A 72089-nucleotide genomic window follows, 5' to 3' on the forward strand; every position below is an offset into this window, starting at 1 on the left:
AAGAAGGAAGACCAAAGTATGGACACATTGGTCATTCTTAGAACAGGGGTCAAAATACCCATGACTCACAGCCAACCAATGGACTGAGCATACTGTCCCCAATGGAGGAGCTAAAGAAAAGACCCAAGGAGTGGAAGAGGCTTGCAGCCCCATAGGAGGAACAATAATATGTACCAACCAGTATTCCCAGACCTCCAAGGGACTAAACCACCATCCAAAGAGTAGACATTGAGGCACCCATGACTCCAGCTACATATTAGCAGAGGATGGCTTTTTCAGACAACAATGAGAGAAGACGGCATTGGTCCTCTGGACACCCCAGTGTAGGGGAATGCCAGGTCAGAAAAGTGGAATATAGGTGTTGGTGAGCAGGGAAAGGGAAGATGGATAGGGGGTTTTCAGAGGGGAAATGAGGACAGAGATAACACATGAAATGCAAATAAAGCAAAAATCTACAGAAATTTTTTAAAAAGTTTAATAAATGATCACTTCAACTAGCAACAACAACAACAGCAAAACCTAACGTGACAGCACATGCAGCTGAGGATATGGAAAAGGGGGGAATACTCCTCCATTTCTGGTGCTAATGGAAACTTCTACAATCATTCTGGAAATCAGTTTGGCAGTTTCCCAGAAAATTGGGGATAGTCCTACTCCATGATACAGCTATAACATTCTGGGGCATATACTGAAGAGATCGCCCACTATACCATAAGAGCACTTACTCAACTCTGTTCAGTGCAGTTTTATTCATACTAGGAAGAAACTGTAAACATCCTAGATTTCCCTCAACAGAAGAATGAGTAAAGAATATGTGGTACATCTACAAAATTGGACAATATTCATTTACTAAAATGAGATCATTAAGAATTTCAAGTTAGTCATGTAATAAAATGAAGTGACATACACCCTCCATGAATTTGGCTTTCTCTGCAAAGATGAAGTCTCTCTCTCTCTCTCTCTCTCTCTCTCTCTCTCTCTCTCTCTCTCCCTCCTTCCCTCCGTCCCTCCCTCTCTCCCTCCCTCTCTGTCTGTGTCTCTGTCTCTCTCTCTCTCTTTCTCTCTCAAAACTCAGTTTGTTTCAAGTTTCAGTTTGTTGGTAAATTCCCAGAAATTTTGATCCTCAATATGTAAGTACAAAGTTGGATCATGTATCTTAGAATATGCCATTTGTTTTCTTTACAATTTTACTAGCATCTTGTTTTCCAGAACCAGAGTTCATGGCAGAAGAAACCTTTGCTGGCATTTATCATTTTTCTCAAAACAGAAACAATACAAATTATGGAATAAGTAAAATGGTATGTAATTATATCTGCCTGCCTTCTTCATTCAGATTTGAAGTTCAAATTATTAGATACATATTATATTTTTCAGAACAAATTTTCAACATAATTTATTTTGTATTTAAGCTATGTTATTAAAAGATAATAAAATAGTCCAAAAATATTAGTAAGTATATTATCTATTGAAAATTCCAGTAGTCCCATTATTTGTATTTGAAGAACTAAATATAATGAGTGATGTTTGGAGTAGTCTTTGGGTAATTACTAGTTATAGATAAGTTAAAAGGAAACTCTCTTCATGCAGGGAGTGTGACATTTATAAACACACACAGAAACTAGGACATACCTTCTGCTTTCACATCTATGAAGGTGCAGCATAAAAGTAGCGTGTGATATTTGCAAGCCTGGAAAACCTCTTCATATCCACTCTAATCTTGGAATTTTACTCTCAAGAACTATGAGAAATGTATTCTCACTTCAAACATTCAGTTTGTAATATTTTATTAGACAATATACAGATATAAGAATCTGAGGTAGCATGTATGTACAAGTTTGTAATCTCTCAGAAAATTTCTGAGTAAATGCAGTTTTCTGTTGCCTTTAATTTTTATATTGTTTTAATTTGCTTAAGCAATCAGTTCTAGTATTAAGCTTAATAATTACCTGCTGTTTGACTAGATTTTTACACTTAGTAGGTAGACAAATGTTGAGAGAAGAGAAAGTTTGAAAGTGGTATAATTTTATATTCACAGCAAAACCAAAATTCATCTGCCTGTGCACATTTAAATAGAAGATCCATAGCTATTGGTTTTACATCTTCAAATATCTAATCAAATAGATCTAACTTTAGAGTTTTTATATTGTAAAATTACCAGTAGTAAACAACACAGAATTCATAGTATATAAATGATATATAAATATATTGGACCTCAACATATGATCTCTACATTTATCCATCTATTGACATAACATTCAATACTATATGTTATCCTTAAATTTAATGCTTTTCATGTGAAAGTATTTTCAAGTTATGTTGAACACATCCAGTAAGATCTATACCAGACAACTTATACAATCTTTCCAAGAGAACTTATAAAAGGAGGACTGTGTTTTACTACAAATGTTTAGTTAGATTTTACATTTGTTAGTGTTTTATTAACATGCCATGCATACAGACCATTAGCTGTCACAATTTTGCTTCAGTGAATGTGAATACAGAGATTAATTTCCCCTAATTTTCCCTTGGTCCTAAGAATGGGTTGGTGTGAAAGATACCACTCATTCTACCAAAACATGGGGTCCTTTAAATAGTAATTTTCTCCCAACACATGGCTCTAGTTCTACAGCTTAGCTTTATATGTACATATTCTCTTAACAGATTGAGTATCATTTTTATTCAAAATATTTTGTTTAGCAAGAAACTGTGTTCAGCATAAAATAATATCTCACCATATTGTGGCAGCAGATTTTAAATAATGTGTCAGACAAATATTTTCAAAACATATCTGGCTGTTAATTTGAAATTAGGCTGGGCCTTCAACACAGTGGGAAAATGCAGCTTTCCGCACTTGGTTAACTTAAGTCCACTTCTGATCTTCGCTCAGTTGAGCAAGGCACCTTGTAGTCCCAGCCAGATCCCAGCTTCCTTTAATTGTTTTCATGGAAGCAGACCTTCTGTTCAAACATAATCCAATCTTGGAATCTTTCAGGGCTACAGTAAAACTCAAATCAAATGAATAATTCTTTAATTGGAATGATTAGTCATTGAAGTCAGATTTTCAAAGTTGTATAATCACCATATAGGAAGTAGCAACAAGGGTTGTTTCCTGACTTTTTTTTTGACCTTGGAAACAAAGGAGAGATCAATCATGTTCATTTCATATGAGAGAAAATAACATCCATTGATGAGCAAGAGTGGCAGGACTTTTCATTACTACTACAGTCATACAGACACACAGAAGAGTGACTGGAGAAGTTATATTGACATAATGCAGTGAAACAAGGACTGTAAGTTCAGATGACCATGAGGATTTTTGAAGACAGGTTTTATAAGGAATTCTGTCACACACACACACACACAAAAACCCCAAAACAAAAAACAGCGTCTTAGTGTTTTATTGTTGTAAAGAGACACCATGGCCAAGGCAACTTTTATAAAGGACAACATTTAATTTGGGCTGGCTCATTGTTTCAGAGGTTCAGTCCATTTTCATCATGGTAGGAAACATAACAGCATCCAGGCAGACAAGGTGCTAGAGAAGAAGCTGAGTGTTTTATATATTGATCTGAAGGCATCCAGGCAAGGATTGACTCTTCTGCACTGGGTGAAGCTTGAGCATTAGGGATCCTCAAAGTCTACTTACACACGGACACGCTTCTGACAAGGCCACACCTGCTCAAACAAGTTGAGATGTCCTAGGAGTGCCACTTCCCATGGGCTCAACATATTCAAACAGGTCACTTTTACCAAAGCATATATCTCGCATCCTAATATGAATGATGTCTTCGAATCATGATATCTTTGATGACTCACAAGAGAAAACCGTTATGTATTCAGTTCCTACTGCTAACTTCACCAAGCCATCAACTTTCCTCAGAAATATGACATAATGTTCTAACTGGATGCACATAGAGAAAACATCATGCATGTTGAGTAAGACACAATCCTGTTACATCTTAAAGCAAGCTGAGAATTTTATCAAGGTCCAATATAAGATAATATTATGTTAAAGATTAACAGAGGTTCTCAAGCTTTGGGTCCCAACCCCTTGAGGTGTGGCATATCAGACATTCTGCTTATCAGATATTCACATCACAATTCAAAACAGTGACAGAATTATAGTTATGACGTAGCAACAAAATAATTTTATGATTGGGGTCACAAAAACATAAGGAATTATATTAAAGGATTGCAGCATTAACAAGGGTGAGAACCACTGTGTTAGGTTGTCTTATAGTACACCATTATTTTACAAGAGAGAAAATCATGAATCAGCTAAAATTCTCAATAATATTTAGCTATTTCTCAATGGAAAATTAATCAGTATCATATTGATTTTAGGATTAATCTTATTGCTCTCAATTTTTATAGCATAACATGGGAAACTATGCATATTCTACACACCCCACATTAAGGTACATGGTTTCTTGCATACTTCTGTACTACAGGTCTATATAATACATATAGACCTGTGAGTAATATTCTAAATACCAAGATTGTGCGCTTAAGCTTAAATGTAATAATGCTGAATATTAAGGTTGTCTCAATGCATTAAAGCATAATTACGTTATCATATATGAAAAAGGCTGCATGGCAAGAACAGATGCATGTGACTAGGATAGAACACCAAGTGTTCCTATGATTACTATTGAAAGGCCTAGGAAAATTATAGATCTCCCAATGTATCTTAATTTATTTTTAGTAGAAGTATCTCTTCACACCCACACATCATTTTCCTTGTATCTAAATGTTTCTTAAAATTATATGGTATGATGAAATTATTTCCTTGTATCTAAGTGTTTCTTAAAATTACAAGGTATGGTGAAATTATATGAAGTTCATATTTTAATGGGAATAAGAAATATAATATAGAACACATTTGATGAATGTCAATTGTATTTAAAACATTGGAAGCTATGAGTCATACCTTGAGAAAGTTCATGTATTTAAATTATTTCTATGGACCACTTCTTTATTGAAATCATAGATTTTAAAATTATAGATTTTAATGTTAACTAAACTGCTGTGAGATATTCTTACCTCCAACTGAATGGATTAATGGCATTGATTAAAATAATTGCCTGCTAAATTGGCTTAGGATGTTCTTGGACTGCTAAATGATTTATGATTTACATCTCAAATAATTCTATGACGTGGTATTATAGAATTATCCCTAGAATTTTTTTTTTATCCTGGTGTTTTTCAAAGTGTCAATAGAGAAAGTTGTTTGCAGAAATATTTAGGATAATATGTATGGGAAAGACAATTTGTCAATATCACATGTAAGCCATCTGCTTTGCCCTATGGTTTACTCCTTTAGGAGCTAAACTATTCTTCATATGCTTGAAAATTATTGTGAGGGCAAATGCTCTTTTCACGGAAAGCAGCTGTGCTGCATGAATGCAAATCTGTGTCACAGTACAATCTTCTGAAAGGACAGAGCCAAAGCTGAACCTTTTGCTGTGCTAATTAATTGTGAATAAAAGCTTCATCAGAGACTATTGTCTGTTGCTATATGAAAATCATCTGGTTACATGGAACAGTTTCACAACATACCAATTATGTAAACCTTGGCATACGTGAGAGCTAGTAATGCACCAACAACAAACTGGTGCTTGTAGGAAAATGGTCACTTTTAAAATCTGAAAATACTTCAAATCAAGAGCTTGCATAGAGACTAGTTACACATCAGTCCTTTTGGCTTTGAATGGAGGCATCAGAAGGACATATGCTTATTAGCTGGTAGCACTGTATCTTTAGATTTGGCAATCGACTAAGCAAAAATAGGCTCAGAAAAACAAAACTGTACAAACAAATAGACAATGTATTCTTTATTCACATTTCCTGGGAAAATGCATCATTGTTTTCATGTTAAAAAATCTTTACTGGCACATTATCTATATGTAAGATTAGTATCAACCCTTAAACACAGGGCCAACTCATATTTGGTGAGGGTGCATAAACTTATGCAAATCACATTTCTTCAGAATCATATGTTATAGCTTTTTGAAGTAAGAACAAATAATTTTCTAATGAAGACACTCAGCATACAGGATGAAGAAGGGAGAACAGAAGCTTGCTTTTAAACTTACAGAAAGTTTTATGAAGGGGTGATTTTTATTTTTGATAGGCCTTGAGCTTTTTTTTTTTTTTTTATAAGGAATGGTTTTATTCTAAGGTGATAAAAAACACATTGTTTGCAGAAAGGACAATGTGTACATCAACAGTTGTTAAATGAATCACACAATGTTGTCCAAATATGTCTGGAAACAGAAGTATGGAGACACTTAGAGACAGGTTGATTACAAAGGAATATTGTAAAATAGCATTGTGAGAATGAGGGCATAATATTTGTACTCTAAAAGTTAGTCATGGTTGGAGCAAGAAAGACATGAAGGTAGGAGCCTTGTCTGCGGTTTTCATCATGTTCTCAGTGACAAGAATAACACTGGAACACAATATGCTGCTAATAAACAGACAAGAGGAGGAATCTAAAGTGTCTTCAGAAAGAAGATCTTGGACAGGAGTATCCCACAGGGTCATTCTACAGGTGTCTAAAGGTGAAGGCAAGCAGTTAAAGGAAGAAGTCAAGAAAGAGTGTCCTTATTCTATGACCTTTATATAGGGTGTGATCAGGTGTGGCCTAAAGTAAGGTCTTTTGACACCAAAGAACTTGCTGTAAGCTAAATCCTTTTAGCTCAGAATGACACACTATAAAAATCTTTCATAAGTATTCCCAGCTTCTTAGGCTTTAGTTAATTCCAGATGTAACCAAATTGATAACGAAGAATAGCCAGCACACAGCCAAGAAAAATCAACACCCTGTGATCAAATCAATGATCACTTAAGAAATATCTCTCATAGAGTTACTTTCAGGAAAGTTCTATTTTTGTTATTTATTAACTTTATGTCACACTCAGTGCCCCCTCACCATCAGCCCCAAACTCCATCCACTCTTTGGCTCTGGGTATCTGCATCTGTTTCAGTAAGCTGCTCAGTAGAGTTTCAGAGGACAGCTATGCTAGACCCCTGTCTGCATGAATAACGGAGTATTATTAGTAGTGTCAGGATTGGTGCTTGCCCATAGAATGGGTCTCATGATGGGCCAGTTATTGGTTGGCCATTCCTTCAGTCTCTCTTCTATCCCCCATCCCGGAAATTGTTGTAGACAGGATAACTTTTGCAGCAAATATTTTGTGGATAGTTGATGTCCCTATTGCTCCAATGGAGTTCCTGCCGGGCTATAACGGGTGGCCTCTTCACGTTCCATATCCTCAATTCTGAGAGTCACAACTAAAGTCACCCTCATGGATTCTTAGGCACCTTCCTTAACTCAGGACTCTCTCGTCCTGGAGGTTTCCCTTTTACTTTCCCATCCCTGTCAATTGCAGATTTCCATTCATGATTAGGGCCATCTGCCATCCCACCTGTTCCTCCTCTTACCTATCATCAAGCCTCCCCCCCCCCCGCCATTTTTCTCCTCATACCCTCTCCCTTCCACTATCTCTTCTCTCCATCTGCCTATTATGACTATATTTACTTCCCCTTCTAAGTGAAATTCAACCATCCTTGCTTGCTCCTTCCTTACTGTTTAGCATCTTTCAGTCTGTGGAATGTAGCATGAATATCCTTTATCTTATGGCTAATATCCACCTGTAAGTGAATATATACCAAAAAAATGTCCTTCTGAGATGGAGTTATCACACTCAGGATGATATCTTCAAGTTCTATCCATTTTCTTGCAAAATTCATGATGTCTTTGTTTTTCATGACTGAATAATATTGCATTGTGTAGATGTACACCATTTTCTTCATCTGTACTTCAGTTAAGGGATGGACATCTAGGTTGCTTCCTGTTTTGTCTATTACCAAAAAACAAACAAACAAACAAACAAACAAAAAACTGCTATAAACAACTGCCACAGAGTCCTTTTGTTGTTCAGGATTGTTTTAGTTACCTGGGATTTTTGCTTTTCCATAGTTGAGAATTGCTGTTTAAGAAATTATGTTGGAATTTTGATGGGAATTGGATTGAATCTGTAAATTGCTTGTGGAAACATGGCATTTTCATGGTGACAACCCTGCTTATCTATGAACATGGGGAATTTTACATTCTTTTGATATCTTCTTCAATTTCTTTCTTCCAGGAACTTCAAGTTCTTATCATATAGATTTTGCACTTGCATGGTTAGAGTTACACCCAGATATTTTATATTATTTGTGATTATTTTGAAGGGTGTTATTTACTATAATTTCTTTCTTGGCTCAAGTATCATTTATATAAAGTAGGACTATTGATTTTTTGAGTAAATTTTCTATCTAGCCACTTTGCTTAAGTTGTATATCAGCTGAAGGAATTTATAGGTAGAATTTTTGTCATTGCTTATGTATACTATCATATTTTCCACAAATAGTGATACTTTGTCTTCTTTCTTTCCAATGTAACTCCTTGAACTCTTTTACTTGTCTTATTGCTCTGGCCACAACTTCAAGTACTATGTTGAATAGATAAGGAGAGAGTGAGAAGCCTTGTCTTGCCCATGATTTTAGTAGAATTGGTGCAAGTTTCTCTCCATTTAATGTGCTGTTGGATACTGGCTTGCTGTATATTTCTTTGATTATGGTTAGGTATGTGCATTTTATCTCTGATCTATCTCATACTTTTAAGATGAACAGGTGCTGGATTTTTTTTCAAAGGCTTTTTCAGCATCTAATGATATGATCGTGTAATTTTTTTCTTTCAATTTGTTTATATAGTGGATTATGCTGATGGATTTTCATATATTGAACCATCCATGCATCCCTGATATGAAGTCTATTTGATCATGATGGTTGGTTTGTACTTACTTGAGTATTTTTGCATCAATGTTTATAAGTAAAATCAGTTTTAATTTTTCTTCCTTTGTTGAGTTTTTGTGTGGTTTAGGTATCAGGGTTGCTGTGGCTTAGTAAAATGAGTTTGGCAATGTTCCTTCTGTTTCTATTTTGTGATGTAGTTTGAGGAGTATTTATATTAGCTCTTCTTTAAAAGTCTGGTAGAATTCAGCACTAAATTCATCTGGCTCTGGCCTTTTTTGTTGGAGATTTTAGTGACTTCTTTTTCTTTAGAGCTTATACAGTTATTTAAATAGTTTACCTTATCTTGATTTAACTTTGGTAAGTGATTTCTGTCTTGAAAATTGTCCATTTTATTAATATTTTCCAAGTTTTGTGTAGTACAGGATTTTGAATTAAAACCTAATGATTCTTTAAATTTCCTTAATGACTGTTGTTATGTCTCTCTTTTAATTTATGATTTAGTTTATTAGGATACTTTCTATCTTCTAGTTAGTTTGGCTAAGGGTTTGTCTATATTTTTTATTTTCTCAAAGAACCAGTTCTTGGTGCCCTTGATTTGATGTGTTGTTTTGTTCTTAATTGATGGATTCTAGCCCTGATTTTGATTATTTCCTTCCTTCTACTCCTCTTTGGTGTGCTTGCATGCCTCCTCCTCCTCCTCCTCCTCCTCCTCCTCCTGCTTCTTGTCCTGCTTCTTCTTCTTCTTCTCTTCCTCCCCTTCCTTCCCACCCTCCCTCCCTTCCTCCTCCCTCTTCCCTCTCTCCCTCCCTCCTGCCCTTCCTTCCTTCTTTCCTTCCTTCCTTCTTTCCTTCCTTCCTTCTTTCCTTCCTTCCTTCTTTCCTTCCTGTCTTCTTTCCTTCCTGTCTTCTTTCCTTTCTTCCTTCTACTACCTCCTCTTTCTAGAGACTTCAGGCATAATTTTAAATTGCTAGTTTAAGAACTCTCTAAATTTTTAATAGAGGTGCTTAGTCCTATGAACTTTCCTCTTAGCACTGCTTTCATTGTGTTCCTTAAACTTGGGTGTGTTGTGCCTTCATTTTTATTGAATTCTAGAAAGTCTTTAATTTCTTTATTTCTTCCCTGATTAAGGGATCATTGAGTAGAGATTTGTTTCCAGTGTTTCTGCTGTTGAAGTTTAGCTTTAATATATATTGCTCTGATTAGATACAAGGCATTATTTTAATTTTCTTGTATCTGTTGATGCCTACTTTGTGACATACTATATGATCAATTTTGGAAAATGATACATGAGGTTCTGAGAAGAAGTTGTATTAGTTTGTATTTGCTTGAAATATTCTCTGGATTATGTTATGCCCTTAATTCATAATGTCAACTAGTTTTGTTTTTCTCTCTTTAGCTATTTTTCTGAATGACCTGTCAGTTCATAAGAGTGGTATGCTGACGTCTCCTTCTATTCATTTGTTGGGTTTAATGAGCTATATAAGCTTTAGCAATATTTCTTTTACCAAAGAGGGTGCGCTTGTGTTTGGGGAGTGGATGTTCAGAATTTAGATATCATCTTGGTAGATTTTTCCTTTGATGAGTAATTTTTATTAATTTTGGTTCAAAGTCTATTGTATATTAAAATAGCTATTTTAGGTTAATTCTTGGCTATGTTTGCTTGAAAAATTATTATCTAGTCCATATGTAACTACTTATTTCTTGTGTGTTGACTTTGATGTAGTTATCTTCCTTTGGTTGTAGTTTTCCTTCTTGTATTTTCTATGGGACTGATTTTGTAGACAAATATTGTTTTAATTTGGATTTGTCTTGAAATATTTTGTTTTCTCTACCTGTTTTAATTGGGAATTTTTTATGGGTATAGTAGTCTAGGTTGGCATATGTGGTTGCCCAACTTACTGGTTGCCCCTCTAGGAAATTTTCACCTCATGGCCCACTTTGCCTTTCTGAGAGTGATCCCCAACACCCAACTTTTTCACCCAGAACACTGTCAAAAGGACAAAACAGCAACCAACAAATTGGGAAAAGGTCTTCACCAACAGAGGGTTAATATCCAAAAAGAACTCAAGAAGTTAGATTCCAGAGAGCCAAATAACCCTATTAAAATTGGGGTACAGGGTTGAGAAGCACCTTAAGAAATGTTCAACATCCTTAGTAATTAGGGAAATGCAAGTCAAAACAACCCTGAGATTTCACCTCACACCAGTCAGAATGGCTAAGATTAAAAACCCCGGAGACAGCAGGTATTGGCAAGGATGTAGAGAAGGAGGAACACTCCTCCACTGTTGGTGGGATTGCAAGCTGGTACAACCACTCTGGAAATCATTCTGGCAGTTTCTTAGAAAACTGGGCACGACACTTCCAGATGACCCTGTTATACCACTCCTGGGCATATACCCAGAGTATTCCCCAGCATGTAATTATATAAAATGCTTTAGAGTAACACTAACCAAGAAAATGAAAGATATGCTTGACAGGAACTTCAAGTCTCTAAAGAATGAAATTGAAAATCTCTGAAGATGAAAAGATATCCCATTTTCATGGATTGGCAAGATTAATATAGTAAAAATAGTCTTCTTTCCTAAAGCAATCTACAGATTCAATGCAATCTCCATCAAAATCCCAACTCAATTCTTTAGAGAGTTAGAAAGATCAATTTGCAAATTCATTTGGAATGATAATTCCAATTTTTCAAATCCATCTAGAGTAATAGTAATTAAGAATTTGGGAATTCTGCTTACATTGTATAAGAATTCCATGTGATGTGAAGTCTGTGTCATTGCCACATTCTTATTATGATTTCAACTAATTTTTTTTAGGTTACATTTTTAATTCAGTTTCTAGTACCAAAATGAATGAACAGATGTATGAAAAAAGGAATGAAGAAATTTTTGGTCTCACATCCCATAGGAAATTCCTTGATCCTAATGTATACAATGTCTACTTATAACTGCTTTTATTTCCTATGCTTTTGATTGTTGCTCTGAAAAAACATGTACAGCACAACCATTTCTTATGAAGAAGTGCAGAAAATTGTGTGAAATTCTATTTAGGAAAGATTTGTTTCAAATATGGAACATTAAATATTTAACAGTAGATTTAGAATATCATATATTTAAAATATGAAAAATAGACCTTAAACAATTCTCAATGTATTATTATTATTATTATTAGTAGTAGTAGTAGTAGTAGTAATAGTAGTAGTAGTAATAGTAGCAGTAGTAGTAGTAGTAGTAGTAGTAGTAGTAATAGTAGTAATAGTTGTAGTAGTATTGCAGTTACAAATATTAGTGTTTTCCAAATAATCAAAATTATTTTAATACAACTGAAACAAAGTGCTGAGTTCAGGGTATTTTATACAGTACTACACACATGTTTTATTATGAGGCAAAATTTCTTCATCTGAATTTAGAAATGGCACAATATTGAGCTTGGGAGAAAAAGCACATGAGGTTTCAGAAGACAGGTTTAGGAGATACCCTGTTGAAACTTCTATTTATTTTGTGTGTAAACCAGTGAGCTTTTGAAAACTCAATCAATCTTAGCCCTCTCTTGCTCCTTTTCTCTCTCCTTCTCTTTTTCTGTTTATTGCTCTGTCTCTCGGTCCCTGTCTCTGTGCTCTTCCACTCTTATCCTCTTCCTCATCATGAATATAACTTGTAAACTTATTAATTCAAATATGTGCTAAAAATATTTTGTGACTTGGATTATTTGCAATATTTAAAATAATGAACAGTTAATCAAAAAATGCCTAACTTTTGTGAATACTTTTTAATTGAATTCAAGAAGTGTGATGAAACCTAAAAAACTCTTTATTAAATAAACTTTTAAACAGCATTATAAAAGTAGGGTGACATTTTAATTATTTTAAATTTTTCAGATTTTATGATAATGAGGTATTAAGGACTTTTGCATGAATTTGGAACTCAGAAAACCCATGTCTTGATGTGTTTAATTAGAACTGTTTATAGAAATGGAAATACAAAACGTTCTCAAATGTGATCAACTAAAGTACCTTGAATTTTTGAAGTGAAAATTTAAAATTACATAACAGAATATGTAGGCATTGTAACAGAATTTGTGTCAATAACAATATTTAAATTTACATTATATTCATTAAGCAAACAAAATTTCAATTAGGGTTCAGTATTATTTTTCTAATAGTAAATAGTTCAGAAATGGTTTTTAAATGGCAACATTGGTGGGGAAAATATTGTGTGAAAGTAAAAGTCAATACTCTATTGTGAAATCATCAGTACTCCATTTTGAAATCAGGAATACTATATTCACATGATTTAAGAATATCCTAAAATGAAGTGTGAATATAGCAATGATCTGGTAATTTTACCATGTGCTGTGGAATACTTAAACCACAAAATATATTGCGAACATTAACAGTATATACTTTCTTTGGTTAATTTGAGTATGTGAATATATTTTTTCACAGAAATTTGTGTAACTTTCACATTAATTCATTAAAACTTACAGCATAAGATAAAGGTTTGGCTAGTAAACATTATTTTATAACAATTTTATATTTTTTGTGTCAGACAATTATGAAGACAAAGCAAGAACTTAGGAACTATTATTAGTTCTATTTTTACTCAGCTGAATGTATGAACATTTATTATTTTTTACTTTTAATTCTCAATATCTATTTTTTGCCAAAGAAATGAAAGTGAAGTTTGAACATTTGTTTTATGTCATATCCAAGTTCCTAGCATGCATTTTTAACATCATAGCCCTTCCACAAACAAATCTTTTTAGAAAACATTAATGATGAACCACAATGAGATTAATGAATTTAGCTATACTTTGTACCTTATAAATGGGGTTTGGTTGTCCATGTAGTGTATTGTTTCTCCAAAACCATATACCATTCCATATTTTTGTAAAAAAAAAATTATAGGATATCCATATAGATACTCTAGAAGAGTTATAAAAGGAACATTTGCAAGTAAATGAAAAGGTATGTGGAGCAGTGAGTGGTGCATCAATCTTCATCTTCATATTATGAATGGAGATAGAATTCATGGTCCCATGTCTGCGAAACAGCAAAACTCTATTTTTGTAAGCAATTCCTGACAGTATTTCATGTTTCCAAAATGAAGTGTAGGCAGCCCAATTTGGCGATCTAAAGGAATAGAACAAGAGGAATGCATGGCATCGTCACACGTTTCAGATGATATCTGGCAATTATTTTAACTTGAAGAAACTGTACTTTCCAAGTATGTGTACTGTGCCAGTCCTTGCTCTTTAGGATCTTCAATAGAGAATGAAAGGTAGGTTCTGCAATTAATGAATACAATCTACGATGCATCTTCGATCCTAGGGAAGCTATGCATGCAAAGCCACTTTATTATCAGTCATACACAATGGCACTCGTCTACCTGACTTCTCTCCAGCCTATCATAGGTGACTTATCTCAAATACACAGATCTAGAAATGCACCACCATACCTCGAGGTGGTAATATTTTATTCTGATCATATTTTAAATTCAGAAAATAAATACTTAAGACAAGCATAAGTGAAGAACAAACAAACATACACACTCATACACTCTGACACACACACACACTCATCACAATCATATACTCACTCATCCCTCACAAACAAACACACATACACACATTAAACTCCACATGAACATCAGAGCAAAGCAAAACAATATTATTGTGAAAAAAAAGTCAAAATTTAGAAAAAAAATCAGATATTCTTTATTTACATTGCAAATATTAATTCCTTTCCTCCTTTCTCCTTTTCAAACCCCCATCCCATCCCCACACCCCCTGCTCATTAACCCATGTACTCCTGCTTCCCTGTCCTGGCATTCCCCTATACTGAGGCATTGAGCCTTTTCAGAACCAGTGGTCTCTCCTCCCTTTGATGTCCAACAAGGCTACATATGCAGCAGGAGCCATGGGTCGCTCCATGTGTACTCTTTGATTGGTGGTTTACTCCCTGGGAGCTCTGGGAGTACTGGTTGGTTCATATTGTTGTTCCCCCTATGGTGCTGCAAACCCCTTCTGCTCCCTTGATACTTTCCCTAGCTCCTCCATTGGGGACCTTAGGCTCAGTCCAATGGCTGCCTGAGAGCATCCACCTCCATATTTGTCAAGCACTTGCAGAGTCTCTCAGGAAACAGTGTATCAGGCTTCTGCTAGCAAGCACTTTTTGGCATCCACAATAGTGTTTTGGTTTGATAACTGTATATGGGATAGAACCCCAGGTGGAGCAGTCTCTGCAGGTACTTTCCTTCAGTCTCTGGTCTACTCTTTGTCTCTATATCTCCTCCCATTCATATTTTGATCTCCCTTCTATGAAGAACCGAGGTATCCACACTTCAGTTTCAAGAAGAAGAAAGACCAAAAAAAAATATTTTAAAAGTGCAATTGGCTATCATTTTGAAGCTTATGACAAGGGAAAATGATTGACACATGGTAAATGTGCAAGAAATAAAAATCTTTTTTGAATATGAGATTAAAATTGAAAAGGCTTCAGTCAATATTTCTAATTAGAACAATGTATTCAAGGTTTAAAATAATTAAAGGCTCAGTTTAAGAGCTCTGGGGGCACAAACATCCAGGGGTCTGCCTGTGCCCAGGACCTGAGCACATAGGCCATTCATCTTCCAGCTGGCCTGTCATGGGGCTGCTGTCCTACGTGGAGATTAGCAAAGGGAGTGACTCCCCGCTGCCATATTCTCTGCCTGCCAGGGCAGAAAACCAGCACCAGTTACTGAGATATCCTGAGTTTAAGAGCTCTGGAGGTGCAAACCAACAGGGGTCTGTCTGTGCTCAGGACCTGAGCACATAGACAGATCATCTACCTGACAGCCTGTGGTGGGGCCTGTGTCCTAGGTGGGGATCGGCAGAGGGAGTGACTCCCCACTCCTATCTTCACACCATGACAGAGCAGTCAGGGAGCACATGGTTCACTGAGACAACCCAAGTATAACATTGCTTGGGGCAAGACACAGCAGGGTTCCAAAGGCACAAAAGAGGAAGGCAGCACATCAGCAATCTGGGCCAGAGGAAACCCAAGCATCCAGTGCACAGAAATACCCTTAAAGGTCCATAGGAATTTGAAGCATCAGCCAGTGACAATAAGACCATATAACACCAGTGAGAACTAGATTGCTAAAGGCAAACATAGGAACGCTACTAACAGAAACCAAGGCATTATGGCAGCATCTTAACCAAATTCTCCAACAACAGCAAATTCTCTATAGTCCAACACACCAGAAAAACAAGAGTTGGATTTAAAATCACTGTTCATGATGCTGTTAGAGGAACACATGAAGAACATAAATAAATCTTTTAAAGAAACTAAGGAGAAAAATGATCAAAAGCTAGAAGCCCTTACAAGGGAAACACAAAAATCACTTAAAACATATTCAGGAGAATATGAGTCAAAAGATAGTAGCCAATAAGGAGGACATGCAAAAATCACTTAAAGAAGCATAGGAGAACTTTGATCAACAGACAAACGTCATGAAAGAGGAAACACAAAAATCTCTCAAAGAATTACAGGAAAACACAAACAAGCAAGTGAAGGAACTGAGCAAAAACATCCAGGCTCTAAAATCAGTAGAAACAGCTAAGAAATCCCAAAGGGAGACAACATTGGAGATAGAAAACCTTGGGAAGAAATCAGGGGCCTTAGATGCAAATATCAACAACAAAATAAAAGAGATAGAAGAAAGAATCTCAGATGCTGAAGATACCATAGAAACCATGGACCCAACAGTCAAAGAATATGCAAAATGCTAAAAGCTTATAGGCCAAAACATCCAGGAAATACAGGACACAAGGAGAAAGCCAAAACTAAGGATTATAATCATTGATGAGAATGAAGATTTACAACTTAAAGGGACAGCAAATATCTTCAACAAAATTATGGAAGAATACTTCTCTAACCTAAAGAAAGAGATGCCCATGAATATACTAGAAGCCTACAGAACTCCAAACAGACTGGAGCAGAATAGAAATACCTCCCGTCACATAACAATCAAAACCCCAAATGTACTAAACAAAGAGAGAATACTTAGGGCAGTAAGAGAAAAAGGGCAAGTAACATATAAAGGAAGACCTATCAGAATTACACCAGACTTCTCACCAAAGACCCTGAAAGCTAGAAGATCCTGGACAGAGCTCATGCAGACTCTAAGAGAACACAAATGCCAGCCAAGACTACTATACCCAGCAAAACTCTCAGTCACTATAGATGGAGAAACCAAGATATTCCATGACAAAACCAAATTTACACAATATCTCTCCACAAACCCAACCCTACAAAGGATAGTAGGGGGAAAACACCATTACAACGAGGTAAACAATACCCTGGAAAAAGCAAGATATTAAGCTTCTTTCATCAAACCCAAAAGAAGAAAACCACACATGAATAAAATTAAAATAAAAAATGATAGGATGCAATAACCACTACTCTTTAATATCTCTTAACATCAATGGACTCAATTCTCCAATAAAAAGACATAGACTAACAGACTTGTTATGTAAACAGGACCCTACATCTTGCTGCATACAGGAAACACACCTCAGTGTCAAAGACAAAAAAATACCTTAGAGTAAAAGGCTGGAAGACAATTCTACAAGCAAATGGTCCCAGGAAACAAGCCGGAGATGCCATTCTATTATCAGATAAAATTGATTTTCAACCTAATGTCATCAAAAGAGACATGGAAGGTCACTACTTGCTGGTCAAAGGAAAAATCCAACAAGAACTCTCAATCCTGAACATCTATGCTCCTAATGCAAGGGCACCCTAATTCATAAAAGAAACTTTACTAAAGCTCAAAGCACACATTTCACCTAACACAATAATTGTGGGTGACTTCAACACCCCACTCTCCTCAATGGACCGACCAGGAAAACAGAAACTAAACAGGGACACAATAAAACTAATTGAAGCTTTGGACCAATTGGATTTAACAGATATATATAGAACTTTTCATCCCAAAGCAAAAGAATATACCTTTTTCTCAGCACCTCATGGTACCTTCTCCAAAATCGATCATATATTTGGTCACAAGACAGACCGCAACAAATATAAGAAGATCGAAATAATCCCATGACTCCTATCAGATTACTATGGAGTAAATGTGGTCTTCAATAGAAACAAAAACAACAGAAAGCCCACATACACATGGAAAGTGAACAATACTCTATGCAATGATACCTTGGTCAAGGAAGAAATAAAGAAAGAAATCAGAGACTTTTTAGAATTTAACAAAAATGAAGGTACAACATACCCAAATTTATGGGACACAATGAAGTCAGTGCTAAGAGGAAAACTCATAGCTTTGAGTGCCTCCAAAAAGAAATTGGAGAGAGCATACACTAGAAGCTTAATGGCACAACTGAAAGCCCTGGAACAAAAAAAAAAAAAAAAAAAAAAAAAAAAAAAAAAAAAAAAAAAAAAGCTAATTCACCCAGGAGGAGAAGAAGACAGGAAATCATCAAATTCAGGGTTGAAATAAATCAAGTAGAAACTAAGAGAAACGTAATACAAAGAGTCAACAAAACCAGGAGCTGGTTCTTTGAGAAAATCAACAAGATAGATAAACCCTTAGCCAGACTAAGCAAAGGGTAAAGGGACAGTATCCAGATTAACAAAAATACTTCAATTTAAAAAAATTTTTTTCCTTTATTGATATATTTTTTTATTTACATTTCAAATGATTTCCCCCTTTCTGGGTCCCCACTTCCCGCAAGTCCCAAAAGCCCTCTTCCCTCCCCCTGTTCCTCCATCTACCCCTTCCCACTTCCCTGTTGTGGAATTCCCCTATATTCTTGCACTGAGTCTTCCCAGAACCAGGGGCCACTCCTGCATTCTTTTAGGACATCATTTAATATGTGGATTATGTCTTGGGTATTCAAAGTTTCTAAGCTAATATCCACTTATCAGTGAGTGCATACCATGATTGATCTTTTGAGACTGTGTTACCTCACTTAGTATGATGTTCTCCAGCTCCATCCATTTGTCTAAGAATTTCATGAATTCATTGTTTCTAATGGCTGAATAGTAAGTACTTCTTTGTGTAAATACACCACATTTTTTTGTATCCATGCCTCCATTGAAGGACACCAGGGTTCTTTCCAGCTTCTGGCTACTACAAATAGGGATGCTATGAACATAGTGGAGCATGTGTCCTTATTGCATGCTGAAGAATCCTCTGGGTATATGCCCAGGAGTGGTATAGCAGGGTCTTCAGGAAGTGACATGCCCAGTTTTCTGAGGAATCACCAGACTGATTTCCAAAGTGGTTGCACCATCTTACAATCTCAACAGCAGTAGAGGAGTGTTCCTCTTTCTCCACATCCTCACCAACACCTGCTGTTTCCTGAGTTTTTTACCTTAGCCATTCTGACTGGTGTGAGGTAGAATCTCAGGGTTGTTTTGATTTGCATTTCCCTAATGATTAATGATGTTAAACATTTCTTAAGGTGTTTCTCAGCCCTCTGAAGTTTTTCCTGTGAAAATTCTTTGTTTAGTTCCATACCCCACTTTTAATGGAGTCATTTGGTTCTCTGGGTTCTACCTTCTTGAGTTCTTTGTATATATTAGATATTAGCCCTCTGTCGGATTTAGGGTTGGTGAAGATCCTTTCCCAATCTGTTGGTTGATGTTTTGTCCTTTTGACAGTGTCCTTTGCCTTACAGAAACTTTGTAGTTTTATGAGGTCCCATTTGTCAATTCTTGATCTTAGAGCATAAGCTATTGGTGTTCTATTCAGGAACTTTTCCCCTGTACCCATGTCCTCAAGGGTCTTCCCCAGTTTATTTTCTATTAGTTTCAGTGTGTCAGGTTTTATGTGGAGGTCTTTGATCCATTTGGAGTTGAGCTAAGTACAAGAAGATAAGAAAAAAAATATTGATGGTTTACAGTACAAAGCATGCTGGAGAAGTGGAAAGATCACATTCAGAAAGACAAATGAAAACACAGTCTACAAAGTAGCTGTGACCATGAGACCATTTTAGAAAGATTAATATTTTTTTCTACTATAAAAATTATATATTTTCTAGTAGAAATTTCTCATCATTATATTTGAAAGGTTATAATTTGTGTAAATCTAGTGAAATTTGTCTTGTGGACTATGGGCTATCTCTTAGATATTACTGAAAATTAAATACATTTTGAATAGTTGAATGGCACAGGGAGCCAAATATTTTTGACTGTTTTTTAAAAACATAAAACTTCTGCCTGTTACATGTTATGATTCCTCACGAAGTAAAATGGACATACTTTCTTCAGCCTAGTATTAAGACATGAATATATGAGACTTGATGCCCCAGGGTGGGAGGACTCCTGGGGAAGGAGTTCCCTCTCAGAGGGGAAGGGGGATAGGGGAGGAACTCTACAAGGGAAGCTTGGGGGGGGCAACATTTGTGATCTAAATAAATAAATAATTTTAAAATGAAAAAAATACAAAAAAAGAAATTAACAAAAATAGAAATGAAAAGGGGGGTATAACAACAGAACCAGAGTGCCAAATAACCCTATTAAAAAGTGGGGTACAGTGCTAAGCAAAGAATTTTCACATGAAGAACTTTGAATGGCTGAGAAGCACCTTAAGAAATGTTCAACATCATTAGTCATTAGGGAAATGCAAATCAAAACAACCCTGAGATTTCACCTCACATCAGTCAGAATGGCTAATGTTAAAATATATATATATATATATATATATATATATTGAATTAAAAAAAAACTCAGGAGATAGCAGGTGTTGGCGAGGATGTGGAGAAAGAGGAACACTCCACCACTACTGGTGGAATTGCAAGACGGTACAACCACTTTGGAAATCAGTCTCGCGGTTCTTCAGAAAACTGGGCACATCACTTCAGGAGGACCCTGCTATACCACTCCTGGGCATATACCCAGAGTCTTCTCTAGCATGTAATAAGGAAATATGCTCCACTATGTTCCTAGCAGCCCTATTTATAATAGCCAGAAGCTGGAAAGAACCGAGATATCCGTCAATGGAGGAGTGGATACAGAAAATGTGGTATATTTATACAGTGGAGTACTATTCAGCCATCAGAAACAATGAATTTATAAAATTCTTAGTCAAATGGATGGAGCTGGAGAATATCATACTAAGTGAGACAACCCAGTCTCAAAAGATCAGTCATGGTATGCACTCACTGATAAGTGGATATTAGCCTAGAAATGTGGAATACCCAATACATAATCCACATATTAAATGATCTCCAAGAGTAATGGAGGAGTGGCCCCTGGTTCTGGAAAGACTCAGTACAGCAGTATAGGGGAATACCAGAACAGGGTAGTGGGAAGAGGTGGATGGGGGAATAAGGGGAGGGAAGAGAGCTTATGGGACTTTTGGGGAGTGGAGAGCCAGAAAAGGGGAAATCATTTGAAATGTAAATAAAAAATAAATCAAATAAATAAAAAATAAAAAATAATTAAAGTATACAGAGATTTAGTGATAATAATTTTGCATTAAAGATAAGATTATAAAATAAATAAGCAGGAAAGCTCACTTCGTCTATGAAATAAATATGAATTCTCAGTTCTATAGCATATGAAAAATAAAAAGTACTTTTTATTTTTTAAATTTTTAAAAATGTTTACTAGAGAATTCTGAAGAGATTTTTATAATTGATATAGTTATGAGAAATTATACTTTTCACAATATGAAACAATTGAATCATACTTTTCTAATTCTCACTATAAGAGCAATTTAAACATCACCAGAAATAGGTAACAATACAAATTTTACAATGTTGTGCATCAAGCAGGTGTAATATAATATTTATTTAGATTAGTGATCTGTGTATGTAAAGTGTTGCAATGTTTATGAATATGGATATGAATCATTTATATGTTTAAAATCTTAATAATACCTTAAGCAAAAAGGACATAATCAATATTTTAGAAATATAATTGGCAGCTTAAAATAAAAAGTAGTATAGAATATGAATATATACCAAGAATATAGACTATGTCCCTAATGGAAATTTTCAAATTCCAATTAATTTACTATGTACTAAACCTGTAAGTAAATTATATTTTTTATTTTTCTGAGTTTTGTTCCAAATTATAAAATTAAATGTATATATGCATGAAAGAACTAAACTATTAGAAATTTTAAAGTAAGTTAAATCCACTGTAATTGCAGAATGCAAAGCAAACAATACACAAACTAAACGACTAATAAAATAAATTGCACTAAATAATATATACAATTAGTATGCAACCATGAATAAGGAAAGCTGTTAATTAACATAAAACATAAAAGTACTAATAGTTTTAACTTACTCTTATCTGTAAGCCAAATGTACATGTTGTCTGGATAAGTTACTCAAACTCGAATATTTTCTTACAGTAATAGGAAATGCATTGACACAATTTGGGGCTGCTCACATCAGTTTTAAATATAAACAGATATAAAAATTATGATTCTGATTTTGGCTCCTAAGTATGATTTTTAGTTCCTTTTTTCCTCATATTTTGTCTTAGGCAAAATAAAACTCAAAATAGATGTTGATCAAGTTCATCTTTTTGGTTGAGAGTCAAAGTATACAGCAGTATGTTTATTTGGATTTTGATTAGGGGAAATCGTTTGTCTTAATCTTTAATCTTCACACCTATGATTTAATTGCATATTATTAAAATAATGAGCACATTTAGTATCTCAATGTATGGGTGTTATTTTTCTAAAGCCTATAAATTAATGTAATGTTAAAAATCTATAAACTAGAAACAAATGTTAAGTGGAATAAGATCTACACACAATGGTAACACATACCATATATCATTGTTACATTTGTTTATTGTGCACATGGTTTTTCAGTTGGTCTGAGTTGGAGAATAAACTTTTTATTTCTAATCAGAAACTAACATTTCATTGTAAAATTTCAAAGGATATATGGACATTTTATTGCTTTATTTCACCAATATTTTTTACAACTATCTGTAACTAATGATGTAAACTTTATTTACATTTTATCTCAATAACCTGAGTAAAAGCATAAAAGAAACATTCATTTAAACTCTTATCTAATACTCAAAATGGTTTGATTTCTTATCCTTTTCCAGTTTCCATAGGATGCATACACACTTTCTATTGCTGTTAAGGGCAGCTTTCCCTGTGCCTTGACTAGCTTGCAGCCATTTTCTGAAAATAGACATATTGGTAAGTTCTTCTTCCCCACTTCTTTTAAGTCCTTTGTTGGCTGTTGAGGAAACAAATTCTGAGGTTATTACAATCTGCAGCCTACCAAAGGGATGCTCTCAGCACTTCCAGAGTCCCATTATGTGACACTATGGCTAAAATCACTCTCTCTGGTAATGAATGCAGCCCATAAAAACACAGTTGGTTCTTTAGCTCACTTTCACTGTGTAATGATGAACAATAGCATGCCATTATCTGTTCCACCTTCAGATTCCCATTATTCTCCAAAGCAACAGCCTTGCTGTTATAGATGCCTTAAGAATTAATTTTAACTTTTTTCTTCCTTTTAATCTTTGCTAAATTCAGGGAATTTTTAGAGAGAAAGAAGAAAATGATTTTAAGCTTTGGTTTCAAATGATGGAAAATTAAGACCTAAGTCAATCTTTATCAAGTTCTCAGTATTCTTCCTCATCAACATCATTTGAAGCACACCATGAATTTGGGTTATGCTTCTAATTAACAAAGTCCCTGTCAGGGTCCTGCTTTGCAAGCAAACTTTGCAACTCACAGGCTGTCAGAAATCTATTCAATAAAATATAGTGGATTTTACATTGGTTAATCCCTGAGGGCATAAAATTAAAACAACAATAACCACAACTAAAGCAATCAAAACAAAGCAAAACAAAACAAAACAAAATAGCCCTTCCTATAAGCAGCTCTCTTCTTATATGCTCTTTAGTACCACAGGACAGTAAGCATAGGTGGCTGCCAGCAAAATCAGCTCAGGTTTTCAATTTTATTTGGGGCTTGATTTAACACTAATGTAGATACCCAAGATCTATATTAAAACAGACTCATCCATATCAGAGCAGAAATAAATACCAAATAAAAATAAATACTACCCTTTCTGCCTCCACTTATTAAATGCTGAATCCTGGAGTAAGTACACGAAACTCATAAAAGTGATGATTCGGGAATTTCTTGCCAAGTCTTTGTCTACTTATTTTATCTCCTCCATAAACTTTTGTAACCATTTCTGTTGATTCTGTTTTCACTCATATGGAAAGACACACTAGCTATCAAATTCCAATTTTAAAGGTAAAATTACATATATAACTGAGGATAAAGTAAGGTCATTAGAATTGACAAAATTCATTTTTCTTCTTCCTATTATATTTTTAGTAGATGTGTCAAGCACAGATCTTAAATTCACTGACTTTTAAGATCACATAGAAATGTTAGTGTTGATGGAAGTTGCCAGTCTGTGCTCACAAAGTGCCTCTTTGACCTTTAATTTTTATTTGAATAAAGCTTGTTGTCATGTTCATGAAGATAAAGAGGCTGGTGGTATTGAAACAGAGGTTCTGTATTTGGCTGTAAGATGTGCCTTTCTCTTGCTCTTAAATTGATCCCTTCTTTTTTTGAAGTTCATGCACTTTGAATGGGAAATATCCTACATTCTCATGTATTTGTGCATGTGTGTTCCAATACTTTTATTTTGAGATTATAATTGCATAATTTCTATCTTTCATCCTTCCAAATCCTCCTATATATCACTACTTGCCTAATTTCAAAATCATTGTATTTTTCATTAAGTATTATTACATGTATATGTGCACATTTACACTGATTCTTAATATAACCTGCTCAGTTCCTGTGTTACTTGCACATATATTTTTCAGCTCTGACTATTTGACCCTGGACAATGGGCTGGTGTACTCTTCCCTGGAAAAGCTAAGAAAACACTCACAAATTGACATGGGTCAGTGAGTGGTAAACCTTGGGCTAGTAGCACCTAGCTGTGCTGCTAGCTCAGTCTCAGTCTCAGTCTCTGTCTGCTCCTATGTTCACCTCTATCTTCTCCGCACCCCTCAGGCTACTTGTCAGTGCAAGCCAAATAAGAGACCCTGCCTCAACAAAATCAAGATGGACATATGTGAAGAGGTAATCTGTTTTCTGTTTTTCTCTCATGTGTTAAGATCTGTAGCAAGAACAATGAGAAACAAGAACAAGACCAGCTCTGTCCGCATGTTACTGTTTGACCGTTGATGACTTTTTAAATCACAGCAAAGTAATGCAAAACAAAACAAAAACATAACAATTATTTCCTGACATAATTGCACTTGAGGACACAATTAAAAGAACATCAGTCTCTTAAGCAGAGTAGAAAAAGGAACCAATCAATAGTGTAGAAAGCAGAAATCTAAATTTAATAGAGGGAATTAAAGCCTACATTAGGCAAATGTGACATGCAGAGACTTTAGGTTATTTTTTCATAGATTTCAGTGAAAAACATAAAATGCTTTGGAAGGCCTTCCTCCCTACACTAAAAATATGTATTTATGAATGAAGATACTGTTACCACATTAGCTTGCCACTCCAAATAATTTATATTTCTACTGAAACTAATACTATTTACACTAATAATTACTCCTACTTTTTAGAGTACCATCCACATGTTTTCACCTTTTAATTTGATTGTGCTAATCATATAAAATTAGAGAATAAATCCCTTAATGATAACAGGTGTGCTTGTTAGCATGCTTAATGGGTATTTTGATTAGTTCATACCAAAGTATGCAAACATTTTTGATTACCTGTATACAGTATAGCTTTACAGCAAAACTCCAAAATGAAGTCATAAAGAATTTCCCAATTGCAATTTGCAAAATTTCTTCAGCCTAAAGCAATGCTTTCAAGGTGTCAAAAATAGAATTGCTTGGCAGTGTCATATTGAGCTTAAAATGAAAGATTAATTGCTCACTTTTTGAACCTGTCAGTCAAGAGTCATTGCATTTTGGAACCCTAATTTTTTATCTTGGTTTTGTGTAACAGAGATATTCACAATATTTTGTATGATTAACTCCAAAATGGATGCCAAATCCATAGTATTTTTAGCATATAGTTTTGACAGTCAAAATTCACTTTTATCAATAAATACTAAAGGATAATAGACAGAATACATAAGTTTATTTTTAATCTACATAAATAGAATGCTTCAAGCCATATTATTCCTAAGAAACTTTGATTTTGCAGAAATGTTTGTTTTTATGGCTTATGTAATTAAGAAGCTAGTTTTAGAGAGAAATAATAGGGTCACATTTATTTTAAAGTTATATTTTCCCTATATTAAGCATCAAAGCTTCCTTTATAATCAAATGTTAGTCCACCAAACTAAGGAATGAATTGCTACTGAAAAGAATTTTTACATTTTTCTTTTCACAATATTAACATGGTTATTCAAATAATGACATGATAATACATTGCAAACACTAAGAGAAATTTGTAATTTTATAATTGATTAACTTTGACTATGATCTCATCTTATTGTATGTTTTATAATGTGACTTAAGCAAGTCTATAGAATCTCTGCTCAAATAATTGTTATAATGTTATGTTGAAGATTTAATTTAATTATATAGAAGCTGAAATACACTTCGGGACCATGAAAAAGTAGCATGGTCCCTGGTTGAGCTAAGGTTAGTTGCCCCAAAGTCCCTCAAGGGATGGCATGAGCTTTACCTGCTCCCTGGCATCAGGCCCCTGTCACTAACCACCCCACCCCACTGATTCGTGGATCATTCAAGTAATGTCAATGCCCCAAGCTCCTCCTCATGTAGAGGATGTGACCTGTGGTCACATGGGCTCAAAGACAGAGATATCCATTTTAATGAGGTACATAGAGGCCCGGACTGCTTAGCTAACAAGCTTTCCTTCCCAGTCATACCTCCCTGTTAAAGGTATTTAATCTCTTGCCCACACTGAGAAGTGAGGTATGGTTTTACACAGCTACTTTCTGCCACGACAATAAATGCCTTACAATCACAGACTGCCTCTTTACGTCTGGATCTACTGTGGGGAGCTATGGAGAAGGCCTTCACCAATAGAGCCACAGTCTAATCTCTCAAGTCCTCTGTAGAAGGCTTCTCCATGTTCCTAGCCAAGACTGGAGCCAAGATGAAACCTGTAGCCATCAATCCAAGGACTATCCCCACAAGACCAAATGGAGACCTCCTTTACCCACTGGCTTTGGGCTATATCTAGTCTGCAGGCCCCCCACTCTGTTCTCAACTCTTCCTAGACTTCCTGGATGTCCAAGAGCCTGCTCCCACTGTCTGTTGCCTCAGACTATACTTTCCCACCTGCTGAGCAGTATATACCAGTGTCCCAATACAGCCCACCCCTGCCCTGGCTATGGCATGAGTAAGCACTGTCAACTCCCATATCCCACCTCTTCTAGCGGTTGTGCCCTGTGGCAGAGCAGACATGGGACCCACAATCCTCTTTTTATTGTTTTGTTTTTGTTTTTGTTTTTGTTTGTCTTTTCAAATATACCACAGTAATCAGCTATAAACAATTCTTTTGAATTTCTGTAATTCCAGTTTATGCCACTAGATTCTTTGTGACAGAAAAATTGTCTCTTTCAAATAAGGTCATTCAAGTGATCATGCTCATATCTAATTGTGCTGTTTAATGTTATGAACTTGACAATATCTAGCATCACCTACAACAAAAGCCTCCAGGCATACCTCTGAGAGATTTCATAAACAAGTTTAGCTTCTTGACATTATTTTGATTAAGAAGCATTCCAAACTAATGGAGTATAATATCATCTCCTTGGGTGCTTATCTAGACTAAAGGAAAATATAAAGTGGGCTGAACCCCTGCATACACAATTCTCTTCCAGACAGCTGATTGAATGTGCTTGAAGTTTCTGCTACCAGGAATTCCCTGTCATGATGGACTGACTATACTCCTTTGAACTCTAATATAAAATACACTCTTTCTCCCTTAAGTTGTTTTTATCAGGGTCATTTATCACAGAATTGAGAAAAGATGAGTAGAGTAGTACAGGTAAGCTGGTCTATCTGTGTACAGGATGATGTAGCTTGGTTGAGGCTATTGATGCTGTGATTATTTTTTGCAGTATAATGTTCATTAAGTATGTAGAGACCCTAACAATTGTATAATTATCACAGTGGGGTATAGAGAAATAACATTTGAGTTAAAATACAACTTGCTAATATTTCTTATGCTGCCATAAGCATGGTAATAAATATGACTATAAATAAGCATTAAACACTTGGGAAAATGTCCATAAGATGGTGCTTTCTTGTATGTGTTACTTGAAATTCTGTATTCTTATTATAGGCTGCTTTTGTTCTTATGATAAGCCCATTACCAGAGATGGAAATGGTTATACCATTGTCAGCACACAAGTAAATCTTGCTGACATAAATAAAAATGGCATGCAGAAACAATTCATCATTGATTAGTTATCAAAATATCATGTGAACATAGTATAATGATTATTTTGCTGGTAGATAGTGAAGGTCCAAGTTTACAAAAGACCAATTGCTCTTGGGTTATATTCTAAGAAATATGTATACTTCTCAGCATTACTTAAATTTTCCTTTGTTCTTTTATCCTTCTGAGCACATAGTAACAATTGTCTTTCAGAAATCTAAGAACTTGCCTCTCAGTATACCTCTTATTTGCCTAACCCTAGATTGCAGAAAAAATAATCCCTGGACTCCTCTCCACAAATGTGCCATACAATCTGGTATCAAAATGAAATGGACTATTGCTGCTTTACAATCAAGGAAATTCTAAGTTAGATATTTCTCTCCGTAAGTAATGTACTTACATTTCAAGTATTTGGAACCCTAATTTTAATACCAACCTTCCTTGTAAAATCTGAAAGCAGAAATGAATGTTTCTAGTGCTAGTGTTCCCATGGAAAGATAAAACATGGAGAAAGAAGACTCAGAAGTTGAGGGTCAGATATTCTGGTGTGCTACAAGAAAGGGGCAAAAAAAGAGGTCTTGTCTCAAATAAGGTAGAAGGGGAGTACTGCCAGTCATGATTATTTTTTAGAATTCACTCCCACATAGAAGTGTGTAAATATGTGCATGTGTAACCACACACATTTGTATACATGTAAACAAAAATGGGTCAAGAAAAAGGAAGATATGAGCAAAATTGGAAAGTATTTTTCTAATGAAATAAGGATAATGGAGAAGAACAAATAACATCATTCCACTTGCATTCAATTTTTGAGGTAAACATGCGGGAGAAAGCTGAATTACAGTTGCCAGGGACAGGTCGGAGGTTGAGGAAATTAAAGTGAGCATAATACTAATTTTATTAGTAGGGATGATACCAAATGTACTTACCACAAAAAAATAAAATTTAAAATATATAGTTTCATATGTTTTTTCTTCCATGCTGTTAATATGGTGTGTACCACTGGCTGTCTTTCATATATTAAACTGTAAGACCCAAAAAAATGAGGGTGCCCCAGCGCCCCACACCTTGTAAGGTGATACCCAAATCACTCGCGAGAAATGGTCTTGATTCAACAGCAAGAGGATTTTTATTCCAGAAGCTCTGGGGTCCAGAGTCATACATCACACAGGGGTAGAGGACTGTGAAACCCCGAGTGCAGAATCGGGACAGCTTTTATAGGTTTACACCAAAGCCCTTGAATCACAAATCAATCATTCCTTAGCATCCAGAGCCGGGGTAGTGTGAGTCAATCGATTTGTACTACTCCATAGTTTTTAGGCCAATCAGTTTAAATTATCTGAGCCCTTGCTCTGTGGATCAATTAGTTTCCTATTTTCTGGGAGGTCTATAGCTGTGGTGAGCTCCTGGGTGGGATGATGGCATAAGGAGTTTACAGAAGCAAGATAAGCAGTAGCTAATTAGCTCATTTTCCATTATCTTACAGGGCCAGGATCACCTACTCAAGGTCCTTTTGCCTAGCTCCTAACAAAAGGGCAGGCTCTGGAATGTGACCTTTCACCTAGTTTCTAACAAAGAGTGAGCTCAAGGAATTTGAGGTGTTTGGGGCTCCTTAGAAGGCTGGAGTTAGAGCTTCTTTGGAGCAAGATAGCATTTTAAACTTCTGACTTCTTGGGGTCATTTGAGAGTTAGGTACTGGGGATTTTTAGGCTGTAATTCTCATCCTTTCAAAACTACTACTTAGAAATGCAAACGATAATTTCGAGTCCACAGACACTTTGTGTTCACTAATGTCATTGTGGATTTTATATTCATATTGATAAGGAATATCCATGTATATTTTTGTGCCAAATCTCTATTAAGTTTTGCTGTTAGGTTAATGACAGATTCCCTGAAAAAGTACCTAATAGTTGTTTTTGCTTTTATTTCCATAAAGAATTTGTGACAAGTAGTATTTTATTTACCCTTAAATAATTAATCTAATTTCCCAGTGATAGTATTTCAGAGTAGTTTTTCCTTGGTTGGAAATATTTTATTTCCTAGGTTATTCATAGTTTTGATTTTTTTATCTGTAATAGTATATACACCTCAATTCTCTTTTGCACACTATTTCCCATTCTTTCACAATGACTGTATTTGTGTTTTTGAAACTCACATTAATCATTGATAGAACACACAGTTCAATCTTACTTTTAGTACATTTATATTAAAATAGAGATGTGAGTCTATTTTTTAAAAGATTTATTTTTTTATATAAGTACTCTGTCTCTGTCTTCAGACACACCAGAAGAGGGCATCAGATTCCATTACAGATGGTTGTGAGTCACCATATGGTTGCTGGGAATTGTACTCAGGATCTCTGGGAGAGCAATCAGTGCTTGTAACTGCTGATCCATCTCTTCAGCCCCTTGAGTCTATTTTTAAAGCAATGAAAGGAAAGAGATTATTTCTCTGGTTTTGACATTTGTCTTCGATATTCCTTATAATTTTCCCTCAGTTTATGAATTATTGCTTATATTCTAATTTTATTTTATTTTTTTTACTGATTGTGGAGTTTTGATTCTCTTGCAATTTCTACTTTTATAATACATGGCTCATCTTTAATTTTTTAATTCTTCATTCTTTGATAATCTCACATAATGTACTTTAAAACCACCACCTCTCACTTTCTTGGTATCTGCCTTCCTCTCTTGATATCTCCCCTTCCACTAAAACAGTAAAAGAAGCTTGCTGTGGCAGTTATGGTGTTTCTCTATGTATTCTACAGTATTCTGTTTTGTCCATATTTATTTGCTTGTGAATGTTCATTGAAATGACACCTTGGTCTCATTCAAGGCATCTGGCCTCTGCTATTCTATCAATACTGGAACCTCCCCAGGAGTCCTTTTAGATATCCTGTTGTTGTCCCATATCATGGAGATCATGTAGTTTTGCATAGGTAGAACTAGGCTCTGCATGTATTCCAGTACTTGATCTATGGGTAGATGTTAGGGTGGATCAATTAAAAGACCTGGATCTGGGCCTGAGAGATTTCAGACATGGTGAGCTCACACTCTCATGACCTTAGAGATAGATCACATGCAACCCCAACAGCTAGGGCTCACTCTACCAAGTGTAGAAGCCAGTGAGAAACATGTCCACTTTTCCCACTCCCATAATCCAAAGACCCACTCTCCTGTCTCCCATAAATAGAGAGGGATGAGAGAGGAGAAAATGGTATCACTTTTTTGACCACACCTCCTCCCAGCAGACAAGAGGCAGGGTTAGCTCTCCTTTGCTCACATCCTAGGTGGTAGTTCATCTTCAACCCCCACATCAAGGGTCAGTTCTACTGTGCTGCCAAGACAAAATGCAGGGTCTGATTATCCCTAGTGTTGCAGCAGGTAAAGGGACAGGACAAGTCTCCTGATCTCTTACCCTATCAGGGCCATCTCTCCATTCTGTTGTGGGTGAGGTTACCTCACTCAGGATGATATTTTCTAGTTCCATCCATTTACCTGCAGAATAGCTAAGATCAAAAACTCGGGAGACAGAAGATGCTGGCAAGAATGTGAAAAAAGATGAATATTCCTCCATTGCTGGTGGGATTGCAAGCTGGTTAAAACCACTCTGGAAATCAGTTTGGTGGTTCTTCATAAAATTGGGCATAGTACCATCTGAGGACCCAACTATACCACTCCTGAACCTATGCCCAGAAGATGCTCCAACATGTAATAAGGACACATGCTCCACTAAGTTCAGAGCAGCCTTACTAGAAGTTGGAATGAACCCATATGTCTCTCAACAGAGGAATGGATACAGAAAATGTGGTACATTTACACAATGGGGTACTACTCAGCTATTAAAAACAATGAATTCATGAAATTCTTAGGCAAATGGATGGAACTAGAAAGTATCATCCTGAGTGAGGTAACCCATTCACAAAAGAACACAGATGGTATTCAGTCACTGATAATGGATAGTAGCCAAGAAGTTTGGAATAAATTTGCGTTTCCTTAAGGAATTTATTCAGTGCCTTCAATTGTTTGTGATTTCCTGGATTTCTTTAAGGGACTTACTCATTTCCTTTTTAAGGATCTTACTCATTCTTATAAAGTTGCTTTTAAAGGCATGTGTGTTTATGTGTGTGTGTGTGTATGTGTGTGTGTTGGAATACTCAGTTGTTGCTCTAGTGGATAGCTGTTTTCTGTTTGTGGACATATCACCTTGGCTATTATTGTGTACTTCTGTTGGCCTCTAGGCATCTGCATTTATGGTGATTTTAGTTCTAGGTATCAATTTCTGGGCTTGTCTTTATTGAATGGATGCTTTGTGCATTGGTTTTTGTTTCCTTTTTGTTCTTCTATCTGGTGTAACTTCTGTTTTAGCAAGGGGTCTCTGCCTGGGTTGGGAGCTGGAGTTTGTTTTGTTTGGATTTAACTGAGAGAAAAACACAGTTTCATTGGTAGGGAGATGTTAAGGGTACAGTAGGTGTTGGGAGATATGCAAGTAGAAAAATATATTCTATAATATTTTAAAGGATTGTGGTTTTAAGATTTTGTATACAAAAATGTATCTGATTTTCTCATTACTTCTTATAATTTGAACTAAGGTTCCTATAAAATGTTCACTTGTTTCATCTTGAGGATCTTCTTGCAGTGTATTGTGTCTACCAGGATTACAAATAATGTTTTCACGCAGTTTAGATTTCTCCCATATCTTATATTTTAATGATACTTTTGCATGATACAATCTGTATTAAGTTCAGGGTATATTTAATTTTCTCCAGAAAGCAATAATTTTCTTTCATTCTACCGTATTACTTTAAAGAGACTCACTTTATTGTTCCTAGTTGCAAAAGCAAATCATGTAAATTATATCGTATGTTGACTAACTTGTTCCATGTGATTTTTAAATTTAATCAGTGAACAAGCACTATCTCTTGCTAAGTTATTGAAAAGGGCAAATTTTAGAAATGAGATCCAGTTCTCTCAAGTTGACATTAATATAGTTATAAAATTATAACAGTACTTTGAATAATTACTCTGTGCCAAATATTAAAATTAAATTCTATGTATATGTTATTTCTCCCCTGACATCCTACTTGATATGCCTAATATTTTGTGTTAAAAATGGCCTATAAGAAGTCACAGTGGTTTTGTTGAGGTGAAATATTTTGGTGGGGCATGAGCAAAGTTTTAGTGCCTAGCATTTGTGTTCTAATGTTGCTACTAATAATCTCGTGAAATATTGGTTAGAGCCATGAATAACATCATTAATTACAGAGTTACAGCTGTTTATAGATTCCTATTGTAAAGAAGATTTTGAAGAAATTGTTAGATCACATGATGAAATTTACTAAAACAATCATCAAGAGTGTCTTTGAGCTATAATTAACATAAAGAGAAAACATACTTTGTAACTTCTCATAAATTTTGGAACAATAAAATTTTGTGAGTCAGAGAATCTATGTAGAGGAGAATTTGAATACATTGCTTTGGCTCCTGGAGGGTTACATGCATGCACCCCACCCCAAGCAGGTATATTTGTATCCACAGCACACACACACACACACACACACACACACACACATATGATGAATTTCTGTGTTATGTCTATTATGCTACAGCTTGAAGATGCCAGAAGATGGTGTTGGATCACGAGGAACTGTAGTTACATACTGTTGTGAGTCATTATGTAGATTCTGAGAAAAGCAATCTCAGGGCTTTTATAAGAGCAATAATAGCTCTTACTACTGAGTGATCTCTCCAGGTTTTGTTATCTTTTTCAAATCCTGTTCTTACTGTCCCAAACATGCTTTCTGACATTGACAATTTATCATTTAGATTGAAAATATTCTACACACTTTCTTTCAAGGAGGCATTTATCAATTATGGTTTACCAGCAAAGACTTGGATTTTTTTCCACCTCCTTCAATATCATAAAGAATAACTTAAACTTGAATATTCTCAGTGAGCGTTCTATTGCTGCGATAAGACCTCATAACTATAACAACACTTACAAAAGAAGACACTTAATTTTGGCTTACTTTTGCTTTCAGAACTTTAGTCCATTTTCATCATGAAGAGGAGCATAGCAGCATGTAGCCTGACATAGTTCCAGAGAACTATCTGGGATTTATATGTCTAGATCGGAGTACAGGAGGAAGAGGTGGGCTTTTCTGTGTTACTTTTGTTCTTTCAGCCTCTTTCTTCTTCTGAGCCAAAAAATGCTGAAGATGAGCTACAAGTTTCTTTTTACTGTCTGCCGACATTATAGGCTAAGCTCTGGTGAGCAGATTTGCTGTTGACATTAAATATACTTTTTTTTTCATTTTTTGTGTATGTGTTACAAATGTTAACTTTAAAGAGTATTGTGTGATGTGGCTAATTTATTGTATTAAAATAAAAAAATTATAAGGTATTGGGTCATACAAAAAGGCTTGAAGCATAGGTAGTTTTTGTTGATTTTTAACATTGCTTTTCTTTCTCTTTTTTTTTTTCTTTTCTCTTTTTTTAAAATGGTACTGGGCTTGCAAAATTGCACAGTGAGCAGATTTGTGATAAATTCTTGTTACAATTGAGTCTGTTGGTTAAGATTGCTTTAACAAAATGCCACAATCAACACACCTCACACAACTCACCTCTTCTATTAGGAAACCCAAAGGCTTATGTCCTATGGTAGAGAAGCACAAACTCATGGTGTGGACAGATGGTTTTATTGTGAAGAAGGAGAAGTGACTTGTACCAGGCTTTTCATATAGACTACAGATACTCTTACGTTCTTCCTCTTTTTTAGTGCTAACAATTTTGCCTATATGATCTCTTTCTATAATAAAGAAAATATATTTACTTTATGAGAATTCATATTCATGATCATATGTTAGATGAATTTCTTCTATTAAGACCCCTCCCTAATAACTATTTATTATACTCTGTGTGACTGAAGTTAATGCCTAAAGAATATCTTTTACAAGAAAACACAGTGAACCAACATCACAACTTAGCAATGGGTCAGATTATTGCTTTTCAGTATTTGTATTATTATCATATTACTAAAAAAATATATCACACAATCTGTTCACCTTTGAACACTCAGTCATGCTTTGGAATAATAAATGATTATAGAGATCTCTATTCATGATCTGAAACAATATTTGTGGTGTGTGTGTGTGTGTGTGTGTGTGTGTGTGTGTGTGTGTGTTATGCTGTGTTTCTGGGCATATATGTCATGAAGTATGTGTAGACATCAAGGACTCCTTTTTAGTGTGGGTTCTTTCTTCACACCTTTGCATGGGCTCCAGAGATCTGAATCAGTTAGAATTATGTGGCAAGTTTTTATTTTCTGATCCCTCTTTTGGGCCCTCAGCTAAGTATTGCATATTTTTAAAAACTTGTAATATTGATGACAATTCCTCATTGTAGTTTTGGCCATCTATTTTGCAACAATTTTTTCTCATTTATAAATATACATGTGCTATTCAGCTCTTATTGGGTGAAAGTAATTGTCAGTCAAGTACATGTGTTTGGCAAGTTTTATTACTTTATTATGGCCCATGTATTACCAAGTCAACTGGTATGTGTATACAACTGGAGTGTGTATGTAGCATTCCTCACTGCTCCCTAAATTTATCAGTACTTGTTATGCTATATCCTGCTTCCAATTCCATTTATCTTTGTATAATACCAGTGAAACAATTGGTAACAGATATTACAGTTTTTACACTTGTCTTTCTTGCCAGACACAGCCATAAGGTCCAGCTAACTTTATTTCATGGTTTCAAAAACTCTTATTTTCTGACTAACCATACATATTAAAATATCCCTCCTCATGTCTACCATGTTTCATTGGTCACTTTTAATTTTCTCTTAACAGTGGTAGAAATGTGATATGAGCTAGTTCTTTCTATGTCTTCTATTGCTATTAACATTTCATCTATACTCTGGACTTTCAATCTTCTTGACTCTTCTAATGAGATATCTAGCACAATAGTACCCATTTATTTTTTACACATGCCAAACTCAGCTTATGTAAAACATTACCCATGCTCACAGCACAATAAGAAAAGCATGATTCATTCTATTTTTCCTGCCGACCATATTGATTTGAGCTGTATCTAGCTGGAATAGCTGCATTTCTCTCATCACCCTGATATTTCATCTGAAGTACTGCATAAGGAGGTGATCATAATAAATAGGGGAAAGGGAATGAAATCAAACAGGGAATTTCACCTTATCCTTACACTTGTATGGTATATCTTGTAGTAGGTTCTCATTCTACTCTACTCAAAATATACTGAATTTATATAACTAAATGTTATCCCCCATGTCTCTGCAGAGATCAGTATGAATGACAGTGTTGTTGCAAATTTACTTTTACAAAGGGTAATATTGTCTTTCAACACAGAATATGTTTCTTTATTGTCTGTTCTAGTGTCCAGCATCCAATATAAGGAATTGGCATTTCTTGTAATCTTATGTCATAGGACAAGGCTTTATTTTGGCGGAAAGATGCAGTACACATCTTTACTCACCCCAGATTAAGAATTCATGGCAGTTAGAAGTGCCAATATCACCAAAGTGCAATTTCATAAGTCAATGAGTTTTATTTGGATTACCTAGAGGAATATGCTTGAGGGTTTGCTCACATGGGCAGAAAGACAGCTCCCTCAATGAAAGATGGGCCAGTTGATAACAGTTTATATAAGCCAGAAATTCAGAGAACTCTGAAGAAGCTCAACAGGTTGAGATTGTTATTTCTATGCAGGTCAGTTGGTCCACACCTCTTGGAGGTGGTTGTGCTGGTTTTATTCCTTTTAAGCTGCTGGGGTAGTTTCTGCTTCCATTTTGGAGTTTGCCTCATCAAAGACTTTTCTTTGAAGCTTGGCTTATTTGACATTATTATTTGTCCTTTACTTTTGAAAGGGAGAGGACTAGAGAATCTAGGTAGCTTCAGAGACTTCCTGAGGCTCAGTGAGTTTGTTATTTTCAATTTTGAAGAACTCTCCTGTAGGATAGAATGTTTCAATCTTTAGGATCTGGCTACAGAAATCCCTCTCAGTCTATCTTTTCCAAGGAATCCTGGATGAGAAAACAGCCTACTCATCCATGTCAAGTGAGTCAGCACCTCAAAATCCTCTATATCTGATTGAATACTGTCTATAGCTTACTACCATTGCTGTGCTGAAATTCCTTACCTTTAGCTGTGAATCATATTGCACAGATTTTATAACCTCAATTTTATGCTTGCAAGACCGTTTCTTTCAAAAATTTCAGTGAACTCACTGAATGATCTTAGTAAGTTTTGAATGTGCTCTTTTGACTTCTCTATCTAACCGCTGTCGAATCTTTCCATCATGTTTAGAGTAAAGTTCAAACATCTTTCAGATGTGTCTAGCAAGACATGCTGAACCCACCTTTTGAAAGCCTTGCTTCTTTCTGAGTTGATACTATTCTTTTGTCTCTGGTCTGCTTTTTTTTTTCTCATATAGATCTCTTGAAGATTTTTTTTTTCTCCAAAATGATATGTTTCTCAAGCTCTTATCTCTGGCAATACTTTCTTCTTGAACTGGAGCAGTTTTCTCCTTTCTTTTTCACCATGTTACCACAGCAAATTGTAAATAATATTTCATATACTTTTGCAATTATAATTTCCACAATATGGTCATCTTTAGGACTGATGTTGTAATTTTAAATGATGTTTATATAATATTTGTAATCTTTGAGGTTTCAAGCTCTTAGGAATATCATTTTTGTATATATTTAATTTCTCTTCATGGTATATATTTTTCTTTATAAATTTGTAGATTTAATTCTGTCTTTGCTGTCAACTCTATGTGGCACTGGAAAAAAGAGATTTATCAATTGACTGAACTCACTTCTGTGATTTTCTCCATAGTAGATGAAAGAGTCACGTTTTTTAATACTCTCATTTTCTCATTGCAACAAATTTTATATTTGCTATAGTCAATGAAATTATTAAGATTTAGTCATTTAAATTCTTTTGCATCTGAGAAATTAAGTAATGTATTATTCAAGATTTAAATACAGATATATTTTCTAGTTGTTCATCCATGAAAATATATAGTGTTTAAAATATGATCTTTATATGATTTTAAAAGTACCTCATTTAAAAGTAGATGTGATAGTACAAAGATACATTGATCTACTTACTGAGGTGTTCTTTGTTGGATATTTCCAATAATCCAGATAAAAGACATAGACTCAAAGCATATTGGTACGTTGTGAGCTGACAAAGAAGCACAGATGCAAGCAAAGGAAAGATTTAATACAGTTTTGGTTGGGAACTACAATCCCTAGGTGGTCTAATTCAAGCAGAACATTGCCAAAAGGCATAGGATCCAGGCACTGCTAGAGAACACAGGAATCATCTGCCATGTTGTCAGATGGAGGCACTTCCCCACCTCGTTGATGGAGCTCATCACAGCCTCGACAACACTGGGTTACACATCATTAGTTTCCATTTGATTCTATAGCAACAAAATAAGAGAAAATTAATTATAGTAGATGTTGGAAACCAAATAGTGGAATTAAAATCCCAGCATTCTCATTTAATGGCCAAGAAACAAATTACACTATTAGAGCAGCACAGCTATTTTAAACTATTTCATTGTGCTAGTGTCTGTATTTTGTACAAAATGTTGAGGCTTTATTCTGAAATAAACTTTCTTGTAAAAAAGGAGGAATTCTGGAATTTTAATGTGTAGAGTACAGAGATTCCCTCTAGTGTGTAGACTTTATGAAGAAACCATTTCTACATTCCTTGGTAAAATTATTTGCTTTCCTCTTGTGTTCTTCGTAAAGCAGCCACCCTTTTACATTAAATTCATCCTATCACAGACTCAAGCTGGTGAGGCAGAGTGGTAAACCCTAAGCCATCTGAGAATTAGACATTCTGTTCAGATCTTACTTAGAGGTTGATAAAAGCAGGAGAGTGTAATGGAATCTTAATTTTAAATGGAGCTGATCCAAATTGTTGGCTCAGACCTAAGTCACAATAACAAAGAAAGTGAAATGAATCAGTACTGGGTAAATATTTTATCTAAATACTTCAATCAGCCAAGTTGAATCTATTGTTCCCAACAGAATCATTAGTCAACCACAGGACTATTCTTCATAAGAAAGTACTTCAGAGGAATTATGTTTTTCTTTTCCTTCATTCTCTGACAATAGTTTCCATTAATAAACTTAAAAGTAAACTTTAATATCCAGTTATGTGCATGGGCATGTTAACTGACAAATAACTTAATAAATATGCTTTGAATGTGGCCCATTTAATAGAAAGTATACATTTCTACATGAATGATATCAATGCATTTATTTTACTTTTATTTTCCCTTGAGGATGTTCATATAGATCCTATGGTGGTGAGTCCCTCTCATTTTGTCTGGGGGTCTTTGGAAAAAGTCTGTACATTCTAGAGCTACTGAAATGGTTCCTGGAAGAAGTGGTTTAGGTTGTTCCCATTGGGTTGCCTATACCTAAATTTCCACTTGTACCTAGGCATCCTCTAAAAGAAAACATGTTTATAGTGGGGCCACATATTCTCGAGGCTCCTGTGTAACCAATTTCTAGTTTTAGCCTGTCAAGTAAGTCACCACTCAGAAGAGTCCTGTCTGGAATGATTGGTCCAAGTATATCACTCAGGGTAGACCCAGAGAACATAGTAGAATATCAAAACATATGATATGTCCCCCCAGTAACCCATATATATTTTAAAATCTTTGTCATAAGTTTTAATTCATATAGCAGTGTAATGGTTTTAATTTATTTTTAGTATTAAGCATGTAGTAAAAATGTTCATCTTACCAAAAGCAATCTACAGATTCAATGCATTCCCCAGAAAAATCCCAACTCAGTTCCTCATAGAGTTAGAAAGAGCAATTCTCAAATTCATCTGTAATAACAACAAAACCGGGATAGCTAAAACTATTCTCAACAGTAAAAGAACTTCTGGGGGAATCAGTATACTGGACCTCAAGCGGTACTACAGAGCAATAGTGTTAAAAACTGCATGATATTGGTACAGTGACAGGTAGGTAGATCAATGGAATAGGATTGAAAACCCAGAAATGAACACACACACACCTATGGTCACTTGATCTTTTACAAAGGAGCTGAAAACACCCAGTGGAAAAAGATAGCCTTTTCAACAAATGGTGCTGGCTCAACTGGAGGTCAGGTTGCAGAAGAATGCAAATTGATCCATTCTTATCTCCTTGTACCAAGCTCAACTCCAAGTGGATCATGGCCCTCCAAATAAAACCAGACTGAAAATAATAGAAAAGAAAGTGGGAAGACCCTTGAGGACATGGGCACAGGGGAAAAGTTTCTGAATAGATCACCAATAGCTTATGCTCTAAGATCAAGAATTGACAAATGGGCCCTCATAAAATTACAACATTTCTGTAAGGCAAAGGACACTGTCAAAAGGACAAAACGGCAACCAACAAATTAGGAAAGGATCTTCGCCAACCCTACATCTGACAGAGGGCTAATATCTAATATATACAAAGAACTAAAAAAGCTAAACCTCAGAGAGCCAAATAACCCTATTAAAAATGGGGTACAGAGCTAAACAAAGAATTTTTACATGAAGAACTTTGAATGGCTGAGAAGCACCTTAAGAAATGTTCAACATCACTAGTCATTGGGGAAATGCAAATCAAAACAACAGTGAGATTTCTTTTTACACCAGTTAGAATGTCAACGATTAAAAACTCAGGAGACAGTAGGTGTTGGTGAGGATGTAGAGAAAGAGGAACACTCTTCCACTGCTGGTGGGAATGCAAGTTGGTACAACCACTCTGGAAATCAGTCTGACTGATCCTCAGAAAACTGAGCATAACATTTTTGGAGGACCCTGATATACCACTCCTCGGCATATACCCAGAGGATTCCCCAGCATGCAATAAGGCCACATTCTCCACTATGTTCATAGCAGCCTTATTTATAATAGTCAGAAGCTGGAAAGAACCCGGATATCCCTCAGTGGAGGAATGGATAAAGAAAATGTGGTACATTTACACAATGAAATGCTGCTCAGCAATTAAAAGCAATGGATTCATGGAATTCTTAGGCAAATGGTTGGATCTGGTAAATATCATCCTAAGTGAGGTAACCCAGTCACAAAAGAACACTCATGGAATTCAGTCACTGATAAGTGGATATTAACTCAGAAGCTCTGAATACCCAAGACAATTCACATATCAAATAACTCCCAAGAAGAAGGAAGGAGAGGTCCCGGATCCTGAAATAGCTTGTTCCAGCATTGTAGGGGAGCATCAGGACAGAGAAGTAGGAGGGGGTTGATAGGAGAATGGGTGAAGGGAAGAGGGCTTAGGGAACATATGGGGAGGGGGGAACTGGGAAAGGGAAAATCATTTGCAATGTAAACATAGAATATAGAAAATAAAATAAAATAATTTAACTTTAAATATATTTTGATCTTATTCTTTTCCTACCTCAAGTCATTCAGATTCTCTCCTGTCCTTGTCCATCTAACTTGAGTTCTTTCTTTAAAACATACATAAAATCCAAATTCAATAACCTAATCTCCAATACAAAGAAAAATGAAATGAAAGACCTTTTAATTTAAAATAATGTGTTTTTAATCAAAGACATCTTTTATTTCACTTTGGTATCTTTGCAGTGCTTTCTACTCTATTGTTAACTGCATACCTTACACTGTGCAGTTTCAAAGAATTGAACAAAAATCAAAGAATCATACAAAAATACACATCTGATGGAGTAAATAAAGAATTCCAACATAGGATTTCTTCCATTTCTTTGACCATTTATGTTCCCGTGTGAAAACTATATACAGCCTTATATTTTTAAACATTTAGTAGGCAGTACAATTGCTATGCAGCTGCTGACCCTCCATGCTCTTAGAATCTCTTATCCTATCAATAACACCTAATTATTGTTTACCATTTACTATGTTTTATTCCCACTGCTCTCAGCTCCAACTGGCCAGCCCACAGAGCAACATTTTCTTTATTTCTACCCCCATGGAATCTCTCTCTCTCTCCTGCCTATTCTTCCTCTTCCAAGAGGGCTCCTTCTTTCTTCTCCCAAGCTGTCCAATCCTTAAACCTACCTATGTCTCTTCTGGCCAACTATTGGCTGTTGCTATCTTTATTCACCAATTAGAATTGACTCAGGAGAAAGTCCCAGGGGCTATGTGCAGACTCCAGGACTTGGGACCTACATATATTATAAAAGACAAAATGTCAACTATCTGAAATTTTGTATCATTTAACCATCTGCTTAATTCGTTTTATGTTAGCATTCAGCTATGCAGAAACATGGGTGGTGGTGGTGTTTATTGTGTATATATCCCAGAGAATAGAGGACAATATACTTGCAAAGGGCAGAAACTTTCTAAACATAAAAAAAAGTTTTCTAAAGAAAACTCTCAATGGTGAATCCACATCATCCAGGCAAGAACACAGAGAGTACTATGCCTGACAGTTATCATTGGTGCCATAACTTAACAGTAATATAGAGGTCAATGATGAAATCAAATAAGCAACATCTAATATCTCTGGTATAAGTGACAAGTAGGCAAAAGATAAGGAGAACAGATATCTGGATCCAGCAGTTTGAGGAATCTGTAGGTGGCTGAGAATGCAAATCATATGTTGAGTGACTATGTTCTGCTTATAATAAGATAAAGTTCAGACTACATTCAAAATGAATGTTGCCACAAGAGAGGAGTGATTTACTGAAGGTATTAAGTCAGATAAGCTGTGCCACTATGACCATATCGTTCTTACACCTCAAGTGAATCTTTCTACCCCATGAGAGGCCAGGTCACCTCCCTGAATTCCAGGTAAGTCAACCTATTCTCACCTTCAAGCCCAGCCCTGCCTGTACACCATCTACTAAGCATAACCCCAGCTGTTATGTCCCTCCTATCACCATGTCATGACTCATACCTATGACAGAAGCCTCTAATTCCACTAGAGGACAAACCAGATCCCTGAATAAATAGGCAAAAAGCCTCCTACCTCTTTATAAACCAGACCAGTGTCTTGAACCCCAGAGGAATACCAGCCAGATTAGAGGGCATACGTATTGATGTAACTTCGGCTCCCACCCTGGTAGAAATAACCTGCAGGGCCAAAAGGCATAAAGGTCACTGGAGATCTAGCCCATTGCTCAGGGAGAGACCCTCTATTCAACCTCAGGCCATTATAGATAGAACAACAGAAAGAAAACAAACAAACAAGCAAACCCAGGAAAGAAAATAAACATCTGAAGAAGACAAACCTGGAAATTGGAACCTAGACCTTTTACTCCAATTTCAAATGCTAAGATGTCAGCACATAGTCGACAATAGCCGGGGCAACATGCCACCAAGAAAACACTACACTACACTACGTTATCACACTACAATAAGTTGTTAATTATCTAACCTAGCTGAAGCACAAAAAAGTCTTAAAAATTAACTTTATGAAGATGATCGAAGTCATTAAAAAATGAATAAATTCCTTAAAGAAATCTAGGAAAGAACCAAAAAAATTAGGGGAAAAATCACCAAACTTCTTTAAAAATGTCCAGAAAGAAAAAGAAAGAGAAAAAAATAAAACAGACACTTGGAGGAAACAAATGAAACTGTTCAAGACCAGAAAATGGAAATAAAAGCAATAGAGAACCATCCCTGCATCTCTGGAATGAAGCCAACTTGATCAGGGTGGATGATCATTTTCATGTGTTCTTGGATTAATTTTGGGAGAATTTTTTTTATTAGGTATTTTCTTTATTTACATTTCAAATATCCTCATTCCTTGTCTTCCCTCTGAAAATCCCCTACACAGAGCATCAATCCTTCACAGGGCCAAAGTTCTCACCACACATGGATGTTCAACAAGGCCATCCTCTGCTACAAGTGCAAATGGAGCCATGGGATCCTCCATATGTACCCTTTGGTCGTTTAGTCCCCAGTAGATTTGGGGAGAGTTGTTGGTTTATATTGTTTTTCCTCCTATGGGACTTCAAACTCTTTCAGCTCCTTTGGTCCTTTCTCTATCTAAGAAATTAGATTCCAGACAAGCAAATAACCCTATTAAAAATGGTGTACAGAGTTAAACAAAGGATTCTCAACTGAGGAATACTGAGTGGCTGAGAAGCACCTAAATAAATGTTCAACATCCTTAATCATCTGGAAAATGCAAATCAAAACAACCCTGAAATTCCACCAGTCAGAATGGCTAAGATCAAAAACTCAGGTAACAGCAGATTCTGGCAAGGATGTGGAGAAAGAGGAACTCTCCTTCATTGCTGGTGGGATTGCAAGCTGGTAAAACCACTCTAGAAAAATCAGTTTGGTGGCTTCTCAGAAAATTATACATAGTACTACCTGAGGACCCAGGTTTACCACTCCTGGGCATATACCCAGAAGATGCTCAGCATGTAAGGACACATGCTCCTCTATCTTCATAAAAGCCTTATTTATAATAGCCACAAGCTTGAAAGAACCCGTATGTACCTCAAAAGTGGAATGGATACAGAAAATGTGGTACCTTCACACAATGGAGTACTACTCAGCTATTAAAAACAATTACTTCATGAAATACTTAGGCAGATGAATGGAACTAGAAAACAACATCCTGCGTGTGGTAACCCAACCGCAAAGAATACACATGATAAGTACTACTAATAAGTGGATATTAGCCCAGAAGCTTGGAATACCCAAGATACAATTCACCCACCATATGAGGCTCAAGAAGAAGGATGACCAAAGTGTGGATACCTTGGTCCTTCTTAGAAGGGGCATCAAAATACCTATGGGAGGAGATACATAGACAAAGTGTGGAGCATAGACTGACGGAAAGACCATCCAGAGACTACCCCACCCAAGGATGCATCCTATAAATAGTTACAAAACCCATACACGGTTATGAATGTCCACAAGTGCTGGCTGACCAGAACCGGATATAGCTATCACCTGGGAGGCTCTCCTAATATATGACAAATACAGAGGAGGACATTCTCAGCCAGCCATTGAACTGAGCATAGGGTCCCCAATTGGACACTTCATCAGAGACACTTCATACAGCAAATGATGGGAGCAGATGCAGAGTCCCATGGCCAAATATTAGTCAGTTCTAAGGGAGTGCTGAAGAGGAGGAAGAGAAAAGATTAGAAGAGACATAAAGGACAATAATACCACAAGAAAATGGTCAACAGAAACAACATACAGGGACTCCATTGGGTCACAGAGGTCAGGGAGCCTGTATGGGTCTGACCTAGGCCCTCTGCACACTTGTTATGGTTATGTAGCTTAGTGCTATTTTTGGATTCCTAACAGTGGGTGCAGGGGCTATCTCTGACACTTGCTGTCATCAGGAACATTGCATCATACTGAGTTTCCTTGTTCAGCCATGATGTGAGAATATGTGCCTGGTCTTATTGTACCTTGTTAATCCATATTTGTTTGATACCCTCTGAGAATTCTGCTAATTTCCAAGGGGATATAGAATTAAGCTGGATCTGGGAGAAATGGGGGTTTGGAGGAACTTAGGGAAGAGAATGAAGGAAAACTTTTGGGATGTAATGTATGAGAAAGAATAAGCTTTTAAAAAGGAAAATTAGATGTGCAACTACATAGTCAGATAAGTCTGCCAGATGCTAAAATGCAAAGCACAATAAAAATTAGAAAATATAGTGAAATTATCCTCTATTTACCATTTCCTATCATCTCTTTTCCCATTTCCTTTATTGTATCTTTATGATATGGTTGTATAATCAGAGAAGTTGTATAGCCTGTCAATTGGTACTGATTATTTTTCAAATACTATATCCTCACTAGATATTGATACTAATGGAAAGTGATATCTCCAGAGTAATTCCTCAGGATTTTCAATTCAGAGTATTTTTAGTAGATTATTCTTTCTAGCAAGATAAGCATGATAATTGTAGTAAGTGATGACTATGTCATTGCACAGCCTTAGACTCAGGTTTAATCCAATGAGTTTGTGTTTTGTACTAGTCAGCTGCTGCCAAGCAAAAGAGCTATTTAGGCAGAATTCTTCCAGACAATAGCGCTTGGACAATCTCAAAATCTTAGGTATGTTTCTTGAAGCTTCCAGCTTATGGTTTGATTGATGCCAATATCTGATAGAACTCAGATGATAACATGTTATTCCTCTTTATGAAGACATTCAGTTAAGGATTTCAGGTTCATTAGGATTGCATTATTCCTCTATATGGACAACGCTGCTTGGTAGACTGATATGATGGAGGGCAAGTCAACTTAGGAGAGATAAGAGTAGGGCCATCCATTTTCAACAATACCTTTTAGATAGCTTAGAAATACATCTATTATTCACCCAATATAGAATATATATTCAGTTAATTATTAAAAGGCTTTAAGAATGTAACACTACAAATTTGCTCTGGATTTAAAATAATTTGGCCTACTCTAAACCCTCAAATGTTGGACACTGTACTATAATAATAAAATATAATTACTGAGTAATTTTTACTCAGTAGTAAAAATTATATGTTCCTTATTCTCTTGCACTGGAATATTAGTGCAGAATCCAAGCCGTGGTAATGCAGCATGCGTGCTGGCATAGATTGATACCAGAGAATATTCCAAATTCTTTATGTGAGTGTATAGACAAATGATAAAAGTAAGGGCACTGGACACCTAGAATCCTGCAGATGATTTTATCTGACTAATTTTATGAATTCTTCTAACTATACTAAAAATATTTTAAAAAAGCAAAATATTTTCATATACATCCATGCATTTTACATTTACATAAATATTTAAGAATGCTTTGAAATTACTATTTTAGTTTTCAAGCAAAGATGCAAAAGTATTATTCAAGAACTTTGCTCCCTTTCATCCACATTGTTTCTCTGTTACTGAGTAATAAAAATATTTGTGTATTTTTGGAGTGTAACCTCTTATCAAATATAAATACTGCTCACTTTTTTGCATTCCACTGATTTTTATTTCTTCTATGTATATTCTCATGTGTTGTATTCAGAATAAATTTGTTTTGATGACCTATACTACAAAAGTTGCTATGTAATGTTTGTTGTTTATAATATGATTTCTTATGAATACAAATAAATGACCAATGAATATTTGAAAATATGTTTCAATTGCATTAATTATAAGAGGACATCATATCTATAATATAATAAGAAGTAACCTCAAATCAACTCAGATGATTATTTTGTAATGGCAGGTTTTTTTGGTATGGTTGCAAAAAATCAGAACCTTTACATATTTTTGGATAAAATATTACAACATCAGTTATAAATGCATATGAAGATATTCCTAAAAACACAAAAACAGAAGGACTATCACATTCAAATTAGGATCTAAAAATATATCTCTATTTTTATGCCTATTATAGCATTTTCCAATTAAATAATATATAGAAACTATACAAATATTAGTGGTGGAATAATGGCTAGTTGAAATATTGCATAACCACAGTACAGTATTAGCAATCTGTACAAGAAAGAATTCATGCAATCCAAAGCAAGATGGAGAAATATAAATGTCATTGCACAAAACAAAGTAAGCAAGATTTATAGATTCAGTTCAAAATAAAATAACCTTTCTTGAGTCAAAGCTGTTTGATATCCCATAAGATATTGTTCTAGTTTTCTTGAGTATTTCCCTGTACGTAATAGACAAAATAATTTAGAATAGGCTTTGATTTTATGAGTAGTCATGTTATAGGGGGTATGTGTAACAGTGAAATAGTAGCTTGAGATAAGTATGGTACATTTCTACATCGATGAAATCATTGTTTTCATGGATCCATACTCTACTCCAAATTATGGAATGTCTGGTTTTTGCTTATACAAGGACTACATAACCTCAGTTATCTTGTAACAAATTGCAATTACACTGTGATATATATTATGTGATCCCTGATTTATGGTGCCAAATTTCAGGTAATTGGGATGAGTATCTCAGAATAAAATCCAGGGAAAGAGAAATATTGTTTGACTTCATGAATATTTACATATGTATATAGTATGTGCATGTTCATGTATGCACATGTGTATGTGCATGTGTATATGAGAATATATATATGTGTGTGTATATATACATATATATTATAGTGATGCTTATAGGAGAAGAGAATGCAACAGGTTTCAAAGAGTTTGTGTATAGTAAAACTAAGTTGCTCTATAAGTATAAAATTTCAGTTATGCTAGATGAATAAGCTGAAGATATTTAGTGAACATTATGTGTGTACCATAAAATTTCTTAAAGAGTAGACTACATTTTGAGTGTTCTTACAAAAGGAAAGAAGGTTTATTTTAGAAAATATTTTTTGTGGATTTTCTAATTTAGAAATTTTCCATTTTCTTGTGGATTTTCTATTTTTCTCTTTTTTATTTCTATTTTTACCATTTTAGTTACACACTGCACATGTATCATCATTTTCTGATTAAGTAACTAAAAGTCCTTCCTGTGATAAATATGAGATTTAATATTTCCATTTATGTAATGGAACTTTCTGTTTCAATGCAATTTAATTAATTTTGAGCACAGTGCATAATAATTAGTATTTAGTAGATTCTGCATCTATCCTTCAAGTGACAGTACACTAAAATGTTGCTTGTACACAAAATTTTCTTTGATGAGACCTTCTGACAATTATATTTCCAGGAAAAGAAGATTAGTATTTAGGTAGATAGAATTACCTTGTGGAAGATAGTTAAAGATAAATAGTCTGTCATAAAATCAGTGTATAAGATGAGTCTATATTTATTCTGTTTCTCTTATAAGAGAAGACCATGAAAAGAGTTTAGGAGTAAAAGAATAGCATGCTCAACTCATAATTAAACTCTCTACAAAGAACAAATGAGGGAGAAATTAATGCAGAAAGACCAGGTGCTTTTTTCCCCCTTTCTGGCTTGCCTTCCAGTTTTTGAGATGTAATGGAAGATCCATCAGAAGAAATGATGTTTCCAGGCTGAAGATGAGATCATGTGATGACTATTTGAATCAAAACAGGATACCACCTTTCAGTTTGATGTATAAGCAGATGGAATTATTGATAGTCACATTACAAAAACTCCATGATCTCCCACAGGGATAGTTTGCGCCAGAATTTGTTATATTCAATGTAAAATGAAAATTCTTGGGAGCTAGCAAACTTCAACATTTAGGAAGCAGTATTAGGGCCACACTTAAAACTGAAGTTGATACTCTCAACCCACAAAGTAGAAGAGATGACTTTTATAAGTCATTCTCTTATATCTGCAGATGTGTCACGTACAATCACACACACACACACAAACACACACATACACACAGGTAAGCATATACATGCATTCATGTGCATACGTGCACATACATACACATGCATATATGAACACAGAATATAATAAAATTGATAAATGTAAAATTTAGCAATCTTAAGAAATACAGTATGCTAGCACAAAATCTGAGACAATATCATTCATTAAATACACTAAAATTAGAATTTTTCTTGTTATGCTTCTTTAAACATTTACTGATTGTATTTTATTTAGAAATTTTATATATTTTGATCATATTCCTTCTGCTCCTATAACTCATGCCAGATTTTCTTGTCAAACTTGCTTATATTTGACAGCTAAATTTATACTTAAAAACCAAATCCATGTTCAATGTGAAACTATTTATATTAGCTTAGTTTTGGAAACACCATGGGTACTCATCAAAAGATCATTGACATATATATAAAATTAAAATATATAAAACAAGAAGATAAATGTATATCTGCATTTATTTTATTGTTAGTTACTCTCATATATAGATAATTATAAAATAGAATTATTGTAAAACAACACATAACAAAAAAGCTAAAGATGAAATTCTCTTATGCTTAGACAACTTGTATTTGAAACTGAAAATTCAGGGTCAGAAGAAATCATTCAGTGACTAAGAGCTGCTCCTGTAAGATTGTTGAGTCTCAGAAACCATACAGCTAGCAACAGCTTCTTATGACTCCATTTCCAGTAAACTATTTGTTTTGAATATGGATATTTTTCACACATATATGTCTGCAGATCATGTATGTGCCTAAGACCTCCCAGATACCTTAGGACTGGAATTACAAAGGTAGTGAGATGCCATATGAGTGCTGAGACTCAAACCTGGGTCCTCTGGTAGAACAGATATTGCTCATAACTGCTGCACCAATCACTTCAGTTATAGGTTGAGATTATTTTCTTAGCCTTAATATTTGTCTAATTATTAAATAAAAATCTCTACTTCAGATGAACTGAAAATTCACTAAATAAGATCTGAAGAGAACAGGAAATAGGTCTGTCTCTTTTAGACAATGCAAAGCTCTTGAGGAAGCAACATTCCTTCATGTTCTTTACTCCACTAAAGAATGTAGAGATATGTGGTATATCAATTGTAAACATGCTTATAAATGAATATTCTTTATGGTTTTTCAAAAATTCTTACAATCATGTATTCCCCCTTCTTCTTTTCCTGTTACTGCTTCCCTCCCCTCTCCCAAGTTCAAGTCCTCCTCCATTTCTTCAATCCCTCTACATTTCAGCAACTATTTATGACTGTCCTGTCCCTCCAGATCTCCTTCACTTCCCTCTCTCAGGATCCCATTCTATTTGTTTGACTGCTTTGGTTACTAGCTACTTTAAGTTATATACTCAAGACTTGGTATTAAGAATGGCAAATAAGAGAGAACATACAGGTTGTGTCTTTTCTGGGTCTTAAATACTCCCACTTAATATGATATATTTCTGTTATGTTCATTTGCCTCCAAATTTTACATTTTAGTTTTTCTTGACATTTGTTTGGAATTCTATTGCATACATAAACTACATTTTCATTATCTATTCATTATTTAGGGAAACTTAGATTGTTTCCATATCATAGCTAATGTGAATTGAACTTCAATAAATGTGGTCTGTTATGTATCTGTGATGTATGATGTCAAGTCCTTTGGGAATATCCCAAAGCTTGATGTAGGTGTATCATATAGTAGCTCTATTTTTAAATTTTTGACGTTTACCATAGTTATTTGCAGAGGATCTACACCAATTTGTCTTCTCCTAACAACAAATGATTCTTCTCATTTTCCTGCATCTTCACAAATCTCTGTGCCAAAGGTTTTTTTGATCTTAACTATTCTGACCAGTGTAAGGTAAAATATTATCTTCCAGAGATTTAAGCCAAGACTACAGCTAAAGTTACCACAAACTTCAAATAGCAGGTTTCAAGAAAGTGAGTTAGAACTGACCTTGAAGCTTCCTTCCTGAGGCCTGGCCCTAATAATATCAGAAAGTACTTGGCAAGCTGCCAGTATAAAGACCAAGGTGTAGTCCTAACCACATGTAATGTCTAAGACCACAGTAATGCCTAATAAGTGAGATATACCCAATGATAAAAAGGTGACATTTTTTATCTGTGTGTAACCAACATTTGATTTACTGCAATTAAAATCCATTCAATAGGAAGGAATTCCTGTAATGTCTATTACCACAGCAATGGCTAGTAAGTGAGATATACCCTATGATAAAATAGTGACTTTTTTTTTTTATCTGTGTGTAACCAACATCTGATTTATTGAAATTAAAGCCCATTCAATAGGAGGGATTTCCTGTCTGGTAAAGTAAACCTCGCCAATTTCACATGTCTGGAGAATGTATGAGCCCTAAAGAAACTCTTGATTTCCGCCAAATTAGTGGAATTTCTCCCTGCATTTTAATTATTTATTCTTATTTCAACAGATATGTTTAGTGCTTACCTCTCTCAAAAATGTTGCTCTTTTTGTAATTGATGGAAAATATAATGAAAGTTCATAATAAACAAATGTAGAGAATAACGTTCTATGCAGAACTCAACCCCAATTAATGTATTTATAATATAATAGCTTTCTTAAAGTTCAGTGGCCATCAGAGCAAAGCTGAATAGAGTCAATGAGTTATGTAAGTAAGTATGCATGCATGTATGTATGTATGCATGTATGTATGTATGTGGTTATGTATGAATTTTAACAATTGTAGTAACAGTAAATAAGAAATATTTAATAGTAGTTAAATAAGAGAAAAGGCACACAGGAAGAGTTGAAGAGGGCTGAGTAGTGAGAGAGATGTAGTTGTGTTGCTCATGTTTAAATTTCATGAATCATAAAGTGCTAATGTGGTGAAGAATAATTTTAATGCTGGATAACTGATGGAATTAGCAAAGCTCTTTTGATTTAAGTTTGTAGGTCAAAATTAGCAATACCTTTGGGTTTTTTAATGACCATGAGGAAGTATGAATGACACAGCAATGATAATATTGACCAGGAATGTGCACACAGATAATCTCATAACCTAGTGCCCTCTTTTATCCTACATACAACCTGCAATCATTGAACTACTCAATACCTACATTTGATATCAGTTCCTGTGTTGATGCCTACAACAAATCCATTTACAGACTCTTCCTTTTGCCTTCTTATACTGGTGAGTTTTATTCATAGGTAATGATAACAGATAATGATATTCACGAGAAATATAGAGATATATACTTATAGCTTCAAATGTTCTACTTTTCAGAAGCTAGATCTAAAAGCTAATGTGGGCCTTCATGTAAGTCTGTTTGGCTGGAATCTTTGAGCTTCCATATTCTTTTCAGGACTTAGAAATCTTGCCAAATATAGATTAGAAATTTATAGTTTGTAGCTTGCCTATTTCTCTTTGGAAAACAAAAGTGCAAAGGCGAGCACAATTTATTAATGCAAAAGTCTACTGGACAATTTGAATAATCAAAAGATTTACATCAGCTTCTTTCCTATAAGTGTGAAAGTTCGCCTCCCCATTTTTATGGCAGCTGTTCCTTCACCTGTAATTCACCATCTATTTCTGAAGCATCTGAAATCCTCCATGTCTATGAGAAGAATGAGGATTAAGCAAACAGATGCTTATCTGTGCTTATTCCCTCATGGCTTTATATTAAGGAGGTTTTATCCTTGTGATCTTTGGTTTTTTAAAAACACCTTATGTATCACTTTAGAGAAACCTGTATAATATTAATAGGGCAGTGGATAATATCAAGTCCCTTATTTCATATTTCAAATGTGCATTAAATCATCACTATATCTAAGAGTGAATAGAAGAAATTTAGAAACATTATGTCAGTATGTTATCACATAAGATGATTTAATGCAAGACTCCAATTACATGTTAGATCAATTTTCAGATGAGTTTGCATCCTGTCAGTTTGCTGTGCCAGATGCAAGAGGCTTTAGAAGTATGCTTAATAACCTAATGAATGTGACTGTCTGGTGAGAATCTCTTAAATATTCTAGTAATTGGCAGTCTGTTATATTTGGCATCAGTCTAAGCCCAGAAGACACCTCAATTAAGAGCATTTTTACTTGTTTTAGCCATTGTTCTGTTCAACATCCGTGTCACTACTTATACCCAAGAAACTATAGTTCATCCTACATATTAGATATTATATATAAACTATGTTCATTTTAGAGTAACATCCCCTGATGTTTTATAAAGATAAAAATCAGAGAGAATGAAGCAACCAGCCCTTGTACAGAACACAGTGATTCTGGTATTAATAGTAGCTTTGTGAGAAAACCCATGATAAAATAAGAGCTAAAAGTTTTTTAGTAGTTATGTCTGAACCTAATAAGTAAATAGTTCCTGGAGCATCTTCCAAGATCTGATGCCCTCTTTTAGGATAATTACAAATATTAGCTCTCATTTTAGCATTGTCCAGACATCTCTTGGGTCAGTGGTTTTGATAGGGCATAGTAAATTAATTATGTTGGACTTATGTCTCCAGGAGAAATATTCATCTTTATCAAGCCCCATCATTTTATATTTTCTCATTCTGTATATACCTACCTGCAGGTGAAAGACATCATCCTATATGATAATTAGATATAAGGTAATACTAAATGGGCATATAGTTTTCTGTTCTATCTGTCTATCTATCTATCTATCTATCTATCTATCTATCTATCTATCTATCTATCTATCTATCATCTTTCCTGTTATAAAACTCATATATATCTCACATACATATAGGAAATTATATATAATATGTATTTACTGTTTTATTTTTCTATCTATGCATCTATCTATCTATCTATCTACTTTTAAATTGAGATGTAATGGAAGGATCACAGGATAAGTTACATGGGAGAAGGAGGGTACAGTAGAATGATGACAATATTGTACTAATAAATAAAATTCTAAACAAAATGTTAATATATAAAAACAGCATGCTTTTTTTGTTTTTTCTTTGAGTTTATTTATTACAGGTAAGAATATCATTATGGTATAAAAAAACATATTCAGAGGCAGCTGGAAGAGTTCAGATAGAAAAATAAAAGATTTTGTATGCCAAAGGCTGGGTAATAACAAAGGAAGAATACCCAGGAGAGAAAAACGGAGATAATTTTAGTTGGAGAAACTTTGCCTTCATGAAGATGGAGACGGGGGACTATCCTTAGCACAGTACAAGAGATGGAGGGGTTTTGGAGAGGTGCTTAAATCTAGATGGAGACTGGTCTATAACACATTTACCCTCATATGTCTTTGTATTCAGAGTTTTGTAAGTAACATTACTTGTCAGACAATCAACAGTACAATTCTCCTTTTATTATGTATAGTATTCTACTGAACATGCCACAAGCAAACTACCTCCTCCTTTTTTTTCAATACTTTTTTTACTTGATAAATTTTTAATTTACATTTCAAATGATTTCCCCTTTTCTAGACCCCCACTCCCCGAAAAGTCCCATCTGCCCTGTTCCATCCCCCTGTTTTCCCACCCAACCCTTCCCACTTCCCTGTTCTGGTTTTGCCCTATACTGCTTCACTGAGTCTTTCTAGAAAAAGGGGTCACTCCTCCATTCTTCTTGAACCTCATTTGATGTGTGGATTATGTTTTGGGTATTCCAGTTTTCCAGGCTAATATCCGCTTATTAGTGAGTGCATACCATGATTCATCTTTTGAGTCTGGGTTACCTCACTTAGTATGATGTTCTCCAGCTCTATCCATTTGCCTAAGAATTTCATGACTTTATTGGCTGAATAGTACTCCATTGTGATAATATACCACTTTTTTTTGCATCCACTCTTCTGTTGAGTGATACCTGGGTTCTTTCCAGCTTCTGGCAATTATAAATAGGGCTGCTATGAACAGAGTGGAACATGTAACTTTATTACATGCTGGGGAATTCTCTGGGTATATGCCCAGGAGTGGTATAGCAGGATCTTCTGGAAGTGAGGTGTCCAGTTTTCTGAGGAAACACCAGACTGATTTCCAGAGTGGTTGTACCAATTTGCAACCCCACCAGCAGTGGAGGAGTGTTCCTCTTTCTCCACCTCCTCGCCAACACCTGATGTCTCCTGAATTTTTAATCTTAGCCATTCTGCCTGGTGTAAGGTGAAATCTCAGGGTTGTTTTGATTTGCATTTCCCTAATGACTAATGAAGTTGAGCATTTTTTAAGATGCTTCTCCTCAATCCGAAGTTCTTCAGGAGAAAATACTTTGTTTAACTCTGTACTACATTTTGTAATAGAGTTTTATTTGGTTTTCTGGAGTCTAACTTCTTGAGTTCTTCATATATATATTGGATATTAGCCCTCTATCTGATGTAGGGTTGGTGAAGATCTTTTCCCAATTTGTTGGTTGCAGATTTGTCCTTTTGATGGTGCCCTTTGCCTTACAGACACTTTGTAATTTTATGATGTCCCATTTGTCAATTCTTGATCTTAGAGCATATGCTATTGGTGATCTGTTCAGAAATTTTCCCCCTGTACCGATGTCCTCAAGGGTCTGATAATCTGCCTAAGTGACTCAAAAAACTCCACTAGAGAACTCCTACAGCTGATAAACAACTTCAGCAAAGTGGCAGGTTATAAAATTAACTCAAGCAAATCAGTTGCCTTCCTATACTCAAAGGATAAGCAGGCTGAGAAAGAAGTTAGGGAAATGTCACCCTTCACAATAGCCACAAACAGTATAAAGTACCTTGGGGTGACTCTTACCAAACATGTGAAAGATCTGTATGACAAGAACTTCAAGACTATGAAGAAGGAAATGGAAGAAGAGCTCAAAAAATGGAAAAACCTCCCTTGCTCATGGATCAGCAGGATTAATATAGTTAAAATGGCCATTTTGCCAAAAGCAATATACAGATTCAATGCAATACCCATCAAAATCCCAACACAATTCTTCACAGAGTTAGAAAGAGCAATTCTCAAATTCATCTGGAATAACAAAAACCCAGTATAGCTAAAACTATTCTCATCAACAAAAGAAATTCTGGGGGAATCAGTATCCCTGACCTCAAGCAATACTACTGAGCAATAGTGTTAAAAACTGCATAGTATTGGTACAGTGACAGGCAGCCGGATCAATGGAACAGGATTGAAGATCCAGAAATGAACCCACATACATATGGCCACTTGATCCTCAAGAAAGGAGCTGAAAACATCCAATGGAAAAAAGATAGCCTTTTCAACAAATGGTGCTGGTTCAACTGGATGTCAGCATGCAGAAGAATGTGAATTGATCCAATTTTGTCTCCTTGTACTAAGCTCAACTCCAAATGTATCAAGGACCTCCACATAAAGCCAGACACTCTGAAGCTAATAGAAAACAGCATGCTTTAAAAAAATATCTTCTCATTTCCACAGGAACCCTCAGGTCACTACTCATCTAAAAAGTTACACAATTCCCGGTATCTTTTTTTATTGATATATTTTTATTTACATTTCGAATGATTTCCCCTTTTCTGGGTCCCCACTCCCCGCAAGTCCCATAAGCCCTCTTCCGTCCCCCTGTTCTTCCATCCACCCCTTCCCATTTCCCTGTTCTGGAATTCCCCTATACTCTTGCACTGAGTCTTTCCAGAACTCCTCCATTCTTTTTGGACATCATTTAATTTGTGGATTTTGTCCTGGGTATTCAAAGATTCTAGGCTAATATCCATTTATCAGTGAGTGCATACCATGATTGATCTTTTGAGACTGGGTTACCTCACTTAGTATGATGTTCTCCAGCTCCATCCATTTGTCTAAGAATTTCATGAATTCATTGTTTCTAATGGCTGAATAGTACTCCATTGTGTAAATATACCACATTTTTTTGTATCCATTCCTTCGTTGAAGGACACCTAGGTTCTTTCCAGCTTCTGGCTACTACAAATAGGGCTGCTATGAACATAGTGGAGCATGTGTCCTTATTGCATGCTGAAGAATCCTCTGGATATATTCCCAGGAGTGGTAAAACAGGGTCCTCAGGAAGTGACATGCCCAGTTTTCTGAGGAACCGCCATACTGATTTCCAAAGTGGTTGCACCATCTTGCAACCCACCAGCAGTGGAGGAGTGTTCCTCTTTCTCTACATCCTTGCCAACACCTGGTGTCTCCTGAGTTTTTGTCCTTAGCCATTCTGACTGGTGTGAGGTGATATCTCAGGGTTGTTTTGATTTGCATTTCCCTAATGATTAATGATGTTGAACATTTCTTAAGGTGTTTCTCAGCTCTCTGAAGTTCTTCATGTGAAAATTCTTTGTTTAGCTCCATACCCCACTTTTTAATGAGGCTATTTGTTTCTCTGGGTTCTACTTTCTTGAGTTCTTTGTATATATTAGATATTAGCCCTCTGTCAGATTTAGGGTTGGTGAAGATCCTTTCCCAGTCTGTTGGTTGACGTTTTGTCCTTTTGATGGGGTCCTTTGCCTTACAGAAACTTTGTAGTTTTATGAGGTCCCATTTGTCAATTCTTGATCTTAGAGCATAAGCTATTGGTGTTCTATTCAGGAACTTTTCCCCTGTGCCCATGTTCTCCAGGGTCTTCCCCAGTTTCTTTTCGATTACTTTCAGTGTTTCAGGTTTTATGTGGAGGTCCTTGATCCATTTGGAGTTGAGCTTGGTACAAGGAGATAAGAATGGATCGATGCGCATTCTTCTGCATGCTGACCTCCAATTGAACCGGCATCATTTGTTGAAAAGGCTATCATTTTTCCACTGGATGCTTTCAGCTCCTTTGTCGAAGACTAGGTAACCATAGGTGTGTTGGTTCATTTCTGGGTCTTCAATCCTATTCCATTGATCCGCTTGCCTGATATTGTACCAATACCATGCAGTTTTTATCACTATTGCTCTGTAGTAGAGTTTAAAGTCTGGGATTCTGAATCCCCCTGAAGTTCTTTTACTGTTGAGAATAGTTTTAGCTATCCTGGGTTTTTTGTTATTCCAGATGAATTTGAGAATTGCTCTTTCTAGCTCTATGAAGAACTGGGTTGGGATTTGTATGGGGATATCGTTGAATCTATAGATTGCCTTTGGCAAGATGGCCATTTTAACTATATTAATCCTGTCAAACCACGAACATGGAAGATTTTTCCATTTTCTGAGATCTTCTTCGATTTCCTTCTTCAGAGATCTGAAGTTCTTGTCATATAGGTCTTTTACTTGTTTGGTTAGAGTCACCCCAAGATACTTTATGCTGTTTGTAGCTATTGTGAAGGGGGTCATTTCCATAATTTCTTTCTCAGTCTGCTTATCCTTTGAATATATAAAGGCTACTGATTTGCTTGCATTGATTTTGTAGCCAGCCACTTTGCTGAAGTTGTTTATTATCTGTAGGAGTTCTCTAGTAGAGTTTTTAGGGTCACTTAAGTATACGATCATATCATCTGCAAATAGTGATAGTTTGACTTCTTTTCAATTTGTATCCCTTTGACTTCCTTATATTGTCTAATTGCTCTAGCTAGGACTTCAAGAACTATATTGAAAAGATATGGAGAGAGGGGGCAGCCTTGTCTAGTCCCTGATTTTAGTGGGATTGTTTCAAGTTTCTCTTTAGTTTGATTTAGTTTGATGTTGGCTACTGGTTTGCTGTATATTGCTTTTACTATGTTGAGATATGGGCCTTGAATTCCTGTCCTTTCCAAGACTTTTAGCATGAAAGGATGCTGAATTTTGTCAAATGCTTTTTCAGCATCTAATGAAAAGATCATGTGTTTTTTTTCTTTGAGTTTGTTTATGTAGTGGATAGCATTTATGGATTTCCTTATATTGAACCATCCCTGCATCCCTGGGATGAAGCCTGCTTGATCATGGTGGATGATTGTTTTGATGTGTTCTTGGATTTGGTGGGCAAGAATTTTATTTAGTATTTTTGCATCGATATTCATAAGGGAAATTGGCCTGAAATTATCTTTCTTAGTTGGATCTTTGTATGGTTTTGGTATCAGCGTAATAGTGGCTTCGAAGAAGGAGTTGGGTAGTGTTCCTTCTGTTTCTATTTGGTGGAAAAGTTTGAAGAGTTTTGGTGTTAAGTCTTCTTTGAAGGTCTGATAGAATTCTGCACTGAAACCATCTGGTCCTGTGCTCTTTTTGGTCGGAAGCCTATCTATGACCCCTTCTATTTCTTTAGGGGTTATGGGTCTGTTCAGATGGTCTATTCTGATCCTGGTTTAATTTTGGTAATTGGTATCTGTCTAAGAAAATGTCCATTTCCTCCAGATTCTCCAGTTGTGTTGAGTACAGGTTTTTGTAGTAGGATCTGATGATTTTTTGAATTTCCTCGGTTTCTGTTGTAATATCTCCATTTTCATTTCTAATTTTGTTAATTTGGATACTTTCTCTGTGCCCTTTGGTTAGTCTGGCTAAGTGTTTATCTATCTTGTTGATTTTTTCAAAGAACCAGCTTTTGGTGTTGTTGATTCTTTGTATGGTTCTCTTGGTTTCTACTTGATTGATTTCAGCCCTGAGTTTGATGATTTCCTGTCTTATTCTCCTCCTGGGTGCATTAGGTTCTTCTTGTTCCAGTGTTTTCAGTTGTTCCCTTAATCTTCTAGTGTAAGCTCTCTCGAATTTCTTTTTGAAGGCACTCAAAGCTATGAGTTTTCCTCTTAGCACTGCTTTCATTGTGTCCCATAGATTTGTGTATGTTGTGCCTTCATTTTCATTAAATTCTAAGAAATCTTTTATTTCTTTCTTTATTTCTCCCTTGACCAAGGTATCATTGAGTAGAGTATTGTTCAGTTTCCATGTGTACATGGGCTTTCTGTTGTTTTTACTGTTACTAAAGACCACTTTTACTCCAGAGTGATCTAATAGGAGGCATGGCATTATTTCAATCTTCTTATATTTGTTGAGGTCTGTCTTGTGACCAACTATATGATCTATTTTGGAGAAGGTACCATGAGGTGCTGAGAAAAAGGTATATTCTTTTGCTTTGGGATGAAAAGTTATATATATATATATCTTTTAACTCCAATTGGTTCAAAGCTTCAATTAGTTTCATTGTGTCCCTGTTTAGTTTCTGTTTTCCTGATTGGTCCATTGGTTAGAATGGAGTGTTGAAGTCTCCCACAATTATTGTGTTGGGTGCAATGTGTACTTTGAGCTTTAGTAAAGTTTCTTTTATTAATGAGGGCGCCCTTGTGTTTGGGGCATATATGTTCAGGATTGAGAGTTCTTCTTGTTGGATTTTTCCTTTGACCAGCAAGTAGTGACCTTCCATGTCTCTTTTGATGACATTAGGTTGGAAGTCAATTTTATTTGAAATTAGAATGGCAACTCTGGCTTGTTTCCTGGGACCATTTGCTTGTAGAATTATCTTCCAGCCTTTTACTCTAAGGTAGTTTTTTCTTTGACACTGAGGTGTGTTTCCACCTCAGTATGTAGCAAAATGTAGGGTCCTGTTTACGTAACCAGTCTGTTAGTCTATGTCTTTTTATTGGGGGAATTGAGTCCATTGATGTTAAGAGATATCAAGGAGTAGTGGTTATTGCTTCCTATCATTTTTGATTTTAATTTTATACATCTGTGGTTATCTTCTTTGGGTTTGATGAAAGAAGCTTAATATCCTGCTCTTTCCAGGGTATAGTTTCCCTCATTTTAATGGTGTTTCCCCCCTATTATCCTTTGTAGGGCTGGGTTTGTAGAAAGATATTGTGTAAATTTTGTTTTGGCATGGAATAGCTTGGTTTCTCCATCTATAGTAATTGAGAGTTTCGCTGGGTATAGTAGGCTCGGCTGGTATTTGTGTTCTCTTAGAGTCTGCATGAGCTCTGCCCAGGATTTTCTAGCTTTCATGGTCTCTGGTGAGAAATCTGGTGTAATTCTGATAGGTCTTCCTTTATATGTTACTTCCCCTTTTTCTCTTACTGCCCTAAGTATTCTTTCTTTGTTTAGTACATTTGGGGTTTTGATTATTATATGATGAGAGGTAGTTCTGTTCTGGTCCAGTCTGTTTGGAGTACTGTAGGCTTCTTGTATATTCATGGGCATCTCTCTCTTTAGGTTAGGGAAGTTTTCTTCCATAATTTTGTTGAAGATATTTGCTGGCCCTTTAAGTTGTAAATCTTCACTCTCATCAATGCCTATAATCCTTAGATTTGGCTTTCTCATTGTGTCCTGGATTTCCTGGATATTTTGGGTTACAAGCTTTTTGCATTTTGCATTTTCTTTAACTGTTGAGTCCATGGTTTCTATGGAATCTTCAGCATCTGAGATTCTTTCTTCTATCTCTTGTATTCTGTTGTTGATATTTGTGTCTATGGTCCCTGATTTCTTCCCAAGGTTTTCTATCTCCAAAGTTGTCTCCCTTTGTGCTTTCTTAGTTGTTTCTATTTCTGATTTTAGATCCTGGAAGTTTTTGCTCAGTTCTGTCATTTGCTTGTTTGTGTTTTCCTCTAATTCTTTAAGAGATTTTTGTGTTTCCTCTTTCATGACTTCTGCCTGTTGATCAAGGTTCTCCTGTATTTCTTTAAGTGATTTTTGCATTTCCTCCTTATTGGCTTTTGTATTCTCCTGAATTTCTTTCAATGATTTTTGTGTTTCCCTTGTAAGGGCTTCTAATTTTAGATCCATTTTCTCCTGAATTTCTTTAAGTATGTCCTTCATGTGTTCCTGTACCAGCATCATGACCAGTGATTTTTAATCCAAATCCTGTTTTTCTGGTGTGTTGGGGTATCCAGGACTTGCTAATGTTGGAGAATTGGGTTCAGATGCTGCCATAATGCCCTGGTTTCTGTTAGTATCGTCCCTACATTTGCCTTTATCCATCTGGTTTTCCCAGGTGTTAGATGGTCTTATTGTCACTGGCTGGTGCTTCAACCTACTGTGGATCTTTAAGGTTATCTCTGCACCACTGGATGGCTGGGTTTCTTCTGGCAGAGATTACTGATATGCTCCCTTCCTCTTTTGTACCTTTGGAGCCCTTCTCTGTCTTGCCTCAAGCAATGTTATACTTAGGTTGTCAAGGTTAACCAGGTGTTCTCTGTCTGCTCTATTATGGAGCGAAGATGTTGTGGTGGGGGTCACTCCCTTTGTTGATTCTCACATAGGACACAGGTCCTGCGATGGACTGGCTTGCAGATGAACCACCTATGTGCTTAGTTCCTGAGTGCAGGCAGACCCCTGGCAGTTTGCACCACCAGAAATCTAAAGCTCAGGGTGATACATTACCTAGTGATCCTTTTCTGTCCCCAGCACGCAGCAAAGATGGCCGCGGGGCTTCTCTCCTTCCAAGCTCCCTGGGTAGGACACGGGCTCCAAGCCCAGCGGGCTGGCAGACAAAACCCACCTATGTGCTCAGTTCCTGAGTGCAGGCAGACCCCTGGTGGTTTGCACCACCAGAAATCTAAAGCTCAGTGTGGTACAGTACCTAGTGATCCTTTTCTGTCCAGGCAGGCAGCAAATATGGTCCCAGGGCTTCTCCCCTTCCACAGCTCCCTGGGCAGGACACGGGCCCCTGAGCCAGGCAGGCTGATAGACAAACCCGCCTATGTGCTCAGCTCCTGAGTGCAGGCAGACCCCTGGCGGTTTGCACCACCAGAAATCTAAAGCTCAGGGTGGTACAGTACCTAGTAATCCTTTTCTGTCCAGGCAGGCAGAAAATATCAATCCCTGATATCTTAAAGATAGTTGTTAAACAGTTTCTGTGTAACTACAACAGGATAAACTCAGACCAGATTAAGCTCATCTTCATAGTACTAAGTCTGGTTCTTGATATGAAGTTTACACATGGCCTCTACCTGGTATGATACCTCTGCTCCTGCCCTCCCTCTGCACCATCTCCAGCCATGCTGGCAGAAATGGTTTCACATGTTCAGGTTTGGCTTTCACAACTCATTTTCGTGAGAAACTTTCCATTGAGCAGCAGAGGCACCAGCTGTTCCTGGTCTGGCTCAGGTCATGTGGTTCACTCACAGTTCCACATGGGATGGCTCTTGTGCAAGTAGATTAAATAATCTTTAGGCAGGATTCTATTCTGTTCATGTCTGTCCCTTCAGTTATTGGCAACCTCCTCCATGACTTCTAGTTCCAACTTGCTGTATTTATGTAAATGTCGGCTTCAAATATTAAAAGACTGAAATGAGATTAAGGGCAAAGGTACAGATGAAGAGAAGAGAAATGAGAAAAGAAACACCCTACATGAAATGTAGGACTGGACTGGACTCCACTTGATTGGAAATGGTTTGTTTCTCTACTCTACTGCTTAATATATGTAATCATCACAGCAACTGTTCAAGGCTGTGATTGTGGAATTATCTTTTCATGATTTTAGAAAGATAAATCACCTCAACATTCAAAAGTTAACTTGAATAATGAAATTTTCTTCCTCTCTATTTAATTTAGCCCTTCCTTGCTCTACAAATGGACTCAATGAAATGCAATCTGTATGAAGCATAATAAACAAATCTACTGTATCCAACTGGATAAAATATTACTTTTAATATATCTGAATAAGACTCATTCTAAATATGTTAATATATAATTTCCATTATACCAAAATATATCTTACTGATTTTAAGCTGCCAATAATTACCACATATTCTAAATGTTTTTATGTTCTGAGTAATACTTATCTATTATTTGATTTAGTTTTTTCTCTTCTCACAAACTTTCCCATATATCCCCTCCATTCTCTCACAAGTTAATGGCCTCCTTTTTTTCTAATTGTTATTGTATGGACATATGTAATTATTTGTACATACATAAACATACATACAGTCAGCAGAGTCCATATAATTTGACTTGTGTATTCTTTTTTACATTACTCATTAACTTTATATCTCATTCACTGCCCCCTCACAGTAACCACCATCAAAAATCCTTCCTCCTATCTCCCATCATTCCCTTCTCCTCTGAGCAGGTGGGAATCTCACTGAATATACCTCCCTGCTCTCAGCACAAGTCTTTACAAGACTGAGAGCATCCTTCTCCAATGAGGCCAGAGAAGGCCAGCACAGCTAGAAGAATATATCCTATGGGAAGAAACAAACTTGTGGGATAGCTCCCATTCCAGTTGTTCAGGATCCACATGAAAACCAAGTTGCAAATATGCTACAATATGTGTGAAGAATCAGTCTCTGAGAGCCCTAATGGTGCAGTTTAGTTAACTCTGTTGGTCTTCCTGTTGGGTACCAATCCCCTAAAGGCTGCGACTCTTCATCCTCTTTTTCCATAAGAGTCTCATTTTTTTTTTGCATGTGATTTGGTTATTATTATGTGGCAGGAGGATTTTCTTTTCTGCTCAAATATAATTCATACTCCATAAGCTTTTTGCATGTTTATATGCATCTCTTTTTTTAAGCTGCAAAAGGTTTCTTCTATGATTTTGCTGAAAATATGTGAAAGATCTGTATGAGAAGAACGTCAAGACTCTGAAGAAGGAAATGAAAGAAGACCTCAAAAACTGGAAAACCCTCCCATGCTCATGGATCGGCAAGATTAATAGAGTTAAAATGGCCATTTTTCCAAAAGCAATATACAGATTCAACGCAATACCCATCAAAATCCAAACTCAATTCTTCATAAAGTTAGAAAGAGCAATTCTCAAATTCATCTGGAATAACAAAAAAACCAGGAGAGCTAAAACAACAACAACAACAACAACAACAACATTCTCAACAACAAAAGAAATTCTGGGGGAATCAGTATCCCTGACCTCAAGCAATACTACAGAGCAATAGTGTTAAAAACTGCATGGTATTGGTACAGTGATAGGCAGGCAGATCAATGGAACATGATTGAAGATCCAGAAATGAACCCATACACCTATGGCTACTTGATCCTCGACAAAGGGGCTGAAAACATCCAATGGAAACAGATAGCCTTTTCAACAAATGGTGCTGGTTCAACTGGAGGTCAGCATGCAGAAGAATGTGAATTGATCCAACCTTGTCTCCTTGTACTAAGCTCAATTCCAAATGTATCAAGGACCTCCACATAAAGCCAGACAATCTGAAGCTAATAGAAAAGAAACTGGGGAAGAACCTTGAGGATATCAGTACAGGGGGGAAAGTTTCTGAACAGATCACCCATAGCGTATGCTTTAAGATAAAGAATTAACAAATAGGACCTCATAAAATTACAGTTTCTGTAAGGTAAAGGACACCATCAAAAGGACAAATCAGCAACCAACAAATTGGGAAAAGATCTTCACCAACCCTACATCAGATAGAGGGCTAATATCCAATATATACAAAAAACTCAAGAAGTTAGACCCCAGAAAACCAAATAACCCTATTAAAAATGGGGTACAGGAAGCATCTTAAAAAATGCTCAACTTCATTAGTCATTAGGAAAATGCAAATCAAAACAATCCTGAGATTTTACCTTACACCAGTCAGAATGGCTAAGATTAAAAATTCAGGAGACAGCAGGTGTTGGCAAGGATGTGAAGAAAGAGGAACAGTCCTCCACTGCTGGTGGGGTTACAAATTGGTACAACCACTCTGGAAATCAGTCTGGTGGTTCCTCAGAAAACTGGGCACCTCACTTCCGGAAGATCCTCCTATACCACTCCTGGGCATATACCCAGAGTATTCCCCAGCATGTAATAAGGATACATGCTCCACTATGTTCATAGCAGCCCTATTTATAATAGCCAGAAGCTGGAAAGAACCCAGGTACCCCTCAACAGAAGAATGGATTCAAAAAATGTGGTATATATACACAATGGAGCACTATTCAGCCATTAGAAACAATGAATTCAGGAAATTCTTAGGAAAATGGATAGAGCTAGAGAACATCATACTAAGTGAGGTAACCCAGACTCAAAAGATCAATCATGGTATGCACTCACTAATAAGTGGATATTATCCTAGAAAACTGAAGTACCCAAAACATAATCCACGCATCAAATGAGGTACAAGAAGTATGGAGGAGTAGCCCCTTGTTCTGTAAAGACTCAGTGTAGCAGTATAGGGCAAAACCAGAACAGGGAAGTGGGAAGGGGTGGGTGGGAGAATAGTGGGAGGGAAGGGGGCTTATGGGACTTTTGGGGATTGGGGGCCAGAAAAGGGGAAATCATTTGAAATGTAAATAAAAAATATGTCAAATAAAAAAAAGAAAACACAAGACAATCTTCAAATAACATTAATGCATTAGTAACAAACAGAATGTGGTGGTGTACATTTAAAATATTCTTCAACCTTTAAACAAGGGAATGAAATAGCAATAAACAATTACTCTGACAAAGAAAAAAAAAAAAGACCAAACCTAGGGATTAGAGGTATCTTATTCACAAGAGCAAGGATTTACATCTTAACGGCCCAGTAAATATCTTCAACAAAATTGTAGAGGAAAACTTCCCTAACCTAGAGAAAGAGATGCCCATGAACATACAAGAAGCCTTCAGAACTCCAAACAGACTAGACCAGGACAGAAAATCCTCCAGGCACATAATAATCAAAACACCAAATTCACTAAACAAAGAAAGATTATTAAAGGCAGTAAGGGAAAAGGGACAAGTAACTTATAAAGGCAGACCTATCAGAATCACACCAGACTTCTCACCAGAGATGATGAAAGCTAGAAGATCCTGGGCAGATCTCATACAGACCCTAAGAGAATACAAATGCAAGCCCAGGCTACTATATCTAGAAAAACTCTCAATTATCATAGATGAAAAAACCAAGATATTCCATGATAAAACCAAATTTGCACAATATCTGTCCACAAATCCATCTTGACAAAGGATAATTGATGGGAAATGCCAACATAAGGAGGGAAACTACACACTAGAAAAAGCAAGAAAGTAATCTCCTTCCAGCAAACCCAAAAGAAGATACCCACACAAACATAAAAAATAACATCAATAGGGTTGTTTGGTTTTCTGGAGTCTAACTTCTTGAGTTCTTTATATATATTGGATATTAGCCCTCTATCTGATGTAGGATTGGTGAAGATCTTTTCCCAATTTGTTGGTTGCTGATTTGTCCTCTTGATGGTGTCCTTTGCCTTACAGAAACTTTGTAATTTTATGAGGTCCCATTTGTCAATTCTTGATCTTAGAGCATATGCTATTGGTTTTCTGTTCAGAAACTTTCTCCCTGTACCGATGTCCTCAAGGGTCTTCCCCAGTTTCTTTTCTAGTAGCTTCAGAGTGTCTGGCTTTATGTGGAGGTCCTTGATCCATTTGGATTTGAGCTTAGTGCAAGGAGACAAGGATGGATCAATTCGCATTCTTCTGCATGCTGACCTCCAGTTGAACCAGCCCCATTTATTGAAAAGGTTATCTTTTTTCCACTGGATGTTTTCAGCCTCTTTGTCGAGGATCAAGTGGCCATAGATGTGTGGGTTCATTTCTGGATCTTTAATCCTGTTCCATTGATCCTCCTGCCTGTCACTATACCAATACCATGCAGTTTTTAACACTATTGCTCTGTAGTATTGCTTGAAGTCAGGGATACTGATTCCCCCAGACTTTCTTTTGTTGCTGAGAATAGTTTTAGCTATCCTGGGTTTTTTATTATTCCAGATGAATTTGATAATTGCTCTTTCTAACTCTGTGAAGAATTGAGTTGGGATTTTGATGGGTATTGCATTGAATCTGTATATTGCTTTTGGCAAAATGGTCATTTTAACTATATTGATTCTACCGATCCATGAGCATGGGAGGTTTTCCCATTTTTTGAGGTCTTCTTCCATTTCCTTCTTCAGAGTCTTGAATTCTTGTCATACAGATCTTTCACGTGTTTGGTAAGAGTCACCCCAAGATACTTTATTCTGTTTGTGGCTATTGTGAAGGGGGTCATTTCCCTAATTTCCTTCTCAGCCTGCTCATCCTTTGAGTACAGGAAGGCCACTGATTTGCTTGAGTTGATTTTATAACCTGCCACTTTGCTGAAGTTGTTTATCAGCTGTAGGAGCTCTCTAATGGAGTATTTTGGGTCACTTAGGTAGACTATCATGTAGTCTGCAAATAATGATAGTTTGACTTCTTCCTTTCCAATTTGTATCCCTTTGACCTCCTTATGTTGTCGAATTGCCCGAGCTAGTACCTCAAGTACAATATTGAAAAGATAAGGAGAAAGGGGGCAGCCTTGTCTAGTCCCTGATTTCAGTGGGATTGCTTCAAGTTTCTTTCCATTTAGTTTGATGCTGGCTATCGGTTTGCTGTATATTGCTTTTACTATGTTTAGGTATGGGCCTTGAATTCCTGTTCTCTCCAAGACTTTAAGCATGAAAGGATGCCAAATTTTGTCAAATGCTTTTTCAGCATCCAATTGCCAGATGCTGGAAAGAACCCAGGTATCCCTCAACAGAAGAGTGGATGCAAAAAATGTGGTATGTCTACACAATGAAGTACTATTCAACCATTAGAAACAATGAATTCATGAAATTCTTAGGCAAATGGATGGAGCTAGAGAACATCATACTAAGTGAGGTAACCCAGACTCAAAAGGTGAATCATGGTATGCACTCACTAATAAGTGGATATTAACCTAGAAAACTGGAATACCCAAAACATAATCCAGACATCAAATGAGGTACAAGAAGAAAGGAGGAGTGGCCCCTTGTTCTGGAAAGACTCAGTGAAGCAGTATTCGGCAAAACCAGAACAGGGAAGTGGGAAGGGGTGGGTGGGAGGACAGGGGGAGAGAAGGGGGCATACGGGACTTTCGGGGAGTGGGGGGCTAGAAAAGGGGAAATCATTTGAAATGTAAAGAAAAAATTATATCGAATAATAAAAAAAATAACATCAAAAATAACAGGAAGCAGCAATCACTATTCCCTAATATCTCTTAACAATAATGGACTCAACTCCCCAATAAAAAGACATAGACTTAATGAAATATTTCTTTTGTAAATCTTCAATATTATCAGAATATGCTTGTAATTTCCCTTTTAATTAATTTAGTAATTTCTTTTATGTCTACCCTTTTATTTACATTATTTTTCCTGATAATCTTCAATTTTAATGTCTTTATATATACTTCCTCTATTTTATCAGAAATGTTTTCAATGCAAATATTTTATTTTATCACAAATGTTTCTAATTCCACCTTAAATTAATTTAGAAAGAATTTTCATTAATTCTTTATGTAAAATTTTCCCTGAAATAGTCAAAAAAAGAAGAAGGCGAAATAGAAGAAGGAAGGAGAGGTCCCTGGCCCTGGAAAGGCTCAATGCAGCAGTGTAGGGCAATACCAGGACACTGAAGCAGGAAGGAGGTAATTGGGGAACAGAGGGAGGGAAGTGGGCTTATGGGTCTTTCCAGGAGGCTAATCCAGGAAAGGGGAAATCATTTGAAATTTATTAAAGAATACATTGAATAAAAAAATAAAGTCCTCTATCATCTTTATAAAATTGGGTTTAAGGTCATTTTCTTGTGCTTTGGTTATGTTAGGATATCCTGGGCTGGCAGGAGTAGGGCAGTCATGTTCTGGTGTCATCTTGCCAGGGCTTTTGTTGAATGAGGACCTTTACCCATCTGGATGGCTTTGGTACCTGGATGTTCTTGTTGTACTAGGTATTGGAAGGGAGTTAACTTCGATGATCCTGGTGTGGTAGGCCTTTGATGGATGTCCTTGGACTATATGGCTCTTGGATATGCAGGTCTGCATGGTTCAGGGACCAGTCATGCGATGAGATGAAGGTGGACAGAATGGTGGTGGGAGAATGGAGATCTGTCTGGGCTAGTAGATTGCTCAGTGCAGCATGGCTTGCCTAGGAGATTCACTAAGCAGGGAGCTGTGTGTATAGTGGGAGGGAAACTTACCTGTTTGGTTCAGGTTCAGGACTTATGATGTAGGTTGAAAAAGAGGTGACTGGGGAAATTCAGGGCCAACTGGGATAACAGGTTACTCAGGGCAGCTTGGCTTGCAGAGAAGACTTGGCAAGCAGGAATATGTGTTCTTTTTCTTAAGTTGTGACATAGTTTTCCAAATTGGTTGTTGCACTTTGCATTCAAATAAATGTGGCAGAGAACTTTGCAATGTGGGAAAGGATAGCTTGTGTATCTTCCCTTATTCTTTGCATACTTGAAGTATATATGCAATTTAGATGGGAAGAAATCAATAATTTTTAAAAGAAAATGATAAAGATAAATACACAGAGTAAATATTGTATACTCTGCATATGATCTTTACACATTCCCCAAAATTTTATGTCCTGAAAATATAATCCCCAGTGTAACAAGAAGACAATGAATCATTTAAGAAGTTATGCCTAGTTGAAGATAATTGTATCTTGGTGTACAATCCTAAAAGACATCATCAAAGGGTAGTGTTATGGAGCAAGTTATATTTCAGATAATTTCATTCTAAAGAGAACTTATTTCATGAACTTGGTTTCTTCAGAACATCTGGGTATTTTTTTTTAACACTTTCGCCATCACATAGTCCATCTAGGATATATTCACAAGAGTTCTGGCATTGCATTGCTTAAATCATCAAGCCACAGAACTGAGTCCAATGAAGCTCTTTATTTCATAAATACTCATGTTTAACATTTTTTTGAAACATAAAACTTACTACTCTAACATTTTGAGGTCCTAGATAGATTGGTAGTTGAGTCATTTTTACAGGGTGAGAAATACATATTTCATATCATTCACAAAAAACCCCAGACATTTAATAACATTAGAGCCAGTAATTCATCTGAAAATCATTTATGATGATAACATTATCGTGAAAATATACCACTCCTGGCCATATACCCAAAAGATATATAAATGTGTAACAAGGACACATGCTCCTCTGTGCTCATAGCAGCCTTATATATGATAGCCAGAAGCTGGAAAGAAACCAGATGACCTTCAGCAGAAGAATGGATACAGAAAATGTGGTTCATTTACACAATGGAGTGTTACTCAGCATTTAAAATGATGAATTAATGAAATACTTAGGCAAATGGATGGAGACAGAAGGTATCATCCTTACTGAGGTAATGCAATCACAAAAGAACACATGTGGTATCCGCTCACTGATAAGCCCAAAAGTTGCGACTACCCGAGATATAATTTACAGACCTCATAAAGTTCAAGAAGAAGGAAGACCAAAGGGTGGGTGTTTCAGTCTTTCTTAGAATGGGGAACAAAACACCCATAGGAACAAATATGGAGACAAAGTGTAGAGCATAGACTGAAGGAAAGACCATTCAGAGACTGTGCCACCAGAGGATTCATCCCAGGGAGAGTTACCAAACTCTGACGCTATTGTGGATGCTAATAAATGCTTGCTGAAGGGATCCTGAAAGGAACACCCTCATAGAAGCAGGGGAAGATACAATAGGGGGTTTCTGGGAGAGGGGGGAACCTGGTAGAGGGAGATAACACTTGAAATGTATGTACATATATATGTATGTATGTATGTGTATATACACACATACATACATACATATATACATATATACATATATACACATATACATATATACACATATGCACATATGCACATATACACATATGCATATATACATATATACATATATACACATATACATATATACACATATACACATATACACATATACACATATACACATATACACATATACAAATATACACATATACACATATACACATATACACATATACACATATACACATATACACATATACACATATAAACATATACATATATACATATATACATATATACA

Source organism: Apodemus sylvaticus, chromosome 2, assembly GCF_947179515.1.
Source record: "Apodemus sylvaticus chromosome 2, mApoSyl1.1, whole genome shotgun sequence".
In the NCBI taxonomy this organism is placed as follows: Eukaryota; Metazoa; Chordata; class Mammalia; order Rodentia; family Muridae; genus Apodemus; species Apodemus sylvaticus.